General features: G+C 39.4%; 3 non-coding genes across 3 annotated transcripts; 2 read left to right on the forward strand and 1 right to left on the reverse strand.

Annotated features, from left to right (window-relative positions):
• The first annotated feature begins 6,178 nt into the window (after positions 1–6,178).
• On the forward strand, positions 6,179–6,282 carry LOC112768839 (small nucleolar RNA R71). The gene has a single exon (XR_003186222.1). It is a non-coding gene; the product is annotated as a small nucleolar RNA R71 (small nucleolar RNA).
• Positions 6,283–13,878: 7,596 nt separating this feature from the next.
• On the forward strand, positions 13,879–13,982 carry LOC112768851 (small nucleolar RNA R71). The gene has a single exon (XR_003186233.1). It is a non-coding gene; the product is annotated as a small nucleolar RNA R71 (small nucleolar RNA).
• A 13,788-nt stretch (positions 13,983–27,770) lies between these two features.
• Positions 27,771–27,878, reverse strand: LOC112768783 (small nucleolar RNA R71). The gene has a single exon (XR_003186172.1). It is a non-coding gene; the product is annotated as a small nucleolar RNA R71 (small nucleolar RNA).
• Between the last annotated feature and the right edge of the window lie 44,211 nt (positions 27,879–72,089).

Genomic DNA, 72,089 nt, shown 5'->3' on the forward strand with positions numbered 1-72,089 from the left:
TTGACTCAAATGCTCTTCAGAAAAATCAGATAACTTTGCTATCATTGGCATTTGACTCAACGTTGGAGGGCCAACGTTCCGCTACCCACGCGTACGCGTGCCTTGCGCATCCGCACCCATGGGGTAAAATTTCTCATCCACGCATGCGCGTGCTACATGCGTGCTCGTGGATGCAACAGTTTCATTTTCTAGTTTTAAAACCATGCAGGGGATGTTGGCCTCAGCGTTGGACCTCCAACGTTCCTTCCAATGTTGGCATATCCACGCGTGTGCGTACTCCATGCTTACGCGTGATTTGCCCTTTTTCCCATCCTCGTGTACGCGTCACTGACGCGTACGCGTCGATTCAAGTTTTTAAAATCCAAATTTTGGGCTCTTCATCGCGGACGTTGGAGGCTAGCGTTTGAGGCAACATTGGACTCCAACGTTCGTTTAGTGACGGGTACGCGTGACCCACGCATACGCGTGGATGGTCAATTTTTCCATTCCACGCATGCGCGTGACTCACGCTTGCGCGTGGATATAGAAATTTTGCTCTTTCATGCGTACGCGTCATAGATGCGTAGCTCCAGAATTGAACATTTTATCACAACGTTGGCGGTAACGTTGGATGTCCAATGCTCCCTCCAACGTGAGCATCAGCAACTTATGCAGACAATTGCTCTGCTTCTCTTCCAACGTGTGAGGCAACGTTGGTGGTCCAACTTGGCCACCAACGTTGCTTCTTCTTCATCTTTTTCAGACTCCTTCTTCAACCTTCCTCCATATTTTCTTTCACCTATCATCAACCAATACATGCATCAAAGCCTTGCTAAATTCATGAGAATTCTCATCATTCTTAGCAAACAAGTAATTATGGCATAATTCTCATGAAATTGCATCAAATTAATCATGGTTGAATGATTCTAGGCATACATAAATTTCTAAGCCAATTGCTTACTTATAGCTCAAGAAAGTGCATAAAACCTATTAAAAACAAAGAAAAAGACTAGTGAAACTAGCCTAAGATGCCCTGGCATCACAACACCAAACTTAAATCTTGCTTGTCCCTAAGCAAGTAATGAATTATTTGAGAAGAAAGAATGAAACAGAAAGTGATGTTCATATCAGCAAGACATTATTAGTAGCTCATGGGGTTTTATACAGACAATGCAGCAGCTCACTTTTTATTGATCTTTAGGCATAGGCTGTCTCCTTAGGCTACCATACTTATTGCAAAACTAAATACAACAGAGTGCAAAACAACTTAAACTAAAAAATACTATCAAATAAAACATACATGTTCTTTCTTTATTGAATAGAATAGCCAAGGAGCAAGTCCACCTTTCATTTTTTATCCTGTTTGTCTTTCTTCTTCTTCTTGCTTTCTTGCTTACTGGTTTCTCCCTTGCCTTTGCCCTTTAGCTTTTGCCAGAATCCATCTTTCTTCATTGTCTCTTCCACTCTGTTTTCAAGGCGTATTGCTTTGTCTATTTCTATGTCACTCCTTTCCTTGAAGTATTGATCATAAATTGGAAATGATGGGTCCATACTATGTAGATGTTCTGTAATGTAGTTGAGCTTGATTTGGCCATTTATGTTATAATCAGCTTGAACTCCATATCTTGCATCCTGAAGGGTCGTGAACTCCTTGAAAGCTCTCATGTTATCAACTTGAAGTTGGGCCAGCTGATTGAAAGATCCTTGAAATTGTGAAGCTTGTTCCCTTTGCATAACTAAAGATCTTGACTCATAATCTCTCTATTGACTCATCATTCTCAACTGAAGCTCCTCTTGTCTTTATTGAGCTCTCATAATGGAATTCTTCTTGCTTCTCTTGAACTCTCATGTACTATTCTGATAACCTTTCAATTGCTTCTTGCATAAGCCCCATGTCCATGTTGTTTTGTGGTTAGAATTGTTGTTCCTCTTCTTGTTCTTCTTGTTGTTCTTCTTCCTCCCGTGGTTCTTCTCTCCTTTTCCTCCTTTGTGGTCTTCGACTTTGTTGTACCTCCGTGACATTCATCATCCTTTTGAGGGTTATAGGCATGCCTGGATGCAGCCATGTTGGGTTTGCATCCTCCAGTGGCACTCTGGCCTTCATGCATAACCACATTATAGTGCTGGGGTAGTATAGCCAAGATTCAGCAGAATTTTTCTCTGAGATCTTTTGAATGTCATTTGCAATAATCTCATGAACCTTTACCTCTCCTCTCACTATTATACAGTGTAGCATGACAACCCTTTGCTTGTTTATTCAAAGGTGTTCACTGTGCCCATAATTGATCTCTTTATAAGTTCATACCAACACCTTGCTTCAGGAGTGAGATCTCCCCTTTTTAGGTACTTGTGCCTTCCTTCATTGTCTCTCTCCCAGTCAGTATTAATCATACAGATATCACTAGAGATTTCATCATAATCTGGGTTCTCATTTATTCTTTGGTGGTATCCTGGCTCATCAAAATATGCTAGCCTTAGTCCTAAGACATTCATAATGGTCTTCGGGCTAAAGTCTACTTCCACACCCCTTACAAAACTCTTGTATGTTGGTGCTTCGGTCATATCCACCATTGTAGCGTTTGCATAGAACTCCTTTATGATGTTTGCATTAATCCTGGTGATTGGTGAGGTCAGCTCTTCCCACTTCCTCTTTCTGATCTTGGCTTTTATTTCTGGGCATCCCTCCTCAGGCAACAGGAAAGGGATTTCTGGATATATCTTTTTGTCATTTATCCACCCAAGTTGCATTTGGTGGAACCATGATATGAACTTCCATCGATCATAGTCATTTTCAGCTTCCTCAGTAATAGGTTCCTTTCCTCTCCTTCTTTTGGAACTTGAAGAAGATGCCATGCTTTTCTTGATGGTTAGCCGAGTAGGGGTTAAAGGTTTATGAAGAGGGAAGGTTGGTGTGATGCACTCTCGGGGGAAAAGTGTTTGAAGTTAAGGTAGTGTTATGGAAGCAAGTGAACAAGGGTGATTTGTTGCACAAAGAACATGGCTATTGGGCTTTAGTTTTAGAGAATACAAGAGTTGAATTTCTAGAGTACAAGAAGTGTGAAACTTTAGTTCCCATGCACGGTTCAAGGGAGACTATTTATAGTAAGCTTTAATGAAGAATGGATGGCTAGGATTCTCTGGGACAAGTGATGAAAGAAGGGTGTGAATGTAAGGTTGAATGAAGACAAAAGTTGCCTCTTCATGAAGCATATCTCTTCGGTCTAATTCCAAAGGCTTCTTCCAAGGATGTGCAGGCTCACCTTCCAAGCCATGTGATCTACTTTTGTCTTCATGCTAGCTTTCCCTTTCCTTGTCTTGTCTCTTTCATTAAATAGTTCTCTGCTTACCTAACCATCATAACAAGACAAAAGAAGTAAGTACTAACAAGTGGTGGCAAGAGAACAATTAATATTTAAAACTAAAAATTTGACTAGCATTCCTTATGCTTGTTTAACCAACCGTGACTCTTTTTGTGCTACCATATATGGTCTTGGAGGACACCAAACTTAGTGTTTGGTTATATGGTTCAAAGTGTTACTTCCTCCAAGTATTGTCATTGAGATCTCTCCGGGATTAGTGTTACTTTTGGTTAAACCATCATGAGAAACACTTTATTTTTCTATTTCTAAACATGAACTAAAGATTATATAAACATGGTTGCACTTTCATGACTTTCAGAACTCAAAAGAACTTTGACTCTCATGACTTGTTCTTGCAATATATATAGAACACCAAACTTAATGTTTGGTTATATATTCCAGGAAACACAAGTCGAAATGTCAATATGATCATCATTTTTTTGAAAGGTATCTTAGTGTGCCTGTATGCACACCAAACTTAGAATTGGATTATATGCTTCACAATGTCATGGATAATTCTCAAAATTGTCTATACGAGATTGAATTCATGTTAGAGCAACACTTATTATTCATACTGAAGTATTAAAAACAAGGAAAACTAAATCATGGGCTGCCTCCCATAGAGCGCTTCTTTAGCGTCATTAGCTTGACGGTTGGTCTTTGTCAAGGTGGATTATAGTGCCTTAGGTCTTCTCCCCTTACAGTGAAGTGGTCTCCACTTGATTCCTTAATGATTTTGACATGTTCCAGGGAGAAGACCTTTCTAATGGTGAACACTTGAGGTAATTGAGATGGAATGGTTGGAAGATGGGGTGGGGTTGGTGGATGGTGGGCTGATATCACCTTGTCTCCAGGGGAAAAACCCTCTGTAAGAATCTTCTTATTTCTCCATCCCCTTGACAATTTCTTCACAACTCTTTCCTCTTCTTCCAGTGATGCTCCAGTGATTACTGTGTCAGGAAGTTCCTTGTTAGTTGCTCCTCTCAACTCTTGTGGCTTCAGTTCTTTCTTGAGTTCTCCTGGTTGCTGTATCTCTTGAATTTCTTGCTTGTTGACCAAAGACTGTTTCAGTGGTTCAGCTACTGATTTACTGTTGCTTTCCTTTGTGCACATGTTGCTATGATCATCCTTTAACTCTTTAGGTTCTAGCTCAGACTCAGATGTAGGTTTGAAAACATGGAAGGTGAGGTGTTCATCATGTATTGTCAGGATTAACTCTCCTTGTTCCACATCTATCAAGGCTCTAGTAGTGGCAAGAAATGGTCTCCCCAGAATAATGGGATGAAGGTAACTTTCCTCCATGTCCATAACAACAAAGTCAGTGGGGAGGAAGTACTTTCCTACTTTTACCAATACATTTTCGACTACTCCTTCGGCCTGCTTCTGAGTTTTATCTGCCAATTGGATGATTACATCCGTGGATCTTAGCTCATTGATTTGCAAATTATTCATAAAAGATAGAGGCATCACATTTATGCTAGCTCCTAAGTCACATAATCCTCTGTCAATTTTTGTCTCTCCTATGGCACATGGAATATAAAAGCTCCCTGGATCTTTTTTCTTCATGAGTACGTCTTTCTTGATGAGGGCACTACATTCCTTGTTCATTGTCACTATTTGTCCCTCTTTTAAGGTTCCTTTCTTGGTCAACAGTTCTTTCATGCACTTGATGTATGTGGGCATCTGTTGGAGAATTTTGATGAAGGGGATGTTGACACTGAGGGATGAAAACATGTCTAGGAATCTTGAATATGACCTATCTTTCTCACTTCCCTTGAGTCTCTGGGGAAATGGTGCTTGTGGAACAAAAGACTTGAGGGATTCTTTCTCTTTTTGTTCCTTCCTCTGTTCAGGGCTAGCCATTTGTTCTATCTCACTTACATTCTTCCTTGACTCTCCTTCATCATGCTCTGAGTGTCTGAAGCATTCTTCCTTCAGACCTTCTTCACTGCTTAGATTGATTGACTTGCATTCTTCCCACCTTACTTTTTTGGTCTCTCCTCTTGGGTTCTTTTCAGTGTCACTTGGGAAGCTATCGGTGGGCTTGGGAAATTATTGTAAAAGATGTCCTACCTAAGATTTGAGATTCTTAAGGACCTACCCTCGGTTTTTTATACTACCTCTCACTTTTTCCCTAAATTTCTTCATGTCTTCACACTCCTTGCTAAGGTATGCAAGCATGGCTTCCATTTTGGCCATCCTGTCATCATCAGGTGGTGATGGTTGGTTGGAATTGGGGTGTTATAGTGGTTGTTGTGGCTTTGGTATGGTGGCTATGAATAAGTGCTTTGTTTGGTCTGGTATGGTCTTTGGTTGGAGTTCTGGTGAGTAGAGTTGTTATATTGGTTTAGATTATGGAGTCTGTGATCTTGGCCTTGATTTTGTTGGTTTCCCCACCCAAAGTTTAGGTGGTTCTTCCAACAAGAGTTATAGGTTTTAGAGTATGGATCATTAGCTGGCCTAGATGAATTTTCAAGATAATTAGCTTCCTCCTAGTTAACTCCTTCTTCTGTGTCCAACTCTTCTTGGGGTGATGGTTGAGTGTGGACAGCTGCAGCCTGATTCTTCTCTATTTGCTTGGTCAGTTCAGCTAGTTGCTTGGTGATCATCTTGTTCTTGGCCAAAATTGCATCCATATGGTTTAATTCCAAGACTCCCCTGTTGTTGCTCCTATCTGAGGCATAAAAGTACTCATTGTCAGCCACTGTCTCTATAACATCAATGGCTTCTTCAATGGTCTTCTTCTTGTTTAGGGAACCTCCAGATGAGTGGTCTACAGCCTTCTTTGATTCATGATTTAGTCCTTCATAAAAGTTTGGATTTGCACCCACTCATTAAACATGTCAGGTGGGCATTTCCTTGTCAAATCCTTGAATCTCTCCCAGGCTTTATATAGAGTCTCACCATCCTGTTGTTTGAAAATTTGTACTTTAGTTCTCAGCCTGTTTACTTTTTGTGGAGGGTAGAACCTTGTTAAGAATCTGTTCATTACATCCTCCCAGGTGGTCAAGCTTTCCTTGGGAAATGATTCTAGCCATTTTGATGCTTTGTCCCTCAAAGAAAATGGAAACAGTAGCAATCTATAGGTGTCAGAATGAACACCATTAGATTTAACTTTGTCACATATCCTTTGGAATTTAGTGAGATGCTCATTAGGATCCTCTTGTGAACTTCCTCCAAAAGAACAATTGTTCTGGACAAGAGTTATGAGCTGAGGCTTCAATTCGAAATTATTAGCATGAATGGTTGGCTTTTGAATGCTACTACCACAATTTCCTGGGTTTGGATTGATGTATGATCCCAGAACTCTCCTCTCTTGTCCAGCAGGGTTAGCTCCACCTCTTTTGGCATGATTGTTCACCTCTCCTTCATGATGGTTTTCCATATCATCCTCTATGGTTATATCAAAGTCTTCCTCCTCTTCTTCTGCACCAACAACCCTCTTTTCTCTTGCTTCCCTCCTTAATCTCAGGAAGGTTATTTTCGGTTCACTATCAAAGGAGGTTGAAACCTCTCTTCTACCTGTCATACAATGAACAAGTACAAGAAACAGCAAGTGTATAATCTGCTAAAATAGAATATAGTTAGCTTGGTTAGAACAATTTATCAAATAGTTAGTAGGTTAGCTTGCTGGAAAGTAAAGAAGTACGAGAAATTAAAGAGAAACAACTAAAAATGGCTGAGAATAAAATGAACAACTGAATTAAAATTCAATTAATCAAAAGAAAAAGTAAAGTGCTCAATCTAGTTATCCTTCAATTTAGTAATTCTCAATACAAAACCAATTCCCGGCAACGGCGCCATAAACTTGATTCACGTAAACTTGCCTCTCAACAAATTTCCTTCCGGCAAGTGCACCTGATTGTCGTCAAGTAAAAACTCACTATAGAGTGAGGTCGAATCCCACAGGGATTAGTAGATTGATCAATGTAAATTAGAGAATTATGCTAGTTGAGCTAAATCGGAATTGAAATTGAGATTGCAAAATGTAAATTTGGCGGGAAACATAAATTGTAAGAATTAAATGAACAGAAATTAAATTGTAGAAATTAAATGACAGAAGCTTAAATTGCAAGAAATTAAATGGGAATGGGGATTAAGCATGAAATTAAAGAAGCAGAATATAAAAGAATGGGTAGATCGGAGATGGGGAAATTTATTGGGGTCAAGAGATGTGAGAATTCTCCGGATCAAATTCATTTCTCATCTCTTCCTCAATCAATGCATTCGTTGATCTCCTTGGCAATCTTAAGTGATTAGATCCCAATTCCTTGGTAATCTAATCTCTCTAAGCATGAACAATTGACCAATTCTTTGATTTAAGTGCTTATGAGAAGAGATGAAGTTTGGTCACTGATTATACCACACAAATTCATAGATGAAAGTATTGGTAGGATTACATGTCACTATATCCATCCAAACCCCAAGCTAATCCAATGTGAGAAAACAATTCTAGCATGATCTCCTCATTCCTCTCCCAAGGTTCCAAGGAGATCCAATTATGAATAGCTTCTTTCCCAAGATAACTATCCAACTAGATGAAGAATGAAAGCTTTCTAGTAAAATCAAGAGAAAAGAAAGAAGAAGAAGAATGAAAACTAGTATTGATCCATTGAATTTACACAGAGCTCCCTAACCCAATGAAAGGGGTTTAGATGTTCATAGCTCTCAAAATAAAAATTGGAATTGAAAGATACATTGTAGGAAATTCAACAGAGAAATCCAAAGTGCAGTAGAAAGTAAAGTGAAAAAAAAAGTAAAAAAAGGAAAAGTCCTTACAAACTCAAATTCTAAGCTATTTATACACTCTCTTCCATTGATCTTCAATCTCTGAATTGGACTTTTGGCCTTGATGGAATTGGGTTGAATTGGCTCCAATTGGTTTCCCTTGCTATTGAGAAGAGATCTGTTTGAATTGCAGATTCTGATGCTTTATATTGGAGTCAACATTTGATGGCCAACATTGACTCAAACGCTCTTTAGAAAAACCAGATAACTTTGCTATTATTGGCGTTTGACTCAACGTTGGAGGGCCAATATTCCGCTACCCACGCGTACGCGTGCCTTGCGCATTTGCGCCCATGGGGTAAAATTGCTCATCCACGCGTGCACGTGCTGCACACGTGCGCGTGGATGCAAAAGTTTCATTTTCTAGCATTATAACCATGCAGGGGACTTTGGCCTCAGCGTTAGACCTCCAACATTCCTTCCAATATTGGCATATCCACGTGTCCACGTACTCCATACCTACGCGTGATTCGCCCTTTTCCCATCCACGCGTACGCATCATTGACCCGTACGCGTCGATTCAAGTTTTTCAAATCCAAATTCTGGGCTCCTCATCACGGACGTTGGAAGCTAGTGTTTGAGGCAACGTTGGACTCCAACGGTTCATTTAGTGACGCATACGCATGACCCACGTGTACACGTGGATGGTCAATTTTGTCATTCCACGCGTGCGCGTGACTCACACTTGCGCGTGGATATAGAAATTTTGCTCTTTCACGCGTATGCGTCGCTTAAAAATCATTCAGCTCCAGAATTGAACATTTTATCACAACGTTGGAGGTAACATTGGATGTCCAATGCTCCCTCCAACGTGAGCATCATCAACTTATGTAGACAATTGCTCTGCTTCTCTTCCAACGTTTGAGGCAACGTTGGTGGTCTAACTTGGCCACCAACGTTGCTTCTTCTTCATCTTTTCCAGACTCCTTCTTCAACCTTCCTCCATATTTTCTTTCACCTATCATCAACCAATACATGCATCAAAGCCTTGCTAAAGTCATGAGAATTCTCATCATTCTTAGCAAACAAGTAATTATGGCATAATTCTCATGAAATTGCATCAAATTAATCATGGTTGAATGATTTTAGGCGTACATAAATTTCTAACCCAATTGCTTACTTATAGCTCAAGAAAGTGCATAAAACCTATTAAAAACAAAGAAAAAGGCTAGTGAAACTAGCCTAAGATTCCCTGGCATCAAGTTGCTAAAGGATTATGATTTTGAACTAAGTAAATACCCTGGAAAGGCAAACATGGTGGTGGACATGTTGAGTCGGAAGTCTTTACCAGTAGCTTGGATGAGAAAAAGGAAGAGGAGTTAGTGGATAAGTTTGTGGATCTTAAGCTGGATATTGGTGAAGTTGACGGAAGAGCTTGTTTGAATCAGTTATAGATTTCAAGTACATTTAAATCAGAGATACAGAGGGCTCAGCAAGATGAACAAAAGCTTCAGCAATTATTTCAACCAGTTGGCAAGAAAAAGCATGGAGAGTTCACTAAGGATGATGAAGGGTTGTGGAGATATAAGGGGAGAATTTGCATACCGAATGTCGGGGGTTTGAGACAAGACTTGTTATCGGAAGCTCACAACAGTGGATTTTCTATTCATCCCGGAAGTATAAAGATGTATTATGACTTAAAGAAAATGTTCTGGTGGCCTGGGATGAAGAATGATGTAGCTACAGTTGTATCCAAGTGTTTGACGTGCCAGAAGGTGAAGATAGAGCATCAGAAACTGTCAGAAATATTACAATCACTTGAGATTCCTCAATGGAAGTGGGAAGGAATTGCGATGGACTTTGTGACCGGTTTACTGAGGACTAGGTCGGGATTTGATGCGGTTTGGGTGATCGTGGATTGCTTAACCAAATTCGTTCATTTTTTGCCTATCCGAGTAAACTATTCTATGGAGGAATTGGAAAGTTTGTACATCAAGGAGATTGTGAAATTGCACGGTGTGCCATCGAGCACAGTGTCAGACCGTAATTTCCGATTCACATCAAGGGTTTGGGGAGCTTTCCATAGAGCTTTCGGTATAAAGCTATGTCTCAGTACTGCATATCATCCACAAACGAATGGACAGTCGGAAATGACTATTCAGATGTTGGAAGATATGCTAAGAGCATGTGTTTTGGATCAACCTGGAAGTTGGGACCGTTACATGCCATTAGTGGAGTTTGCGTACAACAATAGCTTTTGTGCGAGCATTGGGATGGCTCTGTATGAGGTCCTGTATAGGTGAAAGTGCCAATCTCCACTTTGTTGGTATGAGACTGGTGAAGTAAGTGTTTTAGGTGCTAATTTGGTAGCAGAGACTACTGAAGGAAACCGTTGGAATTTGAAGTGGAAGAACATGTATTCCTGAGGGTTACACCGACAACTGGGATCGGAAGAGCAATCAAAACAAAGAAGTTGAATCCGAGGTTCATTGGACCGTTTGAGATTCTGAGGCGATTCGGGCCGGTGGTATATCAAGTAGCTTTGCCGCCTCACTTATCTAACTTGCTTGACGTATTCCATGTGTCACAACTCCGTAAGTATACGTCGGATGCGGCTCATGTGTTAGAGCCCGAGTCAGTGGAGTTGAGGGAGAACTTGACGTTTCAAGTAACACCAGTGTGAATTCATGACACTAGTGTGAAGAAGAGCAGGAGTGGAAGAGCATACTTGGGAATTGGATTCCGAGATGCGGAAGGATTACCCCGAGATATTCTCAGGTAATCATTAAATTTTGAGGGTAAAATTTCTTATTTGGTGGGGAGAATGTAAGAATCGAGACTAATTAATCATTTAAGTAAATAATTAATATTGCCCAAAGTAGGATCCGAAAATTTAGAATGAGAATTTGAGGATTTAAATATAATTTTTGGACTCATTAGATATTTCTGAGTTGAAAAATGTATTTTCTGCGAAAAATTGAGTAAAACCGCGAACTGGCAGCTGAATCGGTCGAACAATTAATATTTAAAACTAAACATTTGACTAGCATTCCTTATGCTTGTTTAACCAACCGTGACTCTTTTTGTGCTACCATATATGGTCTTGGAGGACACCAAACTTAGTGTTTGGTTATATGGTTCAAAGTGTTACTTCCTCCAAGTATTGTCATTGAGATCTCTCCGGGATTAGTGTTACTTTTGGTTAAACCATCATGAGAAACACTTTATTTTTCTATTTCTAAACATGAACTAAAGATTATATAAACATGGTTGCACTTTCATGACTTTCAGAACTCAAAAGAACTTTGACTCTCATGACTTGTTCTTGCAATATATATAGAACACCAAACTTAATGTTTGGTTATATATTCCAGGAAACACAAGTCGAAATGTCAATATGATCATCATTTTTTTGAAAGGTATCTTAGTGTGCCTGTATGCACACCAAACTTAGAATTGGATTATATGCTTCACAATGTCATGGATAATTCTCAAAATTGTCTATACGAGATTGAATTCATGTTAGAGCAACACTTATTATTCATACTGAAGTATTAAAAACAAGGAAAACTAAATCATGGGCTGCCTCCCATAGAACGCTTCTTTAGCGTCATTAGCTTGACGGTTGGTCTTTGTCAGGGTGGATTATAGTGCCTTAGGTCTTCTCCCCTTACAGTGAAGTGGTCTCCACTTGATTCCTTAATGATTTTGACATGTTCCAGGGAGAAGACCTTTCTAATGGTGAACACTTGAGGTAATTGAGATGGAATGGTTGGAAGATGGGGTGGGGTTGGTGGATGGTGGGCTGATATCACCTTGTCTCCAGGGGAAAAACCCTCTGTAAGAATCTTCTTATTTCTCCATCCCCTTGACAATTTCTTCACAACTCTTTCCTCTTCTTCTAGTGATGCTCCAGTGATTACTGTGTCAGGAAGTTCCTTGTTAGTTGCTCCTCTCAACTCTTGTGGCTTCAGTTCTTTCTTGAGTTCTCCTGGTTGCTGTATCTCTTGAATTTCTTGCTTGTTGACCAAAGACTGTTTCAGTGGTTCAGCTACTGATTTACTGTTGCTTTCCTTTGTGCACATGTTGCTATGATCATCCTTTAACTCTTTAGGTTCTAGCTCAGACTCAGATGTAGGTTTGAAAACATGGAAGGTGAGGTGTTCATCATGTATTGTCAGGATTAACTCTCCTTGTTCCACATCTATCAGGGCTCTAGTAGTGGCAAGAAATGGTCTCCCCAGAATAATGGGATGAAGGTAACTTTCCTCCATGTCCATAACAACAAAGTCAGTGGGGAGGAAGTACTTTCCTACTTTTACCAATACATTTTCGACTACTCCTTCGGCCTGCTTCTGAGTTTTATCTGCCAATTGGATGATTACATCCGTGGATCTTAGCTCATTGATTTGCAAATTATTCATAAGAGATAGAGGCATCACATTTATGCTAGCTCCTAAGTCACATAATCCTCTATCAATTTTTGTCTCTCCTATGGCACATGGAATATAAAAGCTCCCTGGATCTTTTTTCTTCATGAGTACGTCTTTCTTGATGAGGGCACTACATTCCTTGTTCATTGTCACTATTTGTCCCTTTTTTAAGGTTCCTTTCTTGGTCAACAGTTCTTTCATGCACTTGATGTATGTGGGCATCTGTTGGAGAATTTTGATGAAGGGGATGTTGACACTGAGGGATGCAAACATGTCTAGGAATCTTGAATATGACCTATCTTTCTCACTTCCCTTGAGTCTCTGGGGAAATGGTGCTTGTGGAACAAAAGACTTGAGGGATTCTTTCTCTTTTTGTTCCTTCCTCTGTTCAGGGCTAGCCATTTGTTCTATCTCACTTACATTCTTCCTTGACTCTCCTTCATCATGCTCTGAGTGTCTGAAGCATTCTTCCTTCAGACCTTCTTCACTGCTTAGATTGATTGACTTGCATTCTTCCCACCTTACTTTTTTGGTCTCTCCTCTTGGGTTCTTTTCAGTGTCACTTGGGAAGCTATCGGTGGGCTTGGGAAATTATTGTAAAAGATGTCCTACCTAAGATTTGAGATTCTTAAGGACCTACCCTCGGTTTTTTATACTACCTCTCACTTTTTCCCTAAATTTCTTCATGTCTTCACACTCCTTGCTAAGGTATGCAAGCATGGCTTCCATTTTGGCCATCCTGTCATCATCAGGTGGTGATGGTTGGTTGGAATTGGGGTGTTATAGTGGTTGTTGTGGCTTTGGTATGGTGGCTGTGAATAAGTGCTTTGTTTGGTCTGGTATGGTCTTTGGTTGGAGTTCTGGTGAGTAGAGTTGTTATATTGGTTTAGATTATGGAGTCTGTGATCTTGGCCTTGATTTTGTTGGTTTCCCCACCCAAAGTTTAGGTGGTTCTTCCAACAAGAGTTATAGGTTTTAGAGTATGGATCATTAGCTGGCCTAGATGAATTTTCAAGATAATTAGCTTCCTCCTAGTTAACTCCTTCTTCTGTGTCCAACTCTTCTTGGGGTGATGGTTGAGTGTGGACAGCTGCAGCCTGATTCTTCTCTATTTGCTTGGTCAGTTCAGCTAGTTGCTTGGTGATCATCTTGTTCTTGGCCAAAATTGCATCCATATGGTTTAATTCCAAGACTCCCCTGTTGTTGCTCCTATCTGAGGCATAAAAGTACTCATTGTCAGCCACTGTCTCTATAACATCAATGGCTTCTTCAATGGTCTTCTTCTTATTTAGGGAACCTCCAGATGAGTGGTCTACAGCCTTCTTTGATTCATGATTTAGTCCTTCATAAAAGTTTGGATTTGCACCCACTCATTAAACATGTCAGGTGGGCATTTCCTTGTCAAATCCTTGAATCTCTCCCAGGCTTTATATAGAGTCTCACCATCCTGTTGTTTGAAAATTTGTACTTTAGTTCTCAGCCTGTTTACTTTTTGTGGAGGGTAGAACCTTGTTAAGAATCTGTTCATTACATCCTCCCAGGTGGTCAAGCTTTCCTTGGGAAATGATTCTAGCCATTTTGATGCTTTGTCCCTCAAAGAAAATGGAAACAGTAGCAATCTATAGGTGTCAGAATGAACAGCATTAGATTTAACTTTGTCACATATCCTTTGGAATTTAGTGAGATGCTCATTAGGATCCTCTTGTGAACTTCCTCCAAAAGAACAATTGTTCTGGACAAGAGTTATGAGCTGAGGCTTCAATTCGAAATTATTAGCATGAATGGTTGGCTTTTGAATGCTACTACCACAATTTCCTGGGTTTGGATTGATGTATGATCCCAGAACTCTCCTCTCTTGTCCAGCAGGGTTAGCTCCACCTCTTTTGGCATGATTGTTCACCTCTCCTTCATGATGGTTTTCCATATCATCCTCTATGGTTATATCAAAGTCTTCCTCCTCTTCTTCTGCACCAACAACCCTCTTTTCTCTTGCTTCCCTCCTTAATCTCAGGAAGGTTATTTTCGGTTCACTATCAAAGGAGGTTGAAACCTCTCTTCTACCTGTCATACAATGAACAAGTACAAGAAACAGCAAGTGTATAATCTGCTAAAATAGAATATAGTTAGCTTGGTTAGAACAATTTATCAAATAGTTAGTAGGTTAGCTTGCTGGAAAGTAAAGAAGTACGAGAAATTAAAGAGAAACAACTAAAAATGGCTGAGAATAAAATGAACAACTGAATTAAAATTCAATTAATCAAAAGAAAAAGTAAAGTGCTCAATCTAGTTATCCTTCAATTTAGTAATTCTCAATACAAAACCAATTCCCGGCAACGGCGCCATAAACTTGATTCACGTAAACTTGCCTCTCAACAAATTTCCTTCCGGCAAGTGCACCTGATTGTCGTCAAGTAAAAACTCACTATAGAGTGAGGTCGAATCCCACAGGGATTAGTAGATTGATCAATGTAAATTAGAGAATTATGCTAGTTGAGCTAAATCGGAATTGAAATTGAGATTGCAAAATGTAAATTTGGCGGGAAACATAAATTGTAAGAATTAAATGAACAGAAATTAAATTGTAGAAATTAAATGACAGAAGCTTAAATTGCAAGAAATTAAATGGGAATGGGGATTAAGCATGAAATTAAAGAAGCAGAATATAAAAGAATGGGTAGATCGGAGATGGGGAAATTTATTGGGGTCAAGAGATGTGAGAATTCTCCGGATCAAATTCATTTCTCATCTCTTCCTCAATCAATGCATTCGTTGATCTCCTTGGCAATCTTAAGTGATTAGATCCCAATTCCTTGGTAATCTAATCTCTCTAAGCATGAACAATTGACCAATTCTTTGATTTAAGTGCTTATGAGAAGAGATGAAGTTTGGTCACTGATTATACCACACAAATTCATAGATGAAAGTATTGGTAGGATTACATGTCACTATATCCATCCAAACCCCAAGCTAATCCAATGTGAGAAAACAATTCTAGCATGATCTCCTCATTCCTCTCCCAAGGTTCCGAGGAGATCCAATTATGAATAGCTTCTTTCCCAAGATAACTATCCAACTAGATGAAGAATGAAAGCTTTCTAGTAAAATCAAGAGAAAAGAAAGAAGAAGAAGAATGAAAACTAGTATTGATCCATTGAATTTACACAGAGCTCCCTAACCCAATGAAAGGGGTTTAGATGTTCATAGCTCTCAAAATAAAAATTGGAATTGAAAGATACATTGTAGGAAATTCAACAGAGAAATCCAAAGTGCAGTAGAAAGTAAAGTGAAAAAAAAAGTAAAAAAAGGAAAAGTCCTTACAAACTCAAATTCTAAGCTATTTATACACTCTCTTCCATTGATCTTCAATCTCTGAATTGGACTTTTGGCCTTGATGGAATTGGGTTGAATTGGCTCCAATTGGTTTCCCTTGCTATTGAGAAGAGATCTGTTTGAATTGCAGATTCTGATGCTTTATATTGGAGTCAACATTTGATGGCCAACATTGACTCAAACGCTCTTTAGAAAAACCAGATAACTTTGCTATTATTGGCGTTTGACTCAACGTTGGAGGGCCAATATTCCGCTACCCACGCGTACGCGTGCCTTGCGCATTTGCGCCCATGGGGTAAAATTGCTCATCCACGCGTGCACGTGCTGCACACGTGCGCGTGGATGCAAAAGTTTCATTTTCTAGCATTATAACCATGCAGGGGACTTTGGCCTCAGCGTTAGACCTCCAACATTCCTTCCAATATTGGCATATCCACGTGTCCACGTACTCCATACCTACGCGTGATTCGCCCTTTTCCCATCCACGCGTACGCATCATTGACCCGTACGCGTCGATTCAAGTTTTTCAAATCCAAATTCTGGGCTCCTCATCACGGACGTTGGAAGCTAGTGTTTGAGGCAACGTTGGACTCCAACGGTTCATTTAGTGACGCATACGCATGACCCACGTGTACACGTGGATGGTCAATTTTGTCATTCCACGCGTGCGCGTGACTCACACTTGCGCGTGGATATAGAAATTTTGCTCTTTCACGCGTATGCGTCGCTTAAAAATCATTCAGCTCCAGAATTGAACATTTTATCACAACGTTGGAGGTAACATTGGATGTCCAATGCTCCCTCCAACGTGAGCATCATCAACTTATGTAGACAATTGCTCTGCTTCTCTTCCAACGTTTGAGGCAACGTTGGTGGTCTAACTTGGCCACCAACGTTGCTTCTTCTTCATCTTTTCCAGACTCCTTCTTCAACCTTCCTCCATATTTTCTTTCACCTATCATCAACCAATACATGCATCAAAGCCTTGCTAAAGTCATGAGAATTCTCATCATTCTTAGCAAACAAGTAATTATGGCATAATTCTCATGAAATTGCATCAAATTAATCATGGTTGAATGATTTTAGGCGTACATAAATTTCTAACCCAATTGCTTACTTATAGCTCAAGAAAGTGCATAAAACCTATTAAAAACAAAGAAAAAGGCTAGTGAAACTAGCCTAAGATTCCCTGGCATCAAGTTGCTAAAGGATTATGATTTTGAACTAAGTAAATACCCTGGAAAGGCAAACATGGTGGTGGACATGTTGAGTCGGAAGTCTTTACCAGTAGCTTGGATGAGAAAAAGGAAGAGGAGTTAGTGGATAAGTTTGTGGATCTTAAGCTGGATATTGGTGAAGTTGACGGAAGAGCTTGTTTGAATCAGTTATAGATTTCAAGTACATTTAAATCAGAGATACAGAGGGCTCAGCAAGATGAACAAAAGCTTCAGCAATTATTTCAACCAGTTGGCAAGAAAAAGCATGGAGAGTTCACTAAGGATGATGAAGGGTTGTGGAGATATAAGGGGAGAATTTGCATACCGAATGTCGGGGGTTTGAGACAAGACTTGTTATCGGAAGCTCACAACAGTGGATTTTCTATTCATCCCGGAAGTATAAAGATGTATTATGACTTAAAGAAAATGTTCTGGTGGCCTGGGATGAAGAATGATGTAGCTACAGTTGTATCCAAGTGTTTGACGTGCCAGAAGGTGAAGATAGAGCATCAGAAACTGTCAGAAATATTACAATCACTTGAGATTCCTCAATGGAAGTGGGAAGGAATTGCGATGGACTTTGTGACCGGTTTACTGAGGACTAGGTCGGGATTTGATGCGGTTTGGGTGATCGTGGATTGCTTAACCAAATTCGTTCATTTTTTGCCTATCCGAGTAAACTATTCTATGGAGGAATTGGAAAGTTTGTACATCAAGGAGATTGTGAAATTGCACGGTGTGCCATCGAGCACAGTGTCAGACCGTAATTTCCGATTCACATCAAGGGTTTGGGGAGCTTTCCATAGAGCTTTCGGTATAAAGCTATGTCTCAGTACTGCATATCATCCACAAACGAATGGACAGTCGGAAATGACTATTCAGATGTTGGAAGATATGCTAAGAGCATGTGTTTTGGATCAACCTGGAAGTTGGGACCGTTACATGCCATTAGTGGAGTTTGCGTACAACAATAGCTTTTGTGCGAGCATTGGGATGGCTCTGTATGAGGTCCTGTATAGGTGAAAGTGCCAATCTCCACTTTGTTGGTATGAGACTGGTGAAGTAAGTGTTTTAGGTGCTAATTTGGTAGCAGAGACTACTGAAGGAAACCGTTGGAATTTGAAGTGGAAGAACATGTATTCCTGAGGGTTACACCGACAACTGGGATCGGAAGAGCAATCAAAACAAAGAAGTTGAATCCGAGGTTCATTGGACCGTTTGAGATTCTGAGGCGATTCGGGCCGGTGGTATATCAAGTAGCTTTGCCGCCTCACTTATCTAACTTGCTTGACGTATTCCATGTGTCACAACTCCGTAAGTACACGTCGGATGCGGCTCATGTGTTAGAGCCCGAGTCAGTCGAGTTGAGGGAGAACTTGACGTTTCAAGTAACACCAGTGTGAATTCATGACACTAGTGTGAAGAAGAGCAGGAGTGGAAGAGCATACTTGGGAATTGGATTCCGAGATGCGGAAGGATTACCCCGAGATATTCTCAGGTAATCATTAAATTTTGAGGGTAAAATTTCTTATTTGGTGGGGAGAATGTAAGAATCGAGACTAATTAATCATTTAAGTAAATAATTAATATTGCCCAAAGTAGGATCCGAAAATTTAGAATGAGAATTTGAGGATTTAAATATAATTTTTGGACTCATTAGATATTTCTGAGTTGAAAAATGTATTTTCTGCGAAAAATTGAGTAAAACCGCGAACTGGCAGCTGAATCGGTCGAACTGGTTTAAGTCTGCCCAGTACTATGTAAGAGCAGTAAAAACAGTAGAAAACCTCAGGAAAATATTTAAAGTCGAAAACCGGGCATTAATTTTAAAGGTTTAGCGCAAAGTTGGGCCAAACGGGCTAAAAATGCTAACGGGTTGGACTGGACCCAAGTTGGGGCCCAACATATATAACACTCCATTAATGAACCCATCAGCTATAAACACACACACACGCACACAAGGTGAGTGGCTGAAGTGAAAGGAAAAGGAAGAGAGAATAGTTACTATTCACATACAACTTCAATCTATCATAACTTTAGCTATGGAGCTCCGATCGCCGCACCGTTTGGGGCCACGCGATCCTCTCGAAGAGCTCTCCAGAACCCACCTAATAAAGTGGTAAGGAAATCACGAAATCTCTCTCAGTTCTTCCTTCCAAAATTTCGAATTTTAGGGTTTTGTATTGAGTGAAATTTTGTGATTTTGGGAGTTTAGGTACACTCTAGCACTTGATTGCTATTGAGTTTTTGCACCAATAATCATTGAGTAAGGTGAACAATTCAAATCTCTTGTGGTTTTATGGATTTGATGAACTCTAGGTTGAATTGTTGTAAATTATGTGTATATAGATTGAGATTGTGATTGTTGGCACTTAATTGGAGCTTTGGAGTCATTGTTGATGCTTATTGGAGTTGGTTGGTAACTTGGTTATGGTTGGAAGCTTAAATTGCACTCAATTTGTGTTTTTGTGCATATTGAGAATCGACCAAAGTATGGTTTCGATTTTTCTATGTAATATATAATATTTCTGGACACTTAGGCTAGTGACTCATAGGATAGGATTGAACTAAATTGGTTGTTGGAATTGTTGTATGATGATGTATGATTTGGGTTGTTGATTAACTAAAATGTTGATGTTGATAGTATAGTATTGAAGATTGAGATTGGAATTGATTATGATGATTGTTGGTAATGGTGGAATGATATTTGATTAATGTGTTGGTTGAAATATGAATGTATTGTTATGTATTTGATAATGGGGATTGATGATTGCATAAGGTGGAGTGGTGAATTGAGGTATGGTAAGTGTGAAATCTGATGTCTTTTGGGAGTTGATGAGATGGTGGTTTAGTTTTGGTTGTGAAATTGGAAAATTGAGAACTTTGGGAATTTTGGAAAAAACGGATTTTTGGTGAACTTTGATGGATCATAACTTGAGCCTCAGTTTTCAAATTTTCTAGAAATTTGCTTTAAATTAAAGTTCATTGAAAAATCTTTAAATGGATATAAAGTTTGTAGGAAATGGATATTTGTAGAGGAAGTTATGATCATTCAAAATTAAGTGTTGAAATCTGAATTCTGTTAATGCTGCAGAATTTGTGATTTCTGGTTTGTGTGCGCATGCACAGCCTTGTGTGCACGCACACCTCTATGAGTTTTTGAACCTGTGTGCACGCACGGCCTTGTGCGTATGCACACACAGGGGAAGGCTTACTATTGAGAGCGTTAGCACGACCCGTGCACACAACACAACCAACAAGGTTTTGCAAGCTGTGCGCATGCACAGCCCTGTGCACACGCACACGTTGGAAGGTGCATTCTGTTGAAGGCATTCACACACCTTGTGCGAGTGAATAGAATTGGAAAATTTTACATCTGTGCGTACGCTCACCTCTATGCGTACGCACACATTTTGAAAATCTTCTAGGGCATGCGCACGCACACCCCTGTGCGTACGCACATGCCCTGTTTTTCAACTAAATTCTTGTTTTTAACTGTTTCACCTTTCCAACAAGCTTGTAAACTTCTGTGACAACTTTTTAAGACTCTTTGGCTTATTTTCGGGTATCGAAAAATGGGAAAAGGTCCTATGAGATTTAATTTGGTTATACCTTGAAAAGTTAGAAAACAGAGGCTTAGGTTTTTGGTGTACTGAGGATGGGTTTGGTAGAGTGAGAAGGGAGAAAGATATATGAATTGAAAACTAATAAACTAATGAGTTTGGAAAGGAAAGTGTTTGAGATGAGTCGAGAACTTGGAGTTTGAAATGATGAATTATTGATATAATGAAATAATAAATTTTTCAAAACCACTGATGTAACATTTTTAAATTGAGATTATTGAGACGCTATGCGCCCGGAAGGGACGGCGGTTGGATCCCGCCTGTCAAGATAGCGGCGGCGGCGGCGTAAGGGCGGTGGTTCGTCCCGCTTGCGTTGAGATGTGAGGTCCGTGGCAAGAGTATCCCGCTTGCATCCCTTCGGATTAATAGAGTGTGCAGGCACAAAATCCTGGACGGTGTTTCGAGCACCATATCTCGGGGGTTCCCATTATGATTCCGAAGGCCGACATCTCCATGGAGTTGTGTCGGGTTGGCAGTTGAACCGGCAAGGTGATATCACAGCCAGTAGGACAGGCATTCATCATATGCATCTTCTATATGTTTGTATGCTTTGTCGACTTGAAATTATTTGCCTAATTGTATAACATGCCTAATTCCCTATTATTTCAATTACTTGATATATATGCCTATACTTGTGTTTTACTTGCATTGTAATTAATTGTGCTTTCTACTGGATTGAGGAGGTTCGGAAAGCGGTGGCGATGGGATCGCATGGAGGATAGGTTGGTGAAGGCTGTGGGACAGCAGAGAGATATTAGTTAGAAAATCCACTAAGTTAGATTACCCTTTAATATGTTAAGGTTTTAAATTCTGCTTTCCTGTTTTAGTTATGCTTTTAGATGAATCTTGTGGTGGATATGAAGTTCTAGGATTGCCTCTGGCGTCCCGGAGTCTTATATCTTACATCACTGGGTACTGTTATCATACTGAGAACCTCCGATTCTCATACCATATTCTGTTATTTTTTTTCAAGATGCAGGTTGCAACCCACCTCGGTGAGTTGCTTCGTTGGTGACAGAGCGGAGGATCCTGGATATATTTTGGAGTCTTTTTGCTTATTTTGTTTATATCTCTCATCTTTTGTATTTAATTTTGCCTAGAGGCTTACTTTGAGAGAAAAACTTGTATAAGTTGTTTTTAACTTTCAAAATTCTGTATTGTCTGTATATAGCTAGCTGACTTAAACTCCACGAGTCATGGCTAGATCTTTACATTCTTATACTCCTATATTTTGCTATATTATATCTATATCTTGTGTGTTAGGTTTGTAGCATCGTGTGTATGTTTTGCGCATTTCAAATCCTATTTTTGATCTGTATCCTTCATCGGGCTTCTAGAATATATTACTTCTTCTATATATTATATGTATAAGTTTTAGACTTGTCGTAACTTTTGATTAACCTTTGCTTTACGACGCGAGGTAAGGCTTAGGGTAATTAGGGTGTTACAAGAAACAGTGACATTGGGGTGATATTTGAGTATGATAATTCTATTCTATTGTGCACCCGACAAGTAAATTCTTTGTCTAAGCTGAAGAGTCTAATAATGAGTAGCGTTGGTGGTTGTAGGAGAAAAGAGATCAGAAGGTGGGGTATAGACTGCTAGCATCGATGGAAAATGAAGTCTTTCAATTTCGGCTGTTTTGGCTCCATGGCAACAAGAATGTGCACCTAATCTTTGACATCCATGGAAAAATCATGGCGGAACAAGTGATGAAGCTTTCTGTAGAGGCCGGTGATGTTGTGGCGGTGGATCTGGCCACTTGGATTTTGTGTAGGATGACCCACCTCTCGCACCACCTTCGCTACACGTTGCTAGTCCAGTGGAAGAGATGGACGTGGATGGTGAGGACTCTGACGAGGAGTATGCTGTGGATAGCAACAATAGTCATTCTTCTGAAGATGATGACGAGGAGGAATTTGTACCAGAGACGCTGGTCGAGGCATCAGTTTGGCTTCTTTTGCCTGCCCGACACCCAATTCTTCCCTTATCAGTTGTACCTAGTCACTATCATACACTTGATCTAGACACGATGCATGAGAAAATCTCATTTTTCAACATGGGTAAAAATGACTACAACTTAGACGGTGGTATGGAATTTTGGGTTGACCACAGATTCAAGAGCAGAGATTTTGTAATGCAGGGTGTAAAGAATTATAGTATTCGCAGAAGTGCTAAGTTTTGAGTTACGAGTCGGACCGATTAAAGTACCATGTGAATTGCTGGCAATATGCAACAGGATGTCCATGGAGTCTCCATGTTGTCCTCCGACAGAATCTCGAATATTGGTGAGTTCAGGTTTAACTGTGGTGTATTTTTGTATTTATGATTGTTATATTTAGTGTAAATGCCAACCATGTATGTGTTATTTTGTTTAGGAGGTGTGTAGGGTTGGAGGAGCGCACACGTGTTTAGCACCCACCATGTCTCAATATCATCGAAAGTTGGAGAGCAACCTCATCTGCAGTGTCATCCTGCCATTGATACAGTCTAGCCAATCTATCAGCTTCCTTGTTCTACAAGGTGCAGTTAGGTAAAGCTATCACTTCAAATCCTCGTACAGAAAATTTTGGATGGCGGAGTAAATGGAAATTGCACAGATATAAGGTGATTGGGAGAAGTCATACAATAAGGTGCCGAGGTTACTGCAAGCACTGCAGAGTTATTGCTACAATAAGTCCCTCGGCTAGCTGGTAATAGGCTGGACGTCACCCGGTAAGTTCAACAGCCTGGGGTCATCAAGCACATGCTACCCTGATAGGTGTCTAACTCAGCAAGCCTGCCGGTATCAATCCCAGTACTCCTATGTAGGCTGATAATTTGTGAACGATTGAATGGAGATCCTACGTCCCTCCTTAAACTAAATCCTTCAACCATCATACCACTCCGCAAGCTTGGTAAGCCACCATAAGTCCTCCCCCACCCTGTGGTGGTCAGGAACCTGTCTATATTGACCGGGTCTCTTAGCACTGGCTGTTCACCACCAAACTGGCGTTTCACCCAGTCAACATGGTAAAACTCAACTATATTGAAACAGACTAGGAGAATAACAGACATTCATATCTCCCACTTTACCTCATCCTTCAGCCATAGTGGACAGAGGACCTACAGTACAAGGTCGTTGTACAGTGTCCACAAAAGCTACAACATAAGTTTTGAGTTAATCATCAATAATAGGTACTAAAACAGGATAAGTAACTTATGCAATTGTAACTGAATAAAAGAATCTCGCTTACCTCATGTAATTATAACTGATCCAATGCTCGATGCCATCAGAGGACTCTCTGCTTGTGCTAGTCCCTGCTCCGCTGTGTCATGCCTATCAACATGTGGACATTTGTAAGAATAATGATGAGCGGATAATTTATACGCTTTTTGACATTGTTTTTAGTGTGTTTTTAGTATATTTTAGTTAGTTTTTATTATGTTTTTATTAGTTTTTAAATAAAAATCGCTCTTCTGGACTTTACTATGAGTTTTTTTATTTTTCTGTGATTTCAGGTATTTTCTGGCTGAAATTGAGGGACCTGAGCAAAAATCTGATTCATAGGCTAAAAAAGGACTGCAGATGCTGTTGGATTCTGACCTCCCTGCACTCGAAGTATATTTTCTGGAGCTACAAAAGCCCAATTGGCGCTCTCTTAATTGCGTTGGAAAGTAGACATCCTAGGCTTTTCAGCAATATATAATAGTCTATACTTTGCCTAAGATTTGATGGCCCAAATAGGCATTCCAAGTCAGCTCAAGAATTTTGGCGTTTAACTCAAAAACTGGCACAAAAGCTGGAGTTAAACGCCCAAACTGGCACAAAAGCTAGCGTTTAACTCCAAGAAAAGTCTCTACACATGGAAGCTTCAATGCTCAGCCCAAACACATACCAAGTGGGCCCAAAAGAAGATTTCTGCATTAATTACTGATTTCTGTAAACCCTAGGCTACTAGTTCTCTATAAATAGGACCTTATACTATTGTATTAGGGGGGTTCTTTGGACGTTTAGTCCCTAGACCTTGGAGGCTGGCCATTCGACCATGTTTACACCATTATCACTTTTGTATTCTCAACGGTGGAGTTTTTACACACCATAGATTAAGGTGTGGAGCTCTGCTGTCCTTCATGAATTAATACAAAGTACTATTGTTTTTCTATTCAACTCAAGTCTATTTCTTCTCCAAGATATTCATTCGCACCCAAGAACATGATGAATGTGATGATTATGTGACACTCATCACCATTCTCACCTATGAACGCGTGACTGACAACCACTTCCGTTCTACATGCAAACAAGCTTGAATGTGTATCTCTTGGGTTTCTAATCTAAGATTGGAACCTTCGTGGTATAGGCTAGAATTATTGGCGGCCATCCCTGAGATCCGGAACGTCTAAACCTTTTCTGTGGTATTCTGAGTAGGATCTGGGAAGGGATGACTGTGACGAGCTTCAAACTCGCGATTGTTGGGCGTGTGACAGACGCAAAAGGATCAATGGATCCTATTCCAACATGATCGAGAACCGACAGATGATTAGCCGTGCGGTGACAGCGCATTTGGAACGTTTTCACTGAGAGGACGGGAAGTAGCCATTAACAATGGTGATGCCCAACATAAAGCTTGCCATGGAAAGGAGTATGAATGATTAGAAGAAGGCAATAGGAAAGTAGAGGTTCAGGAGGAACAAAGCATCTTAATACGCTTATCTGAAATTCCAACCAAAGAATTACATAAGTATCTCTATCTTTATTTTATGTTTTATTTATCTTTTAATTATCAATTCTCCATCACCATCTGAATTAGCCTGACTGAGATTTACAAGGTGACCATAGCTTGCTTCAAGCCGACAGTCTCCGTGGGATCGACCCTTACTCTCGTAAGGTTTATTACTTAGACGACCCAGTGCACCTCCTGGTTAGTTGTGCGGAATTGTGACAAAGTGTGATTCACGTTTAAGAGCTCCAAGTCCTTTGGCGCCATTGTTGATGATCACAATTTCGTGCACCAAGTTTTTGGCGCCGTTGCCGGGGATTGTTCGAGTTTGGACAACTGACGGTTCATCTTGTTGCTCAGACTAGGTACTTTTCTTTTTATTTTTCAGAATTTTTAAGAATGAATTCTAGAGTTTCAAGGTGATGCTTTTATCATCACAAAAGCTGATTGATTCTCATCAATTTAGCTGCTGAATATAATGTCCTGCTGAAGCTTGGCCAACCATGTCTAATCTTTTTAGACTGAAGCTTTAGACTAACATTGCATGATTCCTGGAATTCTTATTAAAAGTTTTGAATCCCTTTATTTTCTTTTCCATATAAGTTTCGAAAATCACAAAAAAAATTTATAAAATCATAAAAATAAAAAATATTTTATGTTTCTTGTTTGAGTCTAGTATCAATTTTTAAGTTTGGTGTCAATTGCATTCTTCTTGCATTTTTCGAAAACATGCAATATGTTCTTCATTAATCTTCAAGTTGTTCTTGATGATTTCATTGCTCTGATCTTTAAATTCTCTTGTTTTGTGTGTTTTGTTATTTCTCATATGCATTCTCAATTTGTTAGTGTCAATTCGTAAGTTTGGTGTCTTGCATGCATTGTTTATTTGATCTTAGTATCATTTTTATTGTTTCTCATCATTAAAAAAATTCAAAAATATTTTCAAAATTGAGTCTTTTCAAGCTAATAATACGGAGAATTGAAGATTCAGAACATTCAGCAGAGGAATTAAACAGAAAAAGCTGGGCGTTCAAAACGCCCAGTGAAGAAGGAAAACTGGCGTTTAAACGCCAGCCAGGGTACCTGGCTGGGCGTTTAACGCCCAAAAAGGTAACAGTTTGGGCGTTAAACGCCAGAATGGATGCCATTCTGGGCATTTAACGCCAGGATGACACTAGAGGGAAGATTTTTTTTTTATCCAAATTTTTTTCAAATCTTCATAATTTTTCAAAATCAAACCTTTTTCAATCATATCTCTTCAAAATCAATTTCTTTCCATTTTTTTTATTATTTTCGAAAATCCTTGCTATAATTAATGATTTACTTCAAAATTTTCAAGTTGTTACTTGCCTATTAAGAAAGGATCAAATTTTAAATTTTAGAATCATATCATTTAATTTCTTGTTAGTCAAGTAATCAACTTTAATTTTAAAAACTTTCTTTTTCTAAATTGATTTTCAATCATATCTTCTCAATCATATCTTGTCAACCACATCTTTTTCAAAATTACTTTTCAATCATATCTTTTTAATTTCTAATTCCAAAATCTTTTTCAAAAATCACTTAATTTTTTTTCCCAATCTTAATTTTCGAAAATCCTTTACCAAATTTTCAAAATTTTTTTTATTATTTTAAAATATTTTTAATTTATTTTCGAAAATTCTTCCCCTCTTCTCACATCCTTCTATTTAAAGGACTAACACTCCTCCTCATGGTGCAATTCGAACTCTATCCTTCTTGATAAGTTCGAATTCTCTTCTATCTACCTCCTCCTTCTATTCTTCTTTTCCTCTGACACCTCAAGGAATCTCTATACTGTGACATAGAGGATTCCCTACTTTCTTGTTCTCTTCTCTTTCATATGAGCAGGAACAAAGATAAAGGCATACTTGTTCAAGCTGATCCTGAACCTGAAAGGACCTTGAAGAGAAAACTAAGAGAAGCTAAAGCACAATTCTCTCTAGAGGGCCTAACAGAGCTTTTCAAAGAAGAAGAAGCCATGGCAGCCGAAAACCACAATGCCAATAATGCAAGGAAGGTACTTGGTGACTTTACTGCACCTACTCCCGACTTCTATGGGAGAAGCATCTCAATCCCTGCCATTGGAGCAAACAACTTTGAGCTTAAGCCTTAATTAGTTTCTCTAATGCAACAGAATTGCAAGTTTCATGGACTTCCATTGGAAGATCCTCATCAGTTCTTAGCTGAATTCTTGCAAATCTGTGACACTGTCAAGACCAATGCGGTTGACCCTGAAGTCTACAGACTTATGCTTTTTCCTTTTGCTGTAAGAGACAGAGCTAGGACATGGTTGGATTCACAACCTAAAGAAAGCCTGAACTCTTGGGAAAAGCTAGTCAATGCCTTCTTGGCAAAGTACTTTCCACCTCAAAAATTGAGTAAGCTTAGAGTGGAAGTCCAAACCTTCAGACAGAAGGAAGGAGAATTCCTCTATGAAGCATGGGAAAGATACAAGCAATTAATCAGAAGATGTCCTTCTGACATGCTTTCTGAATAGAGCATCATAGGAATCTTCTATGATGGTCTGTCTGAACTGTCCAAAATGTCATTGGACAGCTTTGCTGGAGGATCTCTTCATCTAAAGAAGACGCCTGCAGAAGCTCAGGAACTCATTGAAATGGTTGTAAATAACCAATTCATGTACACTTCTGAAAGGAATCCTGTGAATAATGGGACAACTCACCAAGAAGGGAGTTCTTGAGATTGATACTCTGAATGCCATATTGGCTCAGAATAAAATATTGACCCAACAAGTCAATATGATTTCTCAGAGTCTGTCTGGCATGCAAGCAGCAACAGGCAGTACTAAGGAAGCTTCCTCTGAAGAAGAAGCTTATGATCTTGAGAACCCAGCAATGGAATAGGTGAATTACATGGGAGAACCCTATGGAAACACCTATAATCCTTCATGGAGAAATCATCCAAATCTCTCATGGAAGGATCAACAGAGACCTCAACAAGGTTTCAACAACAATAATGGTGGAAGAAATAGGTTTTGCAATAGTAAGCCTTTTCCATCATCTCCTCAGCAACAGACAGAGAATTCTAAGCAAAGCCACTCTGACTTAGCAACCATTGTCTCTGATCTAATCAAAACCACTCAAAATTTCATGACTGAAACAAGGTCCTCCATTAGAAATTTGGAGGCACAAGTGGGTCAACTGAGTAAGAAAATTACCGAACTCCCTCCTAGTACTCTCCCAAGCAATACAGAAGAGAATCCAAAGAGAGAGTGCAAGGCCATAAACACGTCTCACATGGCTGAACCTAGAGAGGAGGAAGAGGCAGTGATCTCCACTGAGGAAGACCTCAATGGACGTCCACTAACCTCCATGGAGTTCCCTAAAGAGGAACCATGGGAATCTGAGGCTCACACTGAGACCATAGAGATTCCATTGAATTTACTTCTGCCATTCATGAGCTCTGATGAGTATTCTTCCTCTGAAGAGGATAAAGATGTTACTGAAGAGCAAGTTGCTAAGTACCTTGGAGCAATCATGAAGCTAAATGCCAGGTTGTTTGGTAATGAGACTTGGGAGGATGAACCTCCATTGCTCATCAAAGAACTGGATGACTTGACTAGGCAGAGATTACCTCTGAAGAGACAAGACCCTGGAAAGTTCTCAATACCTTGTACCATAGGCACCATGACCTTTTAGAAGGCTCTGTGTGACCTAGGATCAAGTATAAACCTTATGCCTCTCTCTGTAATGGAGAAGCTAGGGATCATTGAGGTACAAGCTGCAAGAATCTCACAGGAGATGGCAGACAATTCAAAGAAACAGGCTTATGGACTTGTAGAGGATGTCTTGGTAAAGGTTGAAGACCATTACATCCCTGCTGATTTCATAATCTTAGAGACTGGGAAGTGTATGGATGAATTCATGATCCTTAGCAGACCCTTCCTAGCCACAGCAAAAACTGTGATTGATGTTGACAGAGGAGAATTGATCATTCAAGTGAATGAAGACTCCCTTGTGTTTAAAGTTCAAGGATATCCCTCTGTCACCATGGAGAGGAAGCATGAAGAGCTTCTCTCAATACAGAGTCAAACAGAACCCCCACAGTCAAACTCTAAGTTTAGTGTTGGGAGGTTCTAACATTGCTCTGAACATCTGTGAGGCTCCATGAGAGCCACTGTCAAGCTATTGACATTAAAGAAGCGCTTGTTGGGAGGCAACCCAATCTTTAATTATCTATATTAAATTTCTATTTTCTTTTGTTATTTTATGTTTTCTGTAGGTTTATGATCATGTGAAGTCACAAAAATAATTGAAAAAGAAAAAACAGAAGTAAAAACAGTATTAAAAATAGAACACCCTGGAGGAGAAACTTACTGGCGTTTAAACGCCAGTAAGGGTAGCAGAATGGGCGTTAAACGCCTAGTCTAGCACCATTCTGGGTGTTTAACGCCAGAAATGGGCACCAGACTGGCGTTTAATGCCAGGAATGGGCAAGAAGCTGGCGTTAAACGCCAGAAATGGGCAGCAGCCTGGCGTTTAACGCCAGGATTGGCAGCAAGGGGCGTTTTGCATGCCACATGGTCCAGGGATGAGAAATCCTTGACACCTCAGGATCTGTGGACCCCACAGGATTCCCACCTACCCCACCTCTCTCTCTTCTTCATCCATTCACCAATCACCTCAATACCTCTTCCCCAAAAACCTCTCACCTATCAAATCCCACCATTCTCTTCACCACTCACATCCATCCTTCATAAAACTTACCTACCTCACCATTCAAATTCAAACCACTTTCCCACCCAAACCCACCCATAATGGCCGAACCATACCCCCCTCTCCACTCCTATATAAACCCATCTTCACTCCTTCATTTTCACATAAACTAAACACTACTTCTCTCCCTTGGCCGAAACAAAAAGCCCCCTCTATCTCCTCTATTTCTTCTTCTTCTACTCTCTTCTTTCTTTTTTTACCCGAAGACGAGCAACCTTCTAAGTTTGGTGTGATAAAAGCTAAAGCTTTTTGTTTTTCCATAACCATTTATGGCACCAAAGGCCGGAGAAACCTCTAGAAAGAGGAAAGGGAAGGCAAAAGCTTCCACCTCCGAATCATGGGAGATGGAGAGATTTCTCTCAAAGGTGCATCAAGACCACTTCTATGAAGTTGTGGCCAAGAAGAAGGTGATCCCCGAGGTCCCTTTTAAGCTTAAAAAGGGCGAATATCCGGAGATCCGACATGAGATCCGAAGAAGAGGTTAGGAAGTTCTCACCAACCCCATTCAACAAGTTGGAATCTTAATGGTTCAAGAGTTCTATGCTAATGCATGGATCACCAAGAACCATGATCAAAGTGTGAACCCGGACCCCAAGAATTGGCTTACAATGGTCCGAGAGAAATACTTAGATTTTAGTCCGAAAAATGTAAGGTTGGCGTTCAACTTGCCCATGATGCAAGGAGATGCACACCCATACACTAGAAGGGTCAACTTTGATCAAAGGTTGGACCAAGTCCTCATGGACATATGTGAAGAGGGCGCTCAATGGAAGAGAGATTCAAGAGAGAAGCCGGTTCAACTAAGAAGGCATGACCTCAAGCCCGTGGCTAGGGGATGGTTGGAATTCATCCAACGCTCAGTCATTCCTACTAACAACCGGTCTGAAGTTACTATAGACCAGGCTATCATGATTCATAGCATCATGATTAGAGAGGAAGTAGAAGTTCATGAGGTTATATCCCAAGAACTCTACAAGGTGGCGGACAAGTCCTCTACTATGGCAAGGTTAGCCTTCCCTCATCTTATTTGTCACCTCTGCAATTCAGCTGGAATTGACATAGAGAAAGATATCCTCATTGATGAGGACAAGCCCATCACTAAGAAAAGGATGGAGCAAGTGAGAGAACCTCACCAATAGCATGAGGAAACTCCTCATCATGAAATCCCTGAGATGCCTCAAGGGATGCATTTTCCTCCACAAAACTATTGGGAGCAAATCAACACCTCCCTAGGAGAATTAAGTTCCAACATGGGACAACTAAGGGTGGAGCACCAAGAGCATTTCATCCTCCTCCATGAAATTAGAGAAGACCAAAGAACCATGAGAGAGGAGCAACAAAGGCAAGGGAGAGACATTGAGAAGCTCAAGCACTCCATAAGATCTTCAAGAGGAAGAACAAGCCGACATCACTAAGGTGGACCCGTTCTTTAATTTCCTTGTTTTTTATTTTCTGTTTTTTGAAAATTGTGCTTTATATTTATTTATGTTTGTGTCTTTATTATATGATCATTAGTGTCTAAGTGTCTATGCCTTAAAGCTATGAAAATGAATCCATCACCTTTCTTAAACGAAAAATATTTTTAATTGAAAAAGAAAAAGAAGTGCATGAATTTCAAATTTTAAAACAGTTTAATTATTTTGATGTGGTGGCAATACTATTATTTTTCTGAATGAATGCTTGAACAGTGCATATTTTTGAATTTGATTGTTTATGAATGTTAAAATTGTTGGCCCTTGAAAAGAATGATAGGAAAAGGAGAAATGTTATCTAATGATCTGAAAAATCATAAAATTGATTCTTGAAGCAAGAAAAAGCAGTGAAAAGCTTACAGAAAAAAAAAGGAAGAAAAAAAAAGTAAGCAGAAAAAGCCAATACCCCTTTAAACCAAAAGGCAAGGGTGATAAAAAGGATCCAAGGCTTTGAGCATCAGTGGATATGAGGGCCCACAAGAATAAAATCCTAGCCTAAGCGGCTAAACCAAGCTGTCCCTAACCATGTGCTTGTGGCGTGAAGGTGTCAAGTGAAAACTTGAGACTGGGCGGTTAAAGTCGTGGTCCAAAAGCAAAAAGAGTGTGCTTAAGAGCTCTGGACACCTCTAATTGGGGACTCTAGCAAAGCTGAGTCACAATCTGAAAAGGTTCACCCAGTTATGTGTCTGTGACATTTATGTATCCGGTGGTAATACTGGAAAACAAAATGCTTTGGGTCACGGCCAAGACTCATAAAGTAGCTGTGTTCAAGAATCAACATACTTAACTAGGAGAATCAATAACACTATCTGGATTCTGAGTTCCTATAGATGCCAATCATTCTGAACTTCAAAGGGTAAAGTGAGATGCCAAAACTGTTAAGAAGCAAAAAGCTAAAAGTCCCGCTCATCTAATTAATACTGATCTTCATAGATGTTTTTTTGTATGCATTGTACATTTTATTCTTTTTATCCTATATATGATCTTCAGTTGCTTGGGGACAAGCAACAATTTAAGTTTGGTGTTGTGATGAGCGGATAATTTATACGCTTTTTGGCATTGTTTTTAGTATGTTTTTAGTATATTTTAGTTAGTTTTTATTATGTTTTTATTAGTTTTTAAATAAAAATCACTCTTCTGGACTTTACTATTAGTTTGTGTGTTTTTCTGTGATTTCAGGTATTTTCTAGCTGAAATTGAGGGACCTGAACAAAAATCTGATTCAGAGGCTGAAAAAGGACTGCAGATGCTGTTAGATTCTGATCTCCCTGCACTCGAGGTAGATTTTCTGGAGCAACAGAAGCCCAATTGGTGCGCTCTCAATTGCGTTGGAAAGTAGACATCCTGGGCTTTCCAGAAATATATAATAGTCCATACTTTATCTAAGATTTGATGGCCCAAATAGGCGTTCCAAGTCAGCTCAAGAATTCTGGCGTTTAACTCCAAAACTAGCACAAAAGCTAGAGTTAAACGCCCAAACTAGCACAAAAGCTGGCGTTTAACTCCAAAAAAAGTCTCTACATATAAAAGCTTCAATGCTCAGACCAAACACACACCAAGTGGGCCCGGAAGAAGATTTCTGCATTAATTACTGATTTCTGTAAACCCTAGGCTACTAGTTCTCTATAAATAGGACCTTATACTATTGTATTAGGGGAGATCTTTGGATGTTTAGTCCCTAGACCTTGGAGGCTGGCCATTCGGCCATGCTTACACCATTATCACTTTTGTATTCTCAACGGTGGAGTTTCTACACACCATAGATTAAGGTGTGGAGCTCTGCTGTCCTTCATGAATTAATACAAAGTACTATTGTTTTTCTATTCAACTCAAGTCTATTTCTTCTCCAAGATATTCATTCGCACCCAAGAACATGATAAATGTGATGATTATGTAACACTCATCACCATTCTCACCTATGAACGCGTGACTGACATCCACTTCAGTTTTACATGCAAACAAGCTTGAATGTGTATCTCTTGGGTTTCTAATCTAAGATTGGAACCTTCGTGGTATAGGCTAGAATTATTGGCGGCCATTCCTGAGATCCGGAACGTCTAAACCTTGTCTGTGGTATTCTGAGTAGGATCTGGGAAGGGATGACTGTGACGAGCTTCAAACTCGCGATTGTTGGGCGTGTGACAGACGCAAAAGGATCAATGCATCCTATTCCAACATGATCGAGAACCAACAGATGATTAGCCGTGCGGTGACAGCGCATTTGGAACGTTTTCACTGAGAGGACGGGAAGTAGCCATTGACAATGGTGATGCCCAACATAAAGCTTGCCATGGAAAGGAGTATGAATGATTGGAAGAAGGCAATAGGAAAGCAGAGGTTCAGGAGGAACAAAGCATCTTAATACGCTTATCTGAAATTCCAACCAAAGAATTACATAAGTATCTCTATCTTTATTTTATGTTTTATTTATCTTTTAATTATCAATTCTCCATCACCATCTGAATTAGCCTGACTGAGATTTACAAGGTGACCATAGCTTGCTTCAAGCCGATAGTCTCCGTGGGATCGACCCTTACTTACGTAAGGTTTATTACTTGGACGACCCAGTGCACTTACTGGTTAGTTGTGCGGAATTGTGACAAAGTGTGATTCACGTTTAAGAGCTCCAAGTCCTTTGGCGCCATTGTTGATGATCACAATTTCGTGCACCAAATAACAACACTTCAATTTATCGAACATCATATTGAAGTTCATAAATGAAGAACAAGAAAACCATAAGTAACAGTTACCTCCCAGCCATGTGTGAAAATCACAGAAGCACCCTATAAGACCCAAAACTTTTGAAAAATCTTATTAAGAGACGATTTTAAATTTATTTATTTATTTATTAAATACTTTATTTTAAAAAATTATTTTACTAAAAGTAATTAAATCAAGTTTTGATAAATTGAGTTTAAAATAAATTAAGGTTTTTATCTAATTTTACAAATTATTGAGTATTTTCTTATTTACAATTTAAAGTTTTAGAAATTTAAAAATAATGCGATTTTGACTATTCAAATTAGAATTTTTATCTAATTTTATAATTATTAAAAAATTTTATTTATTTAAATTATAAAGCTTAGTAGTTTTAAAAGAATAAGAATTTTATATGATTTAGTTTAAATAATTGAGATTTTGGAATTTAATACTTTAATTTTATGAACAAAGAAAATAAATTATATTATCTCTAATTTTAAATTATAATACTTTATTAAAAGCTAATTAGAAAATTGATAATTAAATAATATTTTTAAAGTAATTTTAAGGGATTAAATTAGATTTTAAATTAATACAATATACCCTAATTTGATTAAAATTATCAAACCCTAATTTTATCTAACCCGAATTCTAATCCCCCTCCCCCCACACACAAAACCCTAACCTAACCATCCCCCTTTCCCTTTCTTCCTAAACTAACAAACGCACCCAGACCCATGGAGTAAAGAAAGAAAAAGAGGAGGGAGGGGGAAACCATGCCGATGGCATTGGACTTGCCATCGCTATCAAACCACCGGGCACTAGTAGAGAGAGAGAGAGAGAGAGAGAAGCCGTTGCTATTGACGCCGTCGAGCCACCATGAGGGGAACCCGACGCGAAAAGGGGGAAGAGTCGCTGTCGTTCGCCACTGCCCGCACGTTGTTCATGCCGTCGCGTTCCTCGCCACTGTCGAGCCCCGTCGAGCTGTGCACCGCCGTAAAAGGTCGTTCCTTACTGGCGCCACGGCTGGTGGTTGCTTCTACCTTTGGTGTAAGCACCCCGCCAGAGCTTAGCCATCGTTCTGCTCTCCAAAAGTCATCACTGAAGCTGTGGCTGTTCCATTCTTAGTTTCTTTTTGTGCAGTAAGTTGCTTTTGTGTGGAAAACTCTTTTAGCCACTTTTCTGTATATGTTTCTAAGGTTTTGGCAATGTAGGGTTGAGTTCCGGTTATTGCTTGTCGCATTTGGAATTGCAGTTGTTGTTGCGGAAGCGGTATGGAGCTGTGGTTATGGCTGCCGTAATTGCGGGCTGAGAACAAAGGGTTTTTTTATGCATTTGGTTATGGGTTCGACTATTCGAAGTAGAAACGCTTTTCTTAAACTTATTTTAGTTTCAAGAATTGTTACAAGTTGATATTGATGCGAAAAGTATATTTTTGTGATTTCATAAGTCTTATGGATTGAATTGAGTTGCTCTAAATGATTATAATTGTTTGTTTAGTGGAATTATTGACTATTTGAAAAGGTTAAATATTTTTAGTTAATGATTTGTTCAATTGGCGGTTGCCGAATTGGTTTTCTTAAAATTTGGAAATGTTTTGTTATTGAAAATAAGTTGACTTTTGAAAAGATTTAATACTGAAATTTAGTTTAATACTGGAAATGATTTGATTTTGGAAAAGATTTAATATTGGAATTGGTTTGGTTTGGAAGAGATTTAATATTGAAATTTGATTTGATATTGAACCTGATTTGTTATCGGAATTCGGTTTAAAACAAATTTGAGAAGGATTTGATATTTAGAAACGGTTTGATTATTGAAAATAATTTGCTATTTGGAAATGATTGAGGAATGTTTGGATGGGACCCGAAAAGGGTGACAGAGTCTAAGTTTTAGAGCAGATGCTGTCAAAATTTTTATAAAAATTGGAGGCTTCGTTTGAAGTGATTATTTTGAAAGATTTAGTTTTAAAGATTATATGTTTTGAGTTTGATTTATTTAGAAAATAATGAATTGATGATGATAATGAAATTGATAAATAATGAATTAAAAGTATATGTGACTTGCAAAATTGAGACAAATTATTAACCCTCTGTATGTAAGATGTGACCGAGCACTTTAACTCCCCAGGTTTCCCCATGGCCATGCATATATATATATATGAGTTTGAGCTTGGGATTTTGTCTCTTCCATAGATGAGTTTGGGGTCTTTTCCATGGATATTGTGGAGCTTGGAGATGTGCGTACAAAGGGACTTCCACGGTTAGCTACCAAGACATGTTGGACTGGTTATGTAACTGGCAAATGATATCATCAGCCATAGGACAGGCATATATCATATGCATTTGTATGTTTTTCTTGAGTGTACATTTTTTTGGTTTGCCTATTTATTTAACTTTGCTTATCTACTATTTGCCCTACTTGCTGTATTTGTATCCTATTTGTATTTTTCTTATTTGTATTGTATGTGTGTGCAACTGAGAGATCTCTCATGCTGGCGGTGGTGAAGCTAAAGGTTGTTTTCCTAATGTGATGATTTGATTGTTGATTTGATTGAGTTGCTTGGGCTGGGCCGTGATTGGTTTCTGATTGAGGTTCTAGTAAAGTATGAAAAATCAAGCTAGTTCAACATAGACTTAATGAACCTATGCTTGGAACAAGTTAGTCATTCATACAGTCTAAGAAATTAATTAATATTTTCTTATAAAAAAAGAAAGCTTTTGGATTTCTGAAGAATTAAATATTATTTTTTTAAAAGGTTTTGGATGATTAGCCATTGGTTTTTAAAAGATTCATAGGACGAATGATAATCACTGCTTTGAAAACAATTCTTCTCATTATACAAATCTTCTTATAACAATTCTCAAACCCTATAGTGAGAATCCTTTCGAGGACGAGGTTCTCACCTCCTACAGCTTTATCTTTGTATACATATGCTATAGATTTCTCCTTGTAACACTGTACCACACAGAGCTTTACGCTTAAGTCGTAAAATAGAGGTGGTGTGGTATTACGATATTTAAAATAATATATATATATATATATATATATATATATATATATATATATATATATAATAGAAAGAATATAATACTCGAAGAGTCTTGAAGGGACAACTAAAGCGAATTCGTGAAAATTAAAAGCGCAATGCTCAGAAATAACGTTGTTTGCATACGAAGAAAGCATAAGTACACAAACATAAATATATAAACAAGGAGAGTAGATAGTCAAAGTACAAAATATTCAAGCCTGCCGAGCTCAGCTTGCGAAGCTAGGGTTGGTCGGAGGATATTTACATAGATATATATAAAACCCAAGGTCTAAGTTACTAATAAAGAAATCCTAGTTCTCCATAAAACCTCTATGAGGTGCAAAAGTAAAACATATATACATAAGGAGAGTTCTATACATATAGATATAACTAAATAGAACAAAATGTAAAATCCCAAAAGCTCCACTTCGCTGTAGAGAACTCCAGACGCCTAGCGAGGTGCCTCTCAACCTGCAACTAAAAAACACAAATATCCGTATGGAATGAGAACCGGAGATTCTCAGCATGGTAATGGTGCCACATACATAAGATATAAGGTCCTGGAAAAGTCAGAGGCAATCCTAGAACTCCGACACTTAGATTATAAAACTTAAACAATTAAAATGGAAAACCATAAACAAGGGTGGTCCTCTAAGGTCCCTAAACTTAACCAAAACTCCATCCAAACCCTCCATCATCTACTTTCCTCTAAATCCTCCAACTCCGGTGAAACCACACAGACAAACAAGCAGACAATGGCAAACACAATTAGAATACAAGTAATGCAGGTAGCAAGTATAACAATTAAGCATATTAAATTCACACAGGCATTCCCAATTAATGCATGATGCGTGAGCATCTTTCATATCTTTTTCTAGTGAATTTTCATTTAAATTGTTGAGTTTAATCAAGAATTAAAAATCTTTTAGCCACTATGGATGCTACTTTGAGTCTTGTGCAATTTTATTTATTTTAGGTAGCATTCGGATGGATTTGATGGAGTTTCTGCAGAGAAAGAGAAGAAACCAAGGAGCTGACCAACGAGGAGCGACGCGTGTGCGTACTTGACACGTACGCATGAAAAGCGAAGTTGCTCAGCAACGCGTGCGCGTACCTGACGCGTACGCGTGACACACGAAAAGGACCATCGACGCGTACGCGTGACTGATGCGTACGCATGACATGCGCAACTTGCAGAATTCGCAGAAAACACTGGGGGCAATTTCAGGCCGAGTTTCGACCCAATTTTTGGCCCAGAAACACAGACTAGAGCTAGGAGATAGCAGAGACTCAAGGGAGATTCACACAAGAAGGTTTATGTCCACTCCAAGTTAGGCATGGACCCTACGAAGCAGGTGGTCCCCATCCATCAATTGAAGACATGCTGATTGCTTTAATTAATTTTGATTTAAATTTTAATTTTTATTAGAAAATAGAAAAAGATATTATTTTAGTTTTAGAAGATAGATTTTAAATAAATTAGGATTAGATATAGAAAGGGATTCCAACAGGGGGATTCGAACACAACATTATTCCATTCCAATTTACAATCCTATTTTCTCTCTGAACCATGAGTAACTAATCCTCCATTGTTAAGGTTAAGAGCTCTGTTTATTGTATGGATTGATTTTATTGTTTTTCTATTTTAATTCATGTCTTGATTTATATTTAAGAATTTTTTTCGTTCTCTATTTTATGAAATTGGATAGAAGGGAAGTATGACCCTCTTTCTAATTGCGTTCTTGTGTAACTTGGAAAAGCTCTTTACTTGAATAACAGCTTGAAAACATATTCTCCTAAATTTTAATTATCTGGATTTAACGGGATATGTGACATATAATCCTCTTATATTTGGGTAATTAGAATTTTTGTGGCATATAAACTGGAATTTGATCATCACCCTCTAATTGGAATTAATTGACCAAGAAATTGGCAATTGATGAATTTTAGAGGAGACTAGAAAGGTCTAAGGAATTAGGGTCTAGTCACACATAATTTGCCATGAATTAAATCCTGCATAATTAAAATAGTTAATAAGAAAAGTCAATCCGGAAAATAGATAACTCTGAAACCTTAACTGCCTTCTCCATATTTTATTCCCAACTCATTTACTTTACTATTTTAATTTCTGAACGATTGTTTAATGCTCCTTGAACATTCAACACTCCTTTCTGCTTGCCTGACTAAGCCTATCACTCAATTATTATTGCTTGATCCATCAATCCTCGTAGGATCAACCCTCACTCACCTGAGGTATTACTTGGTACGACCCGGTGCACTTGCCGGTTAGTTTGTGGGTTATAAAACACCGCACCAAGGTTTTGGCGCTGTTGCTGGAGATTGATAGTGATTAACAACTATCAGTTGTTTGATTGTTTAGATTAGGCATTTTAGTTTTAATTTTATTTAAATTTTGTTAATTATTTTCAAAAAAATTTTTTTAATAGCACTAATATTTTTCCTTAATTTCTGAATTTAAGTTTGGTGTCACCTAGTTAATTTTATTTTAATTGTCTTGTTTATTTTTCCTATTAATTTTTAATTTTTTTTAATTTTAGTTATTATTTTCAAAACTTATTTATTTATTTTATTTAGCATTTTTATTTTATTATTTTACACAGGATACCTAATGGGTGGAAATTAGAATTCCACACCAAAACTCACCGGCAAGTGTACCGGGTCGCATCAAGAAGTAATAACTCACAAGAGTGAGGTCGATCCCACAGGGATTGATGGATCAAGTAACTTTAGGGGATAATTAGTTTAGTCAAGCTAACATTGGTGAATTTGATGAAATTGAAGTAACAGAAAGTAAATTGTAAGAATTAAAAGTGCAGAAAGTAAAGTGACTGAATCTTAAAGAGCAAGAAAAGTAAATTGGCAGAAACTTAAAGAGCAAGAAATGTAAATTACATCAAATGTAAAGAGAATTGTATGCATGGAATTTAAAGACAACAGTAAGCGGAACTTAGAACAATTGCAGAAGAATTAAATTGTAGGGAAAGTAAAAGGAATTGGGTGTTGGGAATTAAAACAGAATTGAAGAATGTGAAGTGTAGTAAACTAGAGAGCTCTCAGATCAATTCAGTACCAAAACAGAAATGTAGAAATGTAGAAGAATTAAAAGCAGCAAGAAGACTTAGATTAATTCTGAAATCCTTAAGAAAAATCAACAATTTTCATGGAATAGCAAAAACAGAAAGAAAGCCAAGAGCTCAATTGCTCTCTCGATCAAAACAGAAGAGAAAGTGCAGAGGAGAGAAAATGAAATAGGAAACAAAACTCAGATCTGATTTTTAATTCTTCAAATTCAACAAGGAAAATTAAAAGAGAGCTCTCTATTCTACTCATACTCCTACTGCTCTCTAATGGAGCCAGCCTTCTCTAATGAAATGAAATTGATGCCTTTATATAGGCTTTACAAAAATGAAAATAAAATTGGAATTGAAATCAAATTACAAATTAAATGAAATTCCTAATCTAGCTTGTTCTTGTGCCTTTGAGTGATGATATGGGCTTTGCTTGCTTTGGGGCTTCAATGAAATGTGTTGATTTGGTTTTGAGATGCTTGGTGGCTTGGGTCAGGTGGGTTGGTGCACCTCCAGTGGAGCGCTCAGTTAAGTTAGTAAACTGAGCGCTACACATGCCTTATTGTGTTGATGCGTCCAGCCTTGCTTGGTTTAGACATAGCGCTCAGTGAAGTAAAGTAACTGAGCGCCCAATGCCTTTGCTCCCTTGCTTGGTGTAGCGCTTCTCTTGGTTTTCATGTGCAAGGTTCGATTCTTAGTGGCTCCCTTTAGTGTGCTGCTCCTTGTATTTTCTTTTGAATGAGGCACGATAAAGTTAACTAAGTTAACTGAGCGCTATGCCTTTGCCTTGTTCCCTTGGGCCCTACCCTGGTTCCCTTTTCGAGCCTTGGCTGCCCCATTTTTGGTTGATTTTTGGGCCTTAAAGATGCCTTTCACTTGTGCTTTAATTTCATGGCAAATATGGATCATTATATATCGTTGGAAAGCTCTGAATGTCATCTTTCCAACACAACTAGAATCGCATCAATTGGACATCTGTAGCTCAAGTTATGGCCCTTTGAAGAAGACATGGTCATGCTGTCACAAGGCTTTAGAAAAGCCCGAAAAAGTTAACTCTTTTAACTTAGCGCTCTCTTCAAATTGAGCGCTGATGCCTTGTTTGAGCGCTACTTGGTCATGGGCCACACTTTTAAAAGCGTGGCCTAAGGCATCAAAGTGTGTTCTAACTTCAAAGTATGCCCCAAAACTCTTTTTCTCCTTTTTAGCCTATTTTGTGATTTTTTGCTACTTTTTCTTCTTATTTCCTACAAAGTTTATAAAATCAAAAGATCAAGAAAATCTACCATTTAAACACAAAAGAATGCAATATTTAAGCACTAATCATAAATTTTATGTATGAAAAAGTATAGAAAAATATGACATGATGACATATCATCAATACCTCACTGGGACTTTGACGTTAGGATTTTTACCAGTAAAGAGATTCATAGAAACAGTTGCGTTGTAGATATAGTCTCTAAACCGACAAAAATCCCTTCGTACAAACGTTTTGGGTATCACAAGTAACAAACCCCTTTAAAAATTGTTAACCGAGTATTCAAACCTCGGGTCGTCTTCTCAAGGAACTGCGAGGAAGTATGTTCTTATTATTGGCTATAAAGGTTGTAATCGGGGTTTAGAAGATGAGAAGCAAGTAATTTAAATGACAAGTAAAGTAAATGGCAATTAAAATAAATAAATACTGTAAAGCAGACTTTTGGCAAGGTAAGAAAAGTTGGAGGTCTAACGTAGTTATCTCTCTCAACTATAATGAAAGTTGAATCTAAACTCCACTTGGTCAACCTTTACCAGGGCAAAGGAAAGTCAAGGGACTAATTAAATTGACTTTTGAATCCTAATTATTTCCTAAGAAAAGGTTGGGATTATTTAAGTTCAGCTCAATTAGCAAGATAACGATTATCAATTATGTTGAGTTTAATAATTGTTGAGTTACTAAATTCTTAACCAGAACCAAAAGGGGAAAAAGTAAATTGCTGGAATAATAAAAATATCCTTATATAGGAAGCAATGGTGACTTAAATCAAAGAGAACAATCATAAACTGAAAATACCTCAATTATCGTTAATTCAAATAACTGTCTGTAACATGGAATAATTCGTAAATCAAATTATAATAATCAATTCAAATATTGGAATAAATAAAGAAAAGTAAAACTAAAATAGAAGAACATTAAACCTGGGATCCAGAGTTACTCTTAAAACAAGAAGAAATCCTAAATCCTAAAAGAGAGAGAGAGAAGATCTCCCTCTCAACTAAATCTAAATCATTGAAAAGTAAAATATGCGAGCTCTCTTTGAATGGGTGTATTCCCACACTTTATAACCTCTGGTCTATGCTGTCTGTACTTGGATCTGGGCCAAAAAGGGCTTCAGAATTCGCTGGGGGCATATTCTGTAAATTTTGATACGTGGCCTCTATCACGCGTCCGCGTGGGTCACGCTGTCGCGTCATTTGGAGCTTTTCCTTGCCACGCGGTCGCGTCAGTCATGCGACCGCGTCATATGCGTTCTGCTTAAGGCGCGCTGTCGCGTCAGTCATGCAGCCGCATCGCTGCTGATTCGTGCTTGGCACGCGATCGCGTCATCCATGCGATCGCGTGAATACCAGTTTCCTTCAAAGCTCTGTTTTGCTTTCTCCTTCCATTTTTGTATGTTTTCTTTTCCATCCTTTAAGTCATTCTACCTTAGAAAATCTGAAACTACTCAACACACTAATCACGGCATCGAATGGAAATAAAGGTAATTAAAATAATTAATTTTCAAAGCTTAGGAAACATGTTTTTCACAATATGACATAATAAGGAAGGAAAAGTAAAACCATGCAATTAATGTGAATAAGTAGGTGAAGAGTTGAATAAATTACTCTAATTAAGCACAAAAGAACTCATGAAATATGGGTTTATCAACCTCCCCACACTTAAACACTAGCATGTCCTCATGCTAAATCCAAGGTAAATAATTAAGGTTAAAGTGATGGAATGTTATGAAATGCAACCTATGCTAAATGCATATACCTAATGAGTCATGCAATTCTAATTCATCCACTCATATATAAAGCCTACATGTAGTCAAATTATTTCACATTCTCAAGGAGAATATATATATATATATATAGCTAACCCTCAAATAATAAAGCATGTTTTTGCAAATGAGATGAGAAAAAAAACTTGCAAGACAATCAGAGATAAATGTTAATGAGCTTTTGAACCCTCACTGGATTTTGTGTTTTCTCTCTAATCACTCAGTGTTTATTGGGTTAATCACTCTATTCTTCTTTTTATTCCTCCTTTCTATAACTTTGTTTTTCGTCTAACCAATCAACAATTATAGAACATAGTCATACCAAAAATCATGAGGTCTTTAATTAAGGTTGTAATGGGGTCAAGGTAAAGGGTAAGGATATATGTATAAGGCTAAGTGAGCTAATAACTGAATCCTTAATTAGACTAAGATCTCACCTAACATACATACTTGGTAAAATAATGCTTCTTTACCTATTCTCCCTATTTCTTGCTTTTGATGTCACATGCTCATGTTTCAATTCTTGTTTTTATCCCATGTGCATTGCTTTTTATTTTGCATTGAAGAGTTCTTTTTTTTTTCTTTTTTTTTGTACCCCCTTATTTACATGCTTGAAAACTAACTTCTTTTTTTTTTTTTTTGAATACACATGGTAATTTTAATTAATTTGAATTTTCATGAGCCTGCTTCCCAAAATTTTGAGTTGCTTTATTCTTTTTAATTTTTCTACCTTTTGTCTTTATCAACTATGTTCCCAATAAGTTTCCCACATTTTACTCTATTTATAATTTTCTATCTTAAGCTAACCAAGGATTCACTTGGGATTTTCTTTTGTTTTTCTGCTTAAGGCTAGTAATTTGGCTAAAATAGAATAAGGGGTTTTAAAATGCTCAAAGGGGGCTAACAAAGGTGATGTAAAAGGTAGGCTAATTTGGGGTAAGTGAGCTAAGATCAAATGATGGCCTCAATCATTATTTTGAGATGTACCTATATTCTATAATCGGACATATAGACTAAAACAAAGTAAAGAACACCAGAATAAGAAAGAAGGTTTGGAACACACAGGAATAAAATTATGGTTTGAATGTAACCATACAGTTAAGCTCAAAACTCACAGGCTATGTGTTCTCTAGCTGAAAAATCATTTATCACTTATGTATGTCATGCAGGTTTAGTTAAAAATTCTCATTATTCTCTTAAAAAGTAATTTAGGGTAGCTTTTGAAGTTTTAATGTTTCTCCTTGATGTAATGTTGTCAGTTTAACTACATCATGTAATGCTATATATACAAGGTTTTATGGATCTAAATCTATTATGTTCAAGTTCCTAGCTTACTCTTTTTTATATTTGTCAATTTAAACTAAGCTATAACTAAGCTATCTTTATGTAAAAAGGGTAAACTATACTAATTGATCCACTAATAAGTTAGAATTGCAAACTAAACTAAATAACTAAAATGAACTAAATAACTAAAATATGAACAAAAAATGCAAAATGCAGAAAATAGAGTAAAATACACAAGTAGCAATGTATAAGTACTCAGAAAATAACAATACAAGAAAAAGAGAAAAATATAGAAAAATATCCAAAATAAAAGAAAAAGTATGTAGTAGTTCACCAAAATAAACGCCAGAGATGGCGACCTCCCCACACTTAAAATGAAGCATCGTCCCCGATGCTCAATCAAGCCAGGTGTGAAGGAGTGTCATCACTGGTAGGGATGGTAGCTGGGGTCTCTGTGGCAGTGGTGGGCTGAGAGTCTGGCTGCTGTAGAGGGGGGACTGACTGGATCGGGATCTCCGGATCTGCAGCCTCAAGCTGATGTGGGGCCTCCTGCTGTGGTGTAGCGTGCTCTGTGCCTGCCTGCTGATGAGTCTCTGCCTGGGAATGAGGCTCCTCCTCGTGCTCATCCTCCTCCTCCTCTGACGGCTTTGATGGTGTGTCAGGCTCGGAGGGGATGTCGGTGCCCTGTCTGATCATCAGCTTCAGATGGGAATAGCGTCGCCTGCTGCGGCGCTCCAATCTCTCATACCGGCGCCTGTTACGGCGCTCCATCTGATCAAGCTGGCGGAATAGACGGTGCACGAGGCGATAAACCGGCTCAGAGGCAGGTGGAGGTACAGTGGTGGCAGCAGGGGCAGCTGGGGCAGCTGTGGATGAAGAGGGTCCAGCAGACGGAGGGGCTGTCTCATCAGTAGCAGTGACAGATGGTGGTCTGTAGCCCAAAGCAAGGAAGTTCCTGCTGTGAGGGATGATCTTCCTGCAGTCCGCTGCTGGTGGTCGCTCATCGGCATCCTCCCAAGGCACATCAGCCTGACGGCCTAGCCGTGTAACTAGATAAGGAAAGGGGAGGGTGCCTCGGACGTGGACCCTGGCCATAAAATGCCGGATAAAACAAGGCAAGTACAGGTCCTTACCCTCCAGCACATACCAGAGGAGGGTGATCATGGCAGCCGTGATCTCAGTCTCATGAGTACTCGGCATCACATGGTTGCTCAAGATCTGATGCCATAGCCGAGCCTCATCATTCAAGTACACTCTCTTGATCCCTCTAGGCATAGTGGTGTCCTGACCCATCTCCCAAGGAACAGCAGGGTCGAGAGCTATCCGTGCCTTCACAGAATCCCAATCAAACCGCATCTGGCCCATGTCCTCCTCAGCCTGTGCATAACCATCTGGCTGATCGGACTTGGCTGGGAGCTGGAGAATGGTCTTTATGGCCTCCTCAGTGACCAGAATTTGCTTTCCCCTCAGGTTCACTGCATCTAGGGTAGTAAGATAGTAGTTGCAATAGAATTCCCGGACCCAAGATGCATTGACCTCTGTCAGTGGTCTCTCCAGAAAGAACCAGCCCCTTTGCTTGACTTGCCCAGTGGTGTATTGCTGGAGGGCTTCTGGAATCTTCAAGGTATGTTCCAGGTATAGATTTCTGGAGTTTTCAAAAGTCTAGTACTTCAGCTCACAGTACCGGTTTACAAATTTTATAGGATCTGTCGAAGGGAGCAGCTGGTCAGCTTTTTCCTGCTGTGTGAAGTTCTTCTCCCGCCATGAGAAATCGTGCATTAGAGCAATGATGAACTGGGAGGAATCTCCTCTCTTGCGCTTGCCAGTAGCCTTGCCTTTGCCTTTCCTTTGTGAGGCAGACATCCTGAAAAACAAAAAACTAGGAAATGGATAAAATAGGAAAGCAAATAGGCAATTTAAACAAAGGAAACTCAAAGCGGTAAGGGAGAAATAGAATAAGGAAAATGAGTAATTGAAATGTGATTGAATTAATGTTAAATGGAAAGATAAAAAAAATCAATATGCCATAGTGAGAAAGTTAGAGGAAGTAAAAGTAATCAGAAAAGAGATCAAGGGGGTTAGTATGGTAAAAAGAAATTAGTAAATTAAAATTAGTGAGTTAGGAAAGTAAGTGGCATAGAAAAAATTCCATATAACAAGGATTCACAGGTAAGAATAGAAGTACTCATAATCGAATAAAGAAAACAGGGTGATGCTGATTCGAATAGAAATAAAGAAATCAGAAATTGGAATCAGTGAATCACAATTGCAGGTTATGAACCAGGAAATTAAAGAGGATATGAAAGTGGCCCTAGCATTCATGAAATGGTTTGGGGGAAGCAGAGTAAAACAGAGTTGCCAAACCAAAACAAGAATGAAAACAATTTTCAAAAAATTTGGGCAGCATTCCGGCTAAAATTGGATTGTCCCGGAAAATAAACAGCAATCATATCAGTTCATATGAATTAAAAAAATCAAGCTGCATGTACATAGATATAAATTAAACATAAAAATTCAATGTAAACAGCAGCAACATACAAGAAAGCAGCATATGAATCATGATTATAGCAGCAACAGGTTTGCACATAGGATAAAACAGAAGTAAGAACAGTGCAGGTAAACAGACCTAGATCCACTAACCACAGCCTAAGCTACATAACAACCTAAAAATCCACTACAACATGCAAGTCTAGCTATCCTAATCATGAACATAAACGGAATAAAAAATACAGAAAAGTGACGAATGGATAAAAAGGGTTGCGTGTTGCGGAACCTGGTAAGCGGAAGGGGTGGAACAGGGAAGAAGGTGGCTGCGGCGGCGTCCGGCATGGTGGTGGTGCACGGCGTCGCGGTGGTGGCTGAGGGGGCAGTGGCGGAGGGAGGTATTAGGGTTAGTGAGTGAGGAAGAGGATAGGGGAAGGGAGGGCGGTGGTTGTTGTTGGCTGAAGGGGGTGGGTGGCGGAGAGGGGGCGCGGCTGGATGGCCGGCGGTGGCTGGGCGGTGCTCGTGGAGATGGTTGTGGTGGAGAGGGGAGGAGAGAGGAAGAAGGAAGAAGAAAGGAGGGGAGGGGGCTTCGGTACGGCGCGGCGGCGGCGTCTGGGTGGTGCTGGGTGGTGGTTGGAGGGAGAGGAGGCAAAGAGGGAGAGGAGGGTTGGGGGTGGGGGCTACGCGACTGATAGGGTTCGCGGGCTGGGGGGGTTATATTTTCGAATCCACGCGGCCGTGTGGGGCACGCGGTCGTGTGGTTGGGGTGAAAATGGGGGGGGGGGACGCGATCGCGTGGGTCGCGCGATCGCATGAGAGGGGGGAAAGAGGGGTGACGCGATCGCGTAGGTCGCGCGATCGCATCGCTAGAACTCGTGCTAAACGCATGACTCCAGCACCGTTTCAGCGCAACTCTCTGTCTTCTTTTGGGGTGATATGCAATCCATGCGACGCGATCGCGTCGCTCACGCGGTCGCGTGGGATTGGTATTGGGTAAGTGACGCGATCGCATGGGACATGCGATCGCGTGGGCTAATTTGTGCGAAACGCACAAGAGTCGCACGATTCCAGCCCAACTTTCTGTTCGTTAGATCCTTACGCCGATATATATATCACGCGGCCGCGTGGGTCACGCGGTCACATGGGTGGTGTTTTTCGCGATATGACGCGATCGCATGGGGCATGCGGTCGCGTCGTGCTCCCCTTTTTTTTTTTAAACTGAAAAATGCAGGATGCAGTGATTAACATGAATGCTATGCATGATTCCAGGTTAATGTTAAAATAAAAAAAGTAAATTGAAAACAATAAACAAGAAATAGATTCAGAAAGAAGCGACCATACCATGGTGGGTTGTCTCCCACCTAGCACTTTTAGTTAAAGTCCTTAAGTTGGACATTGGAAGAGTATCCTGTTATGGTGGTTTATGTTTAAATTCGTCCAAAAATTTTCACCAGTGCTTGGAATTCCAATAGCCTCCGGGGTCCCAAACTAGGCATGTAAAGCTTCTGAGCAGCTTCAAACAGATATTCAGCCTCCCGGGATGACGAATGTCAGAATATAATCCATGATCCCAAGCTGTGTTTTTAGATCCGCCTCCGTTTGATTTGTAAGTTTCCATTCGGGCGAGTTAAAAAGTAGAATCTCACCGTGGTGACCAAACGTTTTCCGTGATCCATGCAATTGAGCATGATACCAATCCGTGTACTTCGAGGTGAAGCGTGGTACCTTATTGAACCTGGTGCACCAGCTCTGAGTACGAGCCAATTCCCTCTTACTCTTAAAGCTGCAGAGAGCTCTAAGTTGGCCATCTGTTTCAAGCAAACCATATTCAAGTGAATAAGTAAAATTATAAGTTAAGGATTGTACCCACTTGAAGCTTGTATTAGGTGGTAATGGCCTTGGGATAGGTGTTTTTGGTTTGTTCTGCAAGTTCCGTTTCCTTGTGCTCTTCTGTGAATTCTTCCACTTTCTTGCAAAGATCTTCAATTGTATCTGTATCCTGGTCAAAGTCTTCTATGTCTTCCTCATCACTCGAGTCATAGATTGGAGGTTGAGAGAAATCTACCTCCGCATCATCTTCATATTCACTTGGAAAAAATTCTTCGATCTCAGAGAATTCACTTGCGGACGCAAGTTCATCACTAGGAGAACTAGACTTGTGACTATCATCATCAAGGAAATTTGCTTCTTGGATTATTTCGTCTGATTCTTCGTAAACGACTTGCCTTGGGGATTGTATGGTATCCTTCTTAGCATCAACTGTAGCATCTTGGACGGAGTTTTCCTCAATTCTGGATTCCCAAGGAAGTTCAGCATCTCCTAAATCTTCAACCAATTCTTCTTCTTGAACAATGACAGCTTCTTCCACTTGTTCTAGTACGAATTCATTCTCTGTCTTGTCCACTGGAGTCTCTAGTATTTCTTTCATGCTACGCTCTTCATTGGGCTGTCCACATGGAGCTGTGGTTGATCCTTGTATATTTGAGCGCCTAGTGGCCCATTGAATTAGTGCTTGCTCCAGTTGTTGAATGGTTGTTTGAAATTTAATTACTGTTTCTTTTAGGCGATCCTTTGCTTCGCAATTTGCCGGACTTGGACATGATACAAAGGAAAGTGGTGATGATTGGGAACGATTGGATTGGTATTGGTGTAAGGAAGGATCATATGATGGCGAATGGTGAAGAGAAGCTTGTGAGTGTGGTGGTTCGAGGTTATGTTGAAAGGATGGTTCATATGCACGGGGTGGGGCTTGTTGGTAGTTACAAGGTTGTCCACCATGTCTTTCAGCTGGGTATGCACGGTAGAATGGTCTTTGTCCAGGATATCTCGGAGGGTGTTGCTGCCAAAAGGGTTGATTAAATCCTCTTGGTTCCATCCATCCCTGGTTGGTCTGACCTTGATGCACATTCCTACTGTAACTTCTATTTCCTTTAACAATATTAGAACCAAACTCAAAGCAAGAGGGGTGAGAGTTCATAGTAGCAAATAAAGATAAAAAGGAAAAACAAGAATAAATAAACAAGCAAAAGAAAAAATATTTACAATAACCAATAATAAGGCACACGTCAGCAGTTCCCCGGCAACGGTGCCATTTTGACGTTAGGATTTTTACCAGTAAAGAGATTCATAGAAACAGTTGCGTTGTAGATATAGTCTCTAAACCGACAAAAATCCCTTCGTGCAAACGTTTTGGGTATCACAAGTAACAAACCCCTTTAAAAATTGTTAACCGAGTATTCAAACCTCGGGTCGTCTTCTCAAGGAACTGCGAGGAAGTATGTTCTTATTATTGGCTATAAAGGTTGTAATCGGGGTTTAGAAGATGAGAAGCAAGTAATTTAAATGACAAGTAAAGTAAATGGCAATTAAAATAAATAAATACTGTAAAGCAGACTTTTGGCAAGGTAAGAGAAGTTGGAGGTCCAACGTAGTTATCTCTCTCAACTATAATGAAAGTTGAATCTAAACTCCACTTGGTCAACCTTTACCAGGGCAAAGGAAAGTCAAGGGACTAATTAAATTGACTTTTGAATCCTAATTATTTCCTAAGAAAAGGTTGGAATTATTTAAGTTCAGCTCAATTAGCAAGATAACGATTATCAATTATGTTGAGTTTAATAACTGTTGAGTTACTAAATTCTTAACCAGAACCAAAAGGGGAAAAAGTAATTTGCTGGAATAATAAAAATATCCTTAGATAGGAAGCAATGGTGACTTAAATCAAAGAGAACAATCATAAACTGAAAATACCTCAATTATCATTAATTCAAATAACTGTCTGTAACATAGAATAATTCGTAAATCAAATTATAATAATCAATTCAAATATTGGAATAAATAAAGAAAAGTAAAACTAAAATAGAAGAACATTAAACCTGGGATCCAGAGTTACTCTTAAAACAAGAAGAAATCCTAAATCCTAAAAGAGAGAGAGAGAAGATCTCCCTCTCAACTAAATCTAAATCATTGAAAAGTAAAATATGCGAGCTCTCTTTGAATGGGTGCATTCCCACACTTTATAACCTCTGGTCTATGCTGTCTGTACTTGGATCTGGGCCAAAAAGGGCTTCAGAATTCGCTGGGGGCATATTCTGTAAATTCTGATACGTGGCCTCTATCATGCGTCCGCGTGGGTCACGCTGTCGCGTCATTTGGAGCTTTTCCTTGCCACGCGGTCGCGTCAGTCATGCGACCGCGTCATATACGTTCTGCTTAAGGCGCGCGGTCGCGTTAGTCATGCGGCCGCATCGCTGCTGATTCGTGCTTGGCACGCGATCGCGTCATCCATGCGATCGCGTGAATACCAGTTTCCTTCAAAGCTCTATTTTGCTTTCTCCTTCCATTTTTGTATGTTTTCTTTTCCATCCTTTAAGTCATTCTGCCTTAGAAAATCTGAAACTACTCAACACACTAATCACAGCATCGAATGGAAATAAAGGTAATTAAAATAATTAATTTTTAAAGCTTAGGAAACATGTTTTTCACAATATGACATTATAAGGAAGGGAAAGTAAAACCATGCAATTAATGTGAATAAGTAGGTGAAGAGTTGAATAAATCACTCTAATTAAGCACAAAAGAACTCATGAAATATGGGTTTATCAGACTTCTCTGCACTCTGACGTAGAGATTCCCACCTTTTCTTGTTTTCTGTTTGTTTATGCACAGGAAAAGAGACAATGAACCTCTATTAGACTTTGATCCAGAACCTGAAAGGACTTATAGGCGATGTTTACAACAAGCAAGACTTTACAAGGCTGCAGAATCTACTATGGATCACAATAATGCTGTTAATGCCAATGTGGAAAATCCAAATGGGAATGAAGAACAGAGAGTGCTTGGCTCTTACTCTACTCTTACTGCAGATCTTTATGGAAAAAGTATTGTGGTGCCTCCTATAACTACGAACAACTTTGAGTTGAAGCCACAATTGGTCACCCTGGTGCAACAAAACTGCCAGTATCATGGTCTTCCCCACGAAGACCCAAATCAATTTATTTCTAATTTTTTGCAGATTTGTGATACTGTGAAGACAAATGGAGTGAACCCAGAGGTGTACAAACTCATGCTCTTCCCGTTTGCTCTGAGGGATGGAGCAAAGCTATGGCTAGATTCTCAACCCAAGGAGAGTTTGAATACTTGGGATAAGGTTGTTACTGAGTTTCTTACTAAATTTTTCCTACCAAAGAAGCTGACTAAGCTTAGGGTGGAGGTTCAAACCTTCAGGCAGAGGGATGGTGAAACTCTTTATGAAGTTTGGGAGAGGTACAAGCTACTGATTAGACAATGCCTTCCGAACATGTTCTCTAAATGGACCCAACTAGATATCTTTTATGAAGGCTTAGGTGAAATGTCCAAGATGTGCTTAAATAATTCTGCAGGTGGTTCATTACACAAGAAGAAGACACCGGAGGAGACAATTAAGCTGATTGAATTGGTTGCTAGTAACCAATATTTATACTCATCTAACAGGAATTCTGTGAACTCTGAGGCTCCTCAGAAGAAGGGTGTTATGGAAGTAGAAGCTCTTAATGCTCTTCTTGCTCAGAATAAACTTATGTCTCAGCAAATAAGTCTACTTACTCAACAGATGGGTGACATGCAAATCTCAGCTATCAACACCTAAAACTCACCTCAAGAGGCCTCCTATGACATGACAGGTAATTTTGTGCAAAATGATAACTATGACTATGCTCAATGTTCTTCTGAACAGGTCAATTACATGGGGAGTGGTCCTAGAAATCCCAACAATGATCCATATTCTAAGACATACAATCAGGGGTGGAGAAATCACCCAAATTTTGGGTAGAGGGACCAATCTTAGAGACCTCAAAACTTCAACAATAATTCTCAGGGCGGCTTTCAACAGAATAATCACAATAACCGCCAATTTCAATCTCAGTAGCAATAACCACCTCAGCAGGCAAACTCTAAATCCCAAGAAGATTCTAATTGGGAGATGATGAAGAGTTTTATGCAGGAAACCAGAGCCTCCATTAGAAACTTAGAGGTGCAAATGGGCCAACTGAGCAAGTAAATACCTGAGAGGTCTGCAAGTACATTTCCAGGTGATACAGTGGTGAACCCAAGAGAAGATTGGAAGGCTATTCAATTGAGAAGTGGTAAAATAGCTGGTTCTGAGATAAGGGCCAATGAATAGCTAGTTGAAAAGAAAGCTCCAGATGAGAAAAAGGAAGAAGTAGAGCACGCCCCTCCAAAGTGTGCAGACAACCCATTTCCTGACTCTCTTGACACGTATCCTACATTGCCAAAGGCTCCTGAATACAAGCCAAAAATGCCATATCCTCAGAGACTTCAGAAGGCTTCCAAAGAAAAGTAGTTCTCTAAATTTTTAGATGTCTTCAAGAAGCTACATATCAACATTTCTTTTGCAGAGGCTCTTGAGAAAATGCCCCTTTTATGCTAAATTTATGAAAGAATTGTTGAATAACAAGAGGAATTGGAAGGAGCAAGAAACCGGGGTGTTAACCAAGAAATGCAGTGCTATTATTCAACATAAACTGCCTAAGAAAATGCAAGATCCAGGGAGTTTTGTGATTCTTTGTACCATTGGAGATGTCAACATTCAGAGAGCTTTATGTGATCTTGGAGCTAGCATCAATCTCATGCCACTTTCAGTGATGAAAAAGCTTCAAATTGAGGAGGTAAAATCCACTCGTATTTCTCTTCAACTTGCTTATCTCTCTATTAAATTACCTGTGGGTGTTGTTGAGGATTTACTTGTGAAAGTAGGACCTTTTATTTTTCCTGCTGATTTTGTTATATTAGACATGGAAGAGGATGTAAAATCCTCTATTATTCTTGGTAGACCCTTTTTAGCTACAGGTAGAGCTCTGATTGATGTACAAAAGGGTGAATTAACCCTGAGGGTCAATGAAGAACAGGTGATCCTTAATGTTTTTGAAGCTCTCAAGCACCCTAATGATTCTGAAGGGTGTATGAAAATTGATGTTGTTGAACCACTTGTTCAAAAAGTACTGGAAGCTGATGTACTTGATGACATTCTGGATCCTGTGTCGGAGTATGAATTAGTTGAAGTTGATGATTCACCACTGGTGCACGAATTGTGAATCACACTTTTCACACTCGTACCTCTAACCAGCAAGTGCACTGGGTCGTCCAAGTAATACCTTACGTGAGTAAGGGTCGAATCCTACGGAGATTGTTGGTTTGAAGCAATCTATGGTTATCTTGCAATCCTTAGTCAGGAAGTCACTTATATTTATCAGTTGAGTTGCGAATAAATAAGAGAGCATGGATTAAAGGTTACTTGTTATGCAGTAGTGGATAATATGTTGGAGTTTTGGAGATGCTTTGTCTTCAGAATCTCTGCTTTCCTCTGTCCTCTGATTCATGCACGCACGTCCTCCTATGGCAAGCTGTGTGTAGGTGTATCACCGTTGTCAATGGCTACCATCCATCCTTCCAGTGAAAAGGGTCCAGGTGCACTGTCACCGCACGGCTAATCATCTGCAGGTTCTCAGTCGTACCGGAATAGGATTTACTATCCTTTTGCGTCTGTCACTACGCCCAGCACTTGCGAGTTTGAAGTTCGTCACAGCCATCCAATCCCAGAATCTTACTCGGAAAACCACAGACAAGGTTTAGACTTTCCGGATTCTCATGAATGCCGCCATCAATCTAGCTTATACCACGGAGATTCTGATTAGGGAATCTAAGAGATATTCATTCAATCTGATGTAGAACGGAAGTGATTGTCAGACACACGTTCATGGATTGAGGAAGGTGATGAGTGTCACTGATCATCACCTTCTCCATAGTTAGGCGCGAATGGATATCTTAGATAGGAACACGCATGTTTGAATGGAAAACAGAAATACTTGCATTAATTCATCGAAACACAGCAGAGCTCCTCACACCCAACAATGGAGTTTAGAGACTCATGCCGTCAAAGAGTACAAAGTTCAGATCTAAAATGTCATGGGATGCAAAATAAATCTCTAAAAGTTGTTTAAATACTAAACTAGTAACCTAGGTTTACAGAAAATGAGTAAACTATAACAGATAGTGCAGAAATCCACTTCTGGGGCCCACTTGGTGTGTGCTGGGGCTGAGACTAAAGTTTCTCACGTGCCTGGGGCTGTTTTGGGCGTTCAACGCCAGCTTTGGATCCTTTTCTGGCGTTGAACTCCAACTTGCAACTTGTTTCTGGCGCTAGACACCAGAATTGGGCAGAGAGCTAGCGTTGAACGCCAGTTTACGTCATCTATCCTTGATCAAAGTATCGACTATTATATATTGCTGGAAAGCCCTGGATGTCTACTTTCTAACGCAGTTTGAAGCACGCCATTTGGAGTCCTGTAGCTCCAGAAAATATATTTTGAGTGTAGGGAGGTCAGAATCCAACAGCATCAGCAGTCATTTTTCAGCCTGAATCAGATTTTTGCTCAGCTCCCTCAATTTTAGCCAGAAAATACCTGAAATTACAGAAAAATACACAAACTCATAGTAGAGTCCAGAAATGTAGATTTTGCCTAAAAACTAATGAAAATAAACTAAAAACCAACTAAAACATACTAAAATCTATATGAAATTAACCCCAAAAAGCGTATAAAATATCCGCTCATCACAACACCAAACTTGAACTGTTGCTTGTCCTCAAGCAACTAGACAAATAAAATAGAAGACTAATAAGTCAAGAAGTAATAATATCTCAGAGTTTTTGAGTGAAGCTCAGATTCTAATTAGATGAGTGGGACTAGTAGCTTTTTGCTTCCGAACAGTTTTGGCATCTCACTTTATCCATTGAAGCTCAGAGTGATTGGCATCTATAGGAACTTAGAATTCAGATAGTGTTATTGATTCTCCTATTTCAGTATGATGATTCTTGAACACAGCTACTTTATGAGTCTTGGCTGTGGCCCTAAGCACTTTGTTTTCCAGTATTACCACCAGATACATAAATGCCACAGACACATAATTGGGTGAACCCTTTTAGATTGTGACTCAGCTTTGCTAAAGTCCCCAATTAGAGGTGTCCAGGGTTCTTAAGCACACTCTTCTTTTTGCTTTGGACCTTGACTTTAACCGCTCAGTCTCAAGTTTTCACTTGACACCTTCACGCCACAAGCACATGGCTAGGGACAGCTTGGTTTAGCCGCTTAGGCCAAGATTTTATTCCCTTAGGCCCTCCTATCCACTGATGCTCAAAGTCTTGGGATCCTTTCTATTACCCTTGCCTTTTGGTTTTAAGAGCTTTGGCTTTTTCTGCTTGCTTTCTCTTTCTTTCTCTTTTTTTTTCTGCAAGCTTTGTTCTTTGCTGCTTTTTCTTGCTTCAAGAATCATTTTTATGATTTTTCAGATTATCAATAACATGTCTCATGTTCATCATTCTTTCAAGAGCCAACATATTTAACAGTCTTAAACAACAAATTCAAAAGACATATGCATTGTTCAAGCATTCATTCAGAAGACAGAAAGCATTGCCACCACATGTTACTAATTAGAATTTTTCTTATTAAAAACTCGAATTTTATTGCCTCTTATTCAAAAGATCTACTATTTTATTCATGTTTGCTGATGATGAGAAAAATAGACTATAACTTAATTGGAGGTAAAATCAAAATAGACACTAATTACTACTATATGACTCCTAAGGTAAACTCTTATAACGACAACTATCACAGAGTTAAAGCAGAAATTGGAATTTAGCAACCTTTGTTCTGGGAAGTGGATGTTCCTCAGATCTGTGGGGTGCTTGGTCCTTCAAGAGATAACTTCTGGTGCTTCAATTCCCTCAAGTCACGCCCTTGCTCTTCCTGTTCTTTAATCAAATAGCAAAGAATTTGACTTTGTTCCTCCTGTTCCTTTATTATTTGTTCCATAGCTTCTTGTATCTTGGTAACTGATGTTTCAAGATACTCCCAATATTCAGATTGAGGGATTTTTGGGAGAAATTCCTGTGTTTTCTTCTTGATGGGGTCATCCTGTGCTTGTTGTTTTTCCATTAATGCTTTGGTGATTGGTTTCTCAATTGAGATATACTCAGTTATTCCCATCCTTACTCCAGCGTCCTTGCAGAGCAGAGAAATCAAGCTTGGGTAAGCCAACCTGGCCTCTTTAGAATTTTTATTAGCAATTTTGTAGAATTCAGTTGAAATCAGTTGATGAACTTCCACTTCTTTTCCCATCATGATGCAATGGATCATCACTGCTCTTTTAACAGTGACTTCAGAACGGTTGCTGGTGGGCAGCAGAGAATGCCCAATGAAGTCCAGCCATCCTCTGGCGACTGGTTTGAGATCTTCTCTTTTGAGTTGATTTGGGACACCCTTCGTGCTGGTGGTCTACCTGGCTCCAGGGATACATATATCCTCTAGAATCTTATCCAGGCCCTTGTCTATTCTCATCATTCTCCTGTTGAAAGAGTCTGGATCATCTTTCAGCTGAGGTAGCTTTAAGATCTCCCTGATCTTGTCAGGGTTGGTATGAACAATCTTTCCTCTGACCACGGTCCGATATTCATAGAAAGCAGTTCCAGATAGTTTTTGATTGTCTGTCTGCCACATGTTAGCATAGAACTCCTGGACCATATTCCTTTCCACTTTCGTCTCAGGATTAGCTAGGACCTCCCAGTTCCTGATTCGAATTTGCTCCTGGATCTCCGGATATTTGTCTTCTTTCAGATCGAATCTAACTTCCGGGATCACTGATCTTAGACCCATTATTTTGTAATAATGGTCTGAATGTTCTTTAGATAAGAACTTCCATTGATTCTAAAGTAGTTTTGGAACACTCTCTTTCTTGCCTCTTGAAGTGGGTTGTTTTCCCTTAGGAGCCATGATCTTAGTGATCACGGATAAACACACCAAACTTAGAGGTTTGCTTGTCCTCAAGCAAAAGAAAAGAAAGGAGAGGGATAGAAGGAGAGCTAGGTGCAATTGTTGATGGAGGGGTGGGAGGCCGAACCCATATTTAAAGGGAGGGGGGTGGGTTCGAAAATTTAGAAAAGGTATGATAAAAAAGATTGATTTGGAAAAGATAAGATAGAAGATATGATAAGAGAGGATATAGTTTAAAATTGAAAAGATATGAAAATTTTTTGAAAAAGATAAATTTAGATTTTGAAAAAGATAATGTGGAGATTTGAAAAAGATATTAGTTGAAAAGATTTTTGAATGAAAAGAGATAGATTTGTTTTGAAAATTTTGAAAAAGAGTTGAATTGGATAAAAAGGATTGGTGCTTATGGATTAAGATATATTTGATATTTTTAAAATAGGGTTTTTGGAATTTAGGAATTTTAGAAATCAGGGTTCCTAACATGTTTATGTAAGAAATCATGAATTGAAACATGAAAATCAAAATTAAAATGAAAAATATGAAGAAAAATGAATTTACCTCCTCTCCACCATCCTGGCATTTGAACGCCCAAACGCTGCCTGTTTTGGGCGTTCAACGCCCAAATGCTGCTCTCCTGGGCGTTCAACGCCTAGTTGTTGCCCTTTTCTGGCGTTGAACGCCAGATAGCTATCCTTACTGGCGTTCAGTGCCCACTGGATGCCTCTTTTGGGCGCTGAACGCCCAAAACAGGCTCTTACTGGCATTTTCTTGCCAGTGAGCTCTTTTTCTCTGTTTTGTGTGCAGATTCCTTCTGTAACCCTGTGAACTTATGCAATTGATTCTTTACCTTGTTATCAATGAACTTTATATAAACAAATAAAAATAAAAATAGGACAAAATTCTTAGAGGATTGATGCCCTATGGCTGGGTTGCCTCCCAGCAAGCGCTTCTTTATTGTCTTTAGCTAGACCTTGCTGAGCTTTTAATCTAGCTTCAGCCTTGAGCATTCTTGCTCAACGTTGCATTCAAGATAGTGCTTGATTCTCTGTCCATTGACAATGAACTTCTTATCAGAATCAATATCTTGAAGCTCTACATAACCATATGGTGATACACTTGTAATCACATATGGTCCCCTCCACCGGGATTTCAGTTTCCCGGGGAATAGCCTGAGTCTAGAGTTAAACAGCAGAACCTTCTGTCCTGGTTCAAAGATTCTAGATGATAGCTTTCTATCATGCCACTTTTTTTATTTCTCTTTATAAAGCTTGGCATTTTCGAAAGCAGTGAGTCTAAATTCCTCTAGCTCATTTAGCTGGAGCAATCTTTTTTCTCCTGCTAATTTGGCATCAAAGTTTAGGAATCTGGTTGCCCAATAGGCTTTATGTTCCAGTTCCACGGGCAGGTAACATGCCTTACCATACACAAGTTGGTATAGAGAGGTCCCTATAGGGGTCTTGAATGCTGTTCTATAAGCCCACTGAGCATCATCCAAGCTCCGTGCCCACTCCTTTCTACGAGTATTTACTGTCCGTTCTAGGATTCTCTTTAATTCTCTGTTAGAGACTTCAGCTTGCCCATTAGTTTGTGGATGATATAGAGTAGCTACCTTGTGGCGAATCCCATACCAAACCATGGTAGAGTAAAGCTATTTTTTGCAGAAGTGAGTGCCCCCATCACTGATCAGTACTCTAGGGACACCAAACCTGCTAAAGATATGTTTCTGGAGGAACTTCAGCACTGTTTTAGTATCATTGGTGGGTGTGGCAATGGCCTCAACCCATTTTGATACATAGTCAACTGCCACCAGAATATAAGTGTTTGAGAATGATGGTGGGAAAGGTCCCATGAAGTCAATTCCCCATACATCAAACAACTCAATCTCCAAGATTTCTTGTTGAGGCATGGCGTAACCATGGGGCAGATTACCAGCTCTTTGGCAACTGTCACAGTTACGTACAAACTCTCGGGAATCTCTATAGAGTGTGGGCCAATAGAAGCCACATTGGAGGACCTTGGTGGCTGTTCGCTCACCCCCGAAATGGCCTCCATATTGAGATCCATAGCAATGCCATAGGATCCTCTGCGTCTCTTCTCTAGGAACACACCTACGGATTATTCCGTCTGCACATCTCTTAAAGAGATAGGGTTCATCCCACAAGTAGTACTTTGCATCAGTGATTAATTTTTTCTTTTGTTGCCTGTTGTACTCCTTGGGTATGAACCTTACAGCTTTATAGTTTGCAATATCGGCAAACCATGGTGTTTCCTGGATGGAAAATAAATGCTCATCCGGAAAAGTCTCAGAGATCTCAAGAGAGGGGAGGGACGTCCCTTCCACTGGCTCTATCCGGGACAGATGATCCGCCACTTGGTTTTCTGTCCCTTTTCTGTCTCTTATTTCTATATCAAACTCTTGCAGAAGCAACACCCATCTGATGAGCCTGGGTTTTGAATCCTGCTTTGTGAGTAGATATTTAAGAGCAGCATGGTCAGTATACACAATCACTTTTGATCCTACTAAGTATGATCTGAACTTGTCAATGGCATAAACCACTGCAAGTAATTCTTTTTCTGTGGTTGTGTAATTTTTCTGGGCATCATTTAAAATGCGACTAGCATAATAAATGACATGCAGAAGCTTCTCATGCCTCTGTCCCAATACTGCACCAATGGCGTGATCACTGGCATCACACATTAGCTCAAATGGTAATGTCCAGTCTGGTGCAGAAATAACTGGTGCTGTGACCAGCTTAGCTTTCAGCGTTTCAAACGCCTGCAGACACTCTGTGTCAAACACAAATGGCGTGTCAGCAGCTAGCAGATTGCTTAGAGGTTTTGCGATTTTTGAAAGATCCTTTATAAACCTCCTATAGAATCCTGCATGCCCCAGAAAGCTTCTGATTGCCTTAACATTGGCAGGTGGTGGTAATTTTTCAATTACCTCTATTTTTGCTTGATCCACCTCTATTCCCTTGTTTGAGATTTTATGCCCAAGGACAATCCCTTCAGTCACCATGAAGTGACATTTTTCCCAGTTTAAGACTAGGTTGGTCTCTTGGCATCTCTTCAGGACAAGTTTCAGGTGATCAAGACAGGAGCTGAATGAGTCTCCATATACTGAGAAGTCATCCATGAAGACTTCCAGAAATTTCTCTACCATATCAGAGAAAATAGAGAGCATGCATCTCTGGAAGGTTGCAGGCGCATTACACAGCCCAAATGGCATCCTTCTATAAGCAAACACTCCAGATGGACATGTGAATGCTGTTTTCTCTTAATCCTGGGGATCTACTGCAATCTGGTTATAGCCTGAGTAGCCATCCAAAAAGCAGTAATAATCATGACCTGCCAGTCTTTCTAGCATCTGGTCTATGAATGGTAAAGGAAAATGATCCTTTCTGGTGGCTGTATTGAGCCTTCTGTAGTCAATACAGATGCGCCACCCTGTAACTGTTCTTGTAGGAACCAGTTCATTTTTTTCATTATGAATCACTGTCATGCCTCCCTTTTTTGGGACGACTTGGATAGGGCTCACCCAGGGGCTATCAGAAATAGGATAAATAATCCCAGCCTCTAGTAATTTAGTGACCTCTTTCTGCACCACTTCCTTCATGGCTGGATTTAGCCGCCTCTGTGGTTGAACCATTGGTTTAGCATTATCTTCCAATAAGATTTTGTGCATGCATCTGGCTGGGCTTATGCCCTTAAGGTCACCTATGGACCACCCAAGAGCTGTTTTGTGTGTCCTTAGCACTTGAATAAGTGCTTCCTCTTCCTGTGGATTTAAAGCAGAGCTTATGATCACTGGAAAAGTGTCACCTTCTCCCAGAAATACATATTTCAAGGATGGTGGTAATGGTTTGAGCTCGGGTTTAGGAGGTTTTTCCTCTTCCAGAGGAAATTTTAGAGGCTCTTTCATCTCCTCTGAATCCTCCAAATTAGGTTGAACATCTTTAAAGATGTCTTCCAACTCTGATTCGAGACTCTCAGCCATGTTGATCTCTTCTACCAAAGAGTCAATAAGATCAACTTTTCATGCAGTCTTTTGATGTGTCTGGATTCTGCATGGCTTTGACAGCATTCAACTTAAACTCATCATCATTGACTCTTAGGGTTATTTCCCCTTGTTGGACATCAATGAGGGTTCGTCCAGTTGCTAGGAAGGGTCTTCCTAGAATGAGAGTAGCACTCTTGTGCTCCTCCATTTCCAGCACTACAAAGTCAGTGGGAAAGGCGAATGGCCCAACTCTGACAATCATGTCTTCAATCACGCCTGATGGGTATTTAATGGAGCCATCAGCAAGTTGGAGACATATCCAGGTTGGTTTAACTTCTTCAGTTAAGCCAAGCTTTTTGATAGTGGATGCAGGTATTATGTTGATGCTTGCCCCAAGATCGTATAAAGCTGTCTTGGTGCAATTACCTTCTAATATGCATGGTATCAGAAAACTCCCAGGGTCTTTAAGCTTTTCACGAAAGCTTTTTAGAATGACTGCACTGCATTCTTCAGTGAGGAGAACTCTTTTTGTTTCTCTCCAATCCTTTTTATGACTCAGGATCTCTTTCATGAACTTGGCATAAGAAGGTATTTGCTCAAGTGCCTCTGTAAATGGAATCTTTATTTCAAGAGTCCTGAGATAATCTGCAAAGTGAGCAAATTGCTTATCCTGCTCCTCTTTCCGGAGTTTTTGAGGATAAGGTATCTTGGCTTTATATTCCTCAACCTTAGTTGCTGTAGGTTTATTGCCTACAGAAGTGGTTGAAGAAGCCTTTTTAGAGGGGTTGTCATCAGCACTTGTGTGTGTCTGATCCCTCACTGGCAATTGAGTGCCAGAGTTAGAAGCTGGAGTGACGTTAGACGCCAACTCCTTGTCTGTTCCTGGCGTCTGAACGCCAGAACTGTGCCCATTTTGGGCATTCAACGCCAGATCCTTGCTTGTTTCTGGCGTTGAACGCCAGTCCTTGCTTGTTACTGGCGTTGAACGCTAGTCTTGGGCATGGTCTGGGCGTTCAGCGCCAGGCTTCCACCAGATTGCTGGCGTTTTAATGCCAGAATTAACCTTCCCTGGGCTCTTACTGTCCTTAGGTGAATTTTGGGTGGTTTCTCATTCCTTGGCTCTTTGCTACCTTGAGGTGGGGTATTTAATATTTTCCCACTTCTTAATTGAACTGCTTGGCATTCTTCTGTTATTTGTCTTGACAACTGCTGCTTTGTTTGCTTCAACTGTTCTTCCATATTTATATTAGCCATCCTTGTCTCTTGTAGTTTATCCTTGAATTCGGCCAACTGCTTTGTTAGAAAGTCCAATTCCTGATTGAATTCAGTCACTTGTTGTACAGGGCTGAGTTCAGCAGTTATTGTTTTAACCTCTTCTTTCATGGAAGGGTCACTGCTTAGGTACAGATGCTGATTCCTGGCAACTGTATCAATGAGCTCTTGAGCCTCTTCAATTGTCTTTCTCATGTGGATAGATCCACCAGCTGAGTAATCTAGAGACATCTGAGCTCCTTCTGCAAGCCCATAATAGAAGATGTCTAACTGAACCCACTCTGAAAACATTTCAGAGGGGCATTTTCGTAGCATCTCTCTGTATCTCTCCCAGGCATCATAAAGAGATTCCTTATCTCCTTGTTTAAAGCCTTGGATGTCCAGCCTTAGCTTTGTCATCCGTTTTGGGGGAAAGTATTGATTCAGAAATTTTTCTGTCAGCTGTTTCCATGTCCTTATGCTGGCCTTAGGTTGGTTATTTAACCACCTCTTAGCTTGATCTTTTACAGCAAATGGAAACAGTAATAGTCTGTAGACATCCTGATCTATTCCCTTATCATGTACTGTGTCAGCAATTTGTAAAAATTGTGCCAGAAACTCTGTAGGTTCTTTCTGTGGAAGACTGGAATACTGGCAACTTTGCTGCACCATGATAATGAGCTGAGGATTCAACTCAAAGCTACTGACTCCAATGGAGGGTATGCAGATACTACTCCCATATGAAGCAGTAGAGGGGTTAGCATATGACCCCAGAGTCCTCCTGGACTGTTCATTTCCACTTAGATCCATAATGGAGAAAGGGAGATGATGTCAAATAAAAAATTTATTTTTATTTATTTATTTATTTATTTAATTCGAAAGTGAAATAAATTGAAATAAAATAAACAAAAATGGTTGAAAATTTTCAAAAAATTGAGGAGAGGGAAAGTGGTTACGAAGTTTTAAAAAGGATATGATGATTTTTGAAAAAGGCTTTAAATTAAAAAAATCTGAATTTTTTTTAAAGGTGAATTTCGAAAATTTGCTTTAAAATAGAGAGAAAAGATATTTTTGAATTTAAAGAGGAGAGAGAAAAATAATAAGATGGCACAAGATTTAGGATTTTTAGATCTGATGCTCCTTGTTTTTGAAAATTTGGGAGGGAAAACACCAAGGGACACCAAACTTAAAATTTTTAGAAAACTAAACTAAAATTTTCGAAAACCAAAAGGGAAATCAACAAGAAAATACCAAACTTAAAGTTTGGCACAAAATTTAATAGAGAAATTATTATTTTTGAAAAAGAAATATATATATATATTGTTTTTTAAAAAGAAAAGAGTATACCAAACTACCACGGATGTAGACCAACGCTCTAACCAATTGGGCAGTAAATGTAACACTTGTTTTGAAGAAGTATAGAATTTTAACCAAGAACAATAATAAGAGACTCTAAACCAAAAAGAGAAATTTTCCTAATCTAAGCAACAAAATTAACCGTCAGTTGTTCAAACAAGAACAATCCCCGGCAACGGCGCCAAAAACTTGGTGCACGAATTGTGAATCACACTTTTCACACTCGTACCACTAACCAGCAAGTGCACTGGGTCGTCCAAGTAATACCTTACGTGAGTAAGGATCAAATCCCACGGAGATTGTTGGTTTGAAGTAATCTATGGTTATCTTGCAATCCTTAGTTAGGAAGTCAATTATATTTATCAGTTGAGTTGCGAATAAATAAGAGAGCATGGATTAAAGGTTACTTGTTATGCAGTAGTGGATAATATGTTGGAGTTTTGGAGATGCTTTGTCTTCAGAATCTCTGCTTTCCTCTGTCCTCTGATTCATGCACGCACGTCCTCCTATGGCAAGTTGTGTGTAGGTGGATCACCGTTGTCAATGGCTACCATCCATCCTTCCAGTGAAAAGGGTCCAGGTGCGTTGTCACCGCACCGCTAATCATCTGCAGGTTCTTAGTCGTACCGGAATAGGATTTACTATCCTTTTGCGTCTGTCACTACGCCCAGCACTCGCGAGTTTGAAGTTTGTCACAGCCATCCAATCCTAGAATCCTACTCAGAATATCACAGACAAGGTTTAGACTTTCCGGATTCTCATGAATGCCTCCATCAATCTAGCTTATACCACGGAGATTCTGATTAGGAAATCTAAGAGATATTCATTCAATCTGATATAGAACGGAAGTGATTGTCAGACACACATTCATGGATTGAGGAAGGTGATGAGTGTCACTGATCATCACCTTCTCCATAGTTAGGCGCGAATGGATATCTTAGATAGGAACACGCATGTTTGAATGGAAAACAGAAATAGTTGCATTAATTCATCGAAACACAGTAGAGCTCCTCACCCCCAACAATGGAGTTTAGAGACTCATGCCGTCAAAGAGTACAAAGTTCAGATCTAAAATGTCATGAGATGCAAAATAAATCTCTAAAAGTTGTTTAAATACTAAACTAGTAACCTAGGTTTACAGAAAATGAGTAAACTATAACAGATAGTGCAGAAATCCACTTCTGGGGCCCACTTGGTGTGTGCTGGGGCTGAGACTAAAGCTTCTCACGTGCCTGGGGCTATTTTTGGCATTCAACGCCAGCTTTGGATCCTTTTCTGGCGTTGAACTCCAACTTGCAACTTGTTTCTGGCACTGGACGCCAGAATTGGGCAGAGAGCTGGCGTTGAACGCCAGTTTACGTCATCTATCCTTGAGCAAAGTATGGACTATTATATATTTCTGGAAAGCCCTGGATATCTACTTTCCAACGCAATTGGAAACACGCCATTTGGAGTTCTGTAGCTCCAGAAAATCTATTTTGAGTGCAGGAAGGTCAGAATCCAACAGCATCAGCAGTCCTTTTTCAGCCTGAATCAGATTTTTGCTCAGCTCCCTCAATTTCAGCCAGAAAATACCTGAAATTACAGAAAAATACACAAACTCATAGTAGAGTCCAGAAATGTGGATTTTGCCTAAAAACTAATGAAAATAAACTAAAAACCAACTAAAACATACTAAAATCTATATGAAATTAACCCCAAAAAGCGTATAAAATATCCGCTCATCAACCACCCTAGAAGGCACTAGTTCAAGGATTTACCTCCCTCTCTGAAATATGTATTCTTGGGTGAAAATGGTTCCTATCCAGTGATTATTAGCTCTTCCTTGAAGCCTGAAGAGGAAGAGGCGCTTATTTTAGTGCTCAGAAGCCATAAAACAGCTATTGGGTGGACCATTAGTGACTTGAAGGGGATTAGTCCAACCAAGTGCATGCACAAGATCCTTCTTGAAGATGATGCTAAACCAGTTGTGCAACAATAAAAGAGACTCAATCCAACTATGAAAGAAGTGGTCCAAAAAGAGGTATTATTTATAGGAAGCAGGTATTATTTACCCTATTTCTGACAGTCCTTAGGTAAGTCCTGTGCAGGTAGTTCCCAAGAAAGGAGGGATGACAGTGATCAAGAATGAAGAGAATGAGCTTATTCCTACAAGAACAGTCACAGGATGGAGAATGTGTATAGACTACAGGAGGCTCAACACAGCTACAAGGAAGGATCACTTCCCCCTACCTTTCATTGATCAGATGCTTGAGAGGTTAGCTGGTCATGTGTTTTACTGTTTTCTAGATGGATATTCTGGATATAATCAAATTGCAGTGTACCCTCAAGATCAAAAGAAGACAGCATTCACATGCCCCTTTAGAGTATTTGCCTACAGAAGAATGACTTTTGGACTTTGCAATGCTCCAGCAACTTTTCAGAGGTGTATGCTTTCAATTTTTTCTGATATGGTTGAAAAGTTCATTGAGGTATTTATGGATGACTTTTCTGTTTTTGGTAATTCTTTTGAATCTTGCCTTAAGCATTTATCTCTTGTCTTGAAATGGTGTCAAGAATCAAACCTTGTTTTAAATTGGGAAAATTGTCATTTCATGGTTACAGAAGGTATTGTTCTTGGACACCGGATTTCAAGTAAGGGAATTAAGGTTGATAGAGCAAAGGTAGAGGTAATTGAAAAATTACCACCACCAGCTAATGTTAAGGCAATCAGGAGTTTCCTAGGTCATGCAGGATTTTATAGAAGATTTATAAAGGATTTTTCTAAAATTGCTAAACCATTAAGCAACCTGTTGGTTGCTAATGTTCCTTTTGTCTTTGATTCTGATTGTTTGCATGCTTTTGAAACTTTGAAAGCAAACCTCACCTCTGCTCCCATTATAGCTCCCCCTGACTGGAATTTACCATTTGAATTAATGTGTGATGCTAGTGACTTTGCTATAGGAGCTGTTTTAGGACAGAGGCATGGTAAGCTTGTACATGTCATTTATTGTGCCAGTCGTGTGTTAAATGATGCTCAAAAGAATTACACAACTACAGAAAAAGAATTATTAGCTGTTGTGTATGCTGTTGATAAGTTTAGGTCCTATTTATTTGGTTCTAAGGTTATTATTTATACTGATCTTACTGCTTTAAAGTACCTTCTAACCAAGCAGGACTCTAAACCAAGATTAATCAGATGGGTGTTGCTCCTTCAGGAGTTTGATATTGAGATAAAAGACAGGACAGGGTCAGAAAATCAAGTAGCTGACCATCTCTCCAGAATTGAGCCTGAAGCAGGAGTACAACCACCCACAGCTATGACTGAGACATTTCTGGATGAGCAATTGTTCCTCATTCAGTAGGCTCCATGGTTCATTGCAAATTATAAGGCCATGAATTTTATTCCAAGGGAGTACAGTAGGCAACAAGTGAAGAAGCTATTGACTGATGCAAAGTACTACATTTGGGAGGAACCATACCTTTTTAAAAGATGTTCAGATGGTATCATCCACAGATGCATTCCAGATGAAGAAAAATAGCAGATTCTTTGGCACTATCATGGTTCTGAGCATGGAGGCCACTTTGGTGGTGAAAGGACAGCTACAAAAGTCCTTCAGAGCGGGTTTTACTGGCCGACTCTCTTCAGAGACTCAAGAGCATTTGTGAAGCACTGTGACAGATGTGAAAAAGCCATAAATCTCCCTGCCAACCATGAAATGCCACAGCAGGGAATTCTTGAGGTTGAGTTGTTTGATGTGTGGGGTATTGATTTCATGGGACCTTTCCCACCCTCACATTCAAACAACTATATTCTAGTGGCAGTTGATTATGTGTCCAAGTGGGTGGAAGCTGTGGCTCTATCCACCAATGATGCCAAGGTGGTAATGAGCTTTCTTCAGAGATATATCTTTAGCCGGTTTGGTGTCCCAAGGACACTCATTAGTGATGGAGGAAGTCACTTCTGTAACAAACAGCTGGACTCTCTTCTGCAGAGATATGGAGTCCGTCATAAAGTGGCAACCCCCTATCACCCTCAGATAAGTGGACCGGTTGAAGTTTCCAACAGGGAACTCAAGCGGATTCTAGAGAAGACCGTCAGTGTTTCAAGAAAGGACTGGTCTAGGAAGCTTGATGATGCTCTCTGGGCATACCGGACAGCTTACAAGACTCCTATTGGCATGTCTCCTTATCAGTTGGTCTATGGTAAATCCTGTCACTTGTCAGCTGAGTTGGAGAATAAAGCTTACTGGGCAATCCGGTATCTGAATCTTAATTCAGAAGCTGCAGGAATCAAGCGAATGCTTCAGTTGAATGAGCTTGATGAATTCAGATATTCAGTCTATGAGAATGCCAAGCTCTATAAGGAGAGGACCAAGTTACTGCATGACAAGAAGATTGCCATCAGAGTCTTTGAGCCAGGACAGAGAGTGCTTTTGTATAATTCAAGGCTCAAACTCTTTCCCAGAAAGCTGAAATCCCGGTGGTCAGGACCGTTTGTGGTTACCAGAGCTTCACCATATGGTTATATAGAAATACAGGAAGAGAATTCTGACAGAAAATTTACAGTGAATGGCCAGAGGTTGAAGCACTATCTTGGAGGTGAGATCGATCGCTAGAGGTCCGCTCATCTGCTGACTTAGCAGAACTGACCGTCAAGCTAGTGACGTTAAAGAAGCGCTTGTTGGGAGGCAACTCGATAATTTTTTATCCTTAGTTATTTTTCGTAGTAGTAGTTCCATTACTTATATGATTTTTATGGAGTTTTACTATTTTCTAATCATGCAGCTATTTTATAACAGGAACCGCATACTTCAAGCGACACAAAAAAAAAGCACCCGACGCGCAAGTGTCACTGACGCGTACGCGTCATATGTGGGTGCGAGAAAAAAAAACAAAAGTTACAGAGAGTTGCACAGGAGTGGCGCAGGAAGTGTTCCTTGCGCACAAACATGGTCACGCGTACGCGTACCTGACGCGTGCACATCATTTGCGATTTTGGCACTCCACGCGGACGCGTCAAGCACGTGCACGCGTGGATAAGTAAAATCAGTGTAAAAGGTGTTTGCCAGAGAGTTGTGATGGCTTGGGGCTGGAAGTGTGCTAAAAACACAAAGTCGATCACGCGTACGCGTCCCTGACGCGTGCACGTCCATTTCCCAAATGGCAATCCACGCGTGCGCGTGCATGACGCGCACGCATCATCTAAAAATTTTGGTTCCCAGGCCATGCAAACAGAGAGTTGTGCGTGCGCGCGGCTGCCTTCGCACGATTCACACAAACCAAGTCCACGCGTCCGCGTCCCTGACACGTACGCGTCGCTTGAAATCAGCGCGATCCACCCGTACGCGTACCTTACGTGTACGCGATGCATGCGACGCCCAAATTAAACCCCCAGTGCCTGATTTCAAATCTTCTACCCCCCAATCCTAACTCTCTCTTGGTCTTTTATCCTTTTATTATTCTTTCCTCATAATATTTGTTTTTATTTTCAGTACTTCTTTACTTGAAGACAAGCAAACCTTTAAGTTTGGTGTTATGTCACTCCGCTTATGGCTTCTCTGTTTATTTTAATAGCAACAAAAGGGAGATGAATGTCTTCATGGAGGAATGAGATGGCCACCAGCATAACTAAGGTGGTTGAGTTCGTTTCATTCTATTTCTCTTCCGTTCTTATTTTGTTGTTTTCTGTTTTCTGTTGTTTTGATTGCCTGCATGATCATTAGTACTTTCAGTTCTTAGAATTAGTTTCATTCTGTTATTTGTCTCATGTACCGCTCACTGAACTTGAATCTAAAAAGAAAAAAAAAGAAGTGATATATTGCATGAGAAATTGAGTTATATTGAAGAGTAGTCTTATTCACTTACATGTGGTGGTATTTTCTGTCATTCTGAATGCATGACATGAACAGTGCATATTTAAATTTGAATCAAAGAATGTTGATGTACAAGGAACAGGGATTTAGAGAATTATTATGACTTCTCTGAAATAAACAAAAATTTAATCCTTGAGGCAAAAGAAACAGCATTGAAAAAAAAAGATATAAAAGCAAGGTCCAAGGCTCTAAGCATCAATGACTAGGGAGGTCAGACATGATTAAAAGCTCAAAGAGTTGTTTCCCTAGTTATATGCTTGTGGTGTTCTTGTGTCAAGTAAGCCTTGAGACAAAATATTTAGAGTCGAGATCAATTGCAATTAGAAGAGTATGCTAAAGGCTTTGAACACCACTGTTTGGGAGTAGCTGAAAGAAAAATCAAAACTCCAAAAAGAGTTCCCCAGTTAAGTGCTTGTGCTGTTTTTGTGTCAAGTAAAACTTGAGACAAAACATTTAAAGTCATAGCTAGGCTCAAGGTGCAAAGCACCAAAGAAAAGAAAAATTGATGTGTTCAAGGGTTAAATTGAGTTACAAAAAGATCAGAGAATTCATAATATTATCCGGATTCTAATTCTGAATACCAGTGACATTCTTCTGATTCAAAGGAGAGTGAAATGCCAAAACTATTCAGGATTGCAGTTGTAAACCCCACTATAAGAAGAGACAGGAGCTTAATCGAACTCTCATTCTCAAGCAAATTCACATTCTAAGCTTATATTAGTTTTGGTTGCTTGAGGGCAAGCAACAATTCAAGTTTGGTGTTGTGATGCGTGAGCATCTTTCATATCTTTTCCTAGTGAATTTGTATTTAAATTGTTGAGTTTAATCAAGAATTAATTATCTTTTAGCCACTATGGATTCTACTTTGAGTCTTGTGAAATTTTATTTATTTTAGGTTGCATTCGGATGGATTTGATGGAGTTTCTGCAGAGAAAGAGAAGAAACCAAGCAGCTGACCAGCGAGGAGCGACGCGTGCGCGTACCTGACGGTACGGGTGAAAAGCGAAGTTGCTCAGCGACGCGTGCGCGTACCTGACGCGTACGCGTGACATGTGCAACTTATAGAATTCGCAGAAAATGCTGGGGGAGATTTCAGGCCAAGTTTTGACCCAATTTTTGGTCCAGAAACACAAACTAGAGCCAGGAGATAGTAGAGACTCAAGGAAGATTCACACAAGAAGGGTCATGTCCACTCCAAGTTAGGCATGGACCCTACGAAGCAAGTGGTCCCCATCCATCAATTGAAGACATGCTGATTGCTTTAATTAATTCTGATTTAAACTTTAATTTTTATTAGAAAATAGAAAAAGATATTATTTTAGTTTTAGAAGATAGATTTTAAATTAGGGGTGTTCATGGTTTGGTTAATCCAAAAACCAAACCAGTTTTTTGGTTAACCAAAAATATAGTATTGGTTAATTAACCAAATTGGTTTTACATGATGAAACCGGTTATTAACCGGTTAGTAAATTTTAAAACCGGTTTTTAACCGGTTATTAAAATAAAAACCGGTTTTTAAAAAAATAACCAGTTTTTATATAAAAAACCAGTTTTTGTACAAAAAAACCGGTTTTTGTACCAAAAAACCAGTTTTTGTA

This window comes from Arachis hypogaea, chromosome 17, assembly GCF_003086295.3.
Source record: "Arachis hypogaea cultivar Tifrunner chromosome 17, arahy.Tifrunner.gnm2.J5K5, whole genome shotgun sequence".
NCBI lineage: Eukaryota > Viridiplantae > Streptophyta > Magnoliopsida > Fabales > Fabaceae > Arachis > Arachis hypogaea.